The 72089-nt window shown below is 40.2% G+C and overlaps 2 protein-coding genes across 8 annotated transcripts in view; one reads left to right on the top strand and one right to left on the bottom strand.

Moving 5' to 3' along the window:
• ICA1 (islet cell autoantigen 1) overlaps positions 1-1660 on the top strand; it is a 72786-nt gene extending 71126 nt beyond the window's left edge. For 2 of the 4 annotated variants that reach the window (XM_074574751.1, XM_074574754.1), the window contains one exon: positions 705-1660. In XM_074574751.1, coding sequence (XP_074430852.1) covers positions 705-826 — 122 coding nt within the window. In that variant the 3' untranslated portion in view covers positions 827-1660. The remainder of the gene's footprint in view (positions 1-704) is intronic. The other 2 variants (XM_074574752.1, XM_074574753.1) reach the window with 2 other exon arrangements.
• Positions 1661-16986: 15326 nt separating this feature from the next.
• GLCCI1 (glucocorticoid induced 1) lies at positions 16987-71387 on the bottom strand. 4 transcript variants are annotated; one of them, XM_074574747.1, is made up of 8 exons: positions 70791-71387; positions 50535-50686; positions 41629-41715; positions 34922-35038; positions 31655-31807; positions 24831-25041; positions 18849-18969; positions 16987-17781 (listed from the first exon to the last, which is right to left on the bottom strand). In XM_074574747.1, exons 1-8 carry the CDS (start codon positions 71233-71235, stop codon positions 17433-17435), a joined length of 1635 nt encoding a protein of 544 aa, XP_074430848.1. In that variant the 5' UTR covers positions 71236-71387; the 3' UTR covers positions 16987-17432. The 4 variants fall into 4 exon arrangements, with proteins under 4 accessions (XP_074430848.1, XP_074430849.1, XP_074430850.1 ...); XM_074574748.1 differs by having other exon boundaries at positions 34922-35035; XM_074574749.1 differs by lacking the exon at positions 18849-18969.
• Between the last annotated feature and the right edge of the window lie 702 nt (positions 71388-72089).

Here is a 72089-nt window from a genome sequence, read left to right as displayed (position 1 = left end):
GAGAAGGTAGGAGACCTCTGTGGCATCTGTATGTCAATTTAGACACTTAGATGCAGTAATCCAGCTGCTGTTGGAACACATTCCTGGTTCACATTTGTTTATATCCATCAAAAAATATACCCCAATATTAGAAGCTGAACTTGGGACTGGCTATCAAAGTACCCCCTCTCCCTCCAGCCAATACCTTCCCATTTAAACTTCATTCCAAATGAGTAATGACCTTGTGTGGTCCTACACACGGGGACAGAACAGTCACATGAACTGGATTTAGGCAAAGGAATTTAGTCCTGTAAGAGAGGTTGAAAGTAAAATTTGCCTTCACTTTCCTTTTACTTTTTTGCAGGCATGCATGTGCACACACAAATAAAATACCTTTCATGAAACAAAGCTAGACAGAGGGAGATTGTTTTTATTTTTAATTAAAGTGTTCCTGTACTTATCATGGCAGGAGCCATATAAAATACACAGGCAGACAGATGTAAAACATTCATTCATACTAAAAGTTCCATATTCTATTAAAGGTAGTGTTTTAAAATACCATCACTCATTCAGGTTTTCCTGTCAGAAGTGCCCTTAGTAATAAATTAAACAACAGCGTGGCGTTTGTTTGACCTCAGTCAAACATTCAGTCAGTTTTGTTTTAAAATAGCTGACAAGTCTGTACTTTTTTCTTTTCTTTCTTTCTTTTTTTTTTTTTTTTCCAGAACCTACAAAGAATCCTAAAGACTTGACTGCCTGGTTCAGTCTCTTTGCTGACCTTGACCCGTTATCCAATCCTGATGCTGTTGGGAAAACTGATAAAGAACACGAATTGCTTAATGCATGAGTCAGCTGCCCATGGTAACTCACATTCTTCCATTCATCAACACTGTTTTGGGGTTTAAAAAAAAATAAATGAAAATTAGTATGCTGTTGTGAAACTATAAAGTATGTGCCATGATAATAAAACTAAAGGGAATGAATCCCCTTTTATATAGGTACAGTTATTTGCTCTTGTTTTGTATAAAGAGTTCGCATTTATTTTCTACGTGGATTTACAAAAATAAGGTTAAGAATTAGGGCAGATTTCTTGCCAAAATAGATTATCTGCTGAAACACTGTCTTTGCCTGAGGTGATGCGGAGCTAAAACTGGAGTTAAATACAAATTGCAAACCTATTTTTTTAAAATGTTTCTTGAGTAAATAAAAAAAAAAAAATAAATCGTGTAACTGAGGCGGCTGCATGAGTCAAACATCTATCATGTATGCAGTATATATATTACTACTATGTTAAGATATCAACTGAATTTGTTTTGTTAGTACTCACAGTGAAAAATCTGTGCCGGGGCTAATTATTGAAGAAACACATTTGGGTCTGTGCAGCCGTGGAAATTGTGCCCTTTCTGATTTAACTTCTTAGACAAACTGCACTACACGAACAGAAGTCGTGCCCAGCAGGCTTCTTTTCTGAGGTTTTTCTCCATTGCACCAACAGAATTTGCACTTGTTTGCAGAAGTTTCTTGCAACTGATGCTTTACCATGCCTTCAAAACATCCATATTTCTGTTCGGAGTATTTTTCATCCAATTTATTTCTGAAGCATGTGTTATTTTGAGCTTGTTGTGACATTAACTCTTTAATAAAATGATTTTGACAAAAAAAGACCTTTTATTCCCACTGGAATGCTGGTGTGCTGTTGAGTTGGTACGTAACAGGCATCTGAAGGTAAAACATATGACCAGTTTTTAGAAAGTACCTAATAATTCATATCGTTATCTCGTGCTGTTTCTGAGTAGTAATCCAGTAGGACAGCAAGAAAATTGGAACTCACTCAATGTCCCTTTGCCGCCCCCCTCTCCTTGTACAGCAAAGGAAGGTGAAAAGGATGTGTCAGCAGCCACTTAAGATCAGAAGTTCTGCGTATTTGCTCTAGGTACTGTATAAGACCTGCACTGCAATTTATTGTATTTAGCCTTTTTTAATTCATTTTCCTTTTACGTTGGTTTAGTTTTTCACTACCAGTCAACTCTACATGCAGTTAATCCTTGCCTCATGGTCTATTAGATAACTAAGTAAATGCATTGGAAACCTGAAAATAACTATATAAATACAGAAGTTAACCGAACTGACCTGCTGCTTCTGGAATGCAGCAGAACATCATTTGATGGCCGCGCTGGGCAGCATTAATGTGCATTTGATACCTCATCTGACTGAATCCTCAGCACGTTTTAAATACCTCTGTCCAAAACCGTAGTGTTCAAAATCACACCCCATAGCCTGGAATTCTCAAGGTACAGGGAAGTTCTTCAGGTGTGTAGCAGTATATTTTCACAATGTATAATGGGAGAGGATGTATAATGGGAAAGCCCACCCAGGTCCCCAGCACTGAGGCAGGTAATTAAGACGTGGAAGCTGATGTAGACATGGATGCCTAATTGTTTCTGAAGATCAAAGTTGATTTCTCCCCCAGTATTTTCTACTGTTTGTTACTGGCAGCTCCTTGCTCAATAAGCCATCTTTTCGGAGATGTGTATCTTTCTTGAGCGTGAGGGGGGAGCCTGAACTCCTGACTTCGGGCTGCAGCCTCTGGCAGTAAATAAGGCATCTACACAAAGTGGATTAACTGGGAAATACCTAAGATTTACGCTGGGGTGCACTTAGACTTAACGAGTGCTAGTTTGCACTCATAGCACAGGATGTTTGCCCAAAATCCTCTTCATCGCAAACTGTAATTATCAGCAATGCCAAAAATGTCAGGAGCTGAAGGGATAGACAGGCTGCTGGCATTTGCAGCTCAGCTTGGTTACCACTGAAATCATTAAACAGATTCTTGCAACTTTAAGCAAGTCTGTGGTTGCTAAACTTGCTCTGGACTATGTTTGTCTCACTAGCTGTTAGAAAACACGCTTGTAGACGAGCCACTGTAGCATTTTTCGTAGCTAATGCGGTTGGTCAGGATAAAAGCAAAGAGGAGGCCATAGCGACTTCAAAACGGCTAATTCACTGGTCTTTAAGATTCAGAAAACGGTTTGTGTTTGTTTTTTAGGTCACAAATTCTAGACTTTCAGGATTAAAGAGAAAAAAAAAAGGAAAAAAGTCTCAATTATTAGCACAATTAAGGGCATTGCACAAGTTCAGCTGACGATGTTTTGAATCCTCATCAAGTTTTTAGGTAGAAAACCCAGCTGAACGATCTTCCCTTTTACACAAGAGAAACCACGGCTGCAGGGTTTTTTCCTTCCTCTCCCTCCTCTCAAACTGCACTAGCGATTAGTTCAAGTTATGCATTAATTTCTTTTAATATGTCATTTTTAAAATTAATGTTAGCTTTGAATTCTTAGTCTTTAGCCTGTGCAATTTTTTCACACTTTCAAATGAAAAAAAAAAAAAAAAGGAGCCAGAGGTGATTAAAATATAATTAATTTTGCTTAAAGGAAAGCAGTTGAAATCCCTGTGTACGGTGCGTTGTTATCGCGAACGTTTATCGAAGCTGAAAACTAGAGCAAGAAAGTTAACACCCTGCAAATAGGCGTTTTTTCAGGCAAAAAAAATCTTAATTGCAGAGTTACAAACAATGCTTCCCTACTACTCCTGAAGCGTATGGCGTGCGCTTCTCAGGGGCCTGGGCTGCAGAGGAACCGCGAGCCCCAGCGCCGCTGTGAGAGCATTTTGTGTGATGTGCGTAGAGGCCCAGCAGTCGCTGGGACAACAGGGTGGTTCGTCACCCGGGTAAAATTACAGATCGATTGTTCTACGCACATAATGTGCATCTTGCTTTAATATGCTTCATTCCAGTGGCATATTCTGGTTTAGTAGTGGATTGTTTTAAAATAAAAACAGCTGCAGAACCCCTGTGGCAGATGAAAACAGTGGTAATTGATTAACTGTCTTTATCGGGAAGTTTATTAAAGTTGATGTAATTGATTTCGGGGAGTCGAGGTTTCTACAAATCTAAGAACAGCTGCTTCAGGAGAATTGGAGTGTGTGCCTTGGGAATCCAACAGCTCGTGGAGAAAACGAACAAGTAACTTTTTCAAGTAACCTCTTAACCTTTCTCAAGCAAACAGCGTTTACTTCCAACATAGTAGAGTATGACTTACCTCGTTCCCTTCTGCTGCTTCCGTATCCAACATTGCATGGGCATGACAGTGATGTACTTCAAAACAGGACCGCTTGGCCACCAGCAGCCACCTGCTTCCCCCAATACCCTTTTTTAAATGACTGCCCTTCAAAGGTTCGGGGCTGCCCCTGCTAGAGGAAAGATGGGACCACCTAGGCAACAAGGTGACTGCGAGGGGAGAAGCAGCACCACCATCAGCTCTGCTTCAGGTGGGACCAGCAGCAGGCCTACAAGCCCTGCCAGCTCCAGGATCTCAGCCTAGAAAGGCAGGAGATGGACCTGAGGACACAGCATCCAGGTGCTGTGCATCATGCTGAGTTTTGCTGGGGCCTCTTGCTGAGAGCATGTGGGGTGACATAGCCCCAGGGCAAAGGAAGAAGAGCTGGAAGGTCCTGTCTTCGCTCAGTGCAGTTCCCAAAGATGATTACTCAGAGTAGCAGCGAGACATTGACATGGTACAGGTGCGGCTACCAGTGTCGTGTCCCTCCTCGCTTTTTCAAGCTCCCTTCCTCTTGTGCCCAGCCTGCAGTTACTGCTTCCACCCGCTTCATCCAGCGTCCATCTGCTTTCTCCTCCCTGGCAGGGAGGCACCGGGGCAGGGGCTGGCAAGGACGAGCTGGGCAGCGTAGGGAGGCCCTGCCGTGCTGTGGGCTGGGCAGGCTGCGGCCACGCTGGCTCACCTCATGGGTGAGGACTAGTTGCAGGAGCTGGAGTTCTGCCACAGTAAGCCATGGCCAGGCAGGGACCCGGCGTAGTTCTAGGAGTTTTTTAAACACTACAGGTGTGTAACCAACCTAAAGTTGAGCCTTCACTGCAACCTAGGCACACTGCCTCACCCAGAGTCTACTGTAAATCCCCCTCAGGTTCGCCTACTTGTACAATTTCTGCTCCTTGTAAATGCCTTCTTATTTTTAAACAAGCCACCATATGGGAAGGCAGGAAGCGGAGCAACAACTAGGCTTGCCAAGAGCCAGGCAGCAGAGGGTTTGCCTCCGCTGAGAAGCAGAAACGCTCGAGACAGTCTGGCACCGCGCTGGCAAACTGGGTACGAGCGAGCTGCTTCCCGCTGTTGGGGCTGCCGGCCTCACTCGGCCTGTGGTTAGCGCACAGATCCCACTTTGATGCTGCAGAGGGAGTGAGCCCCATACTGTGCGCGCACACACACACACACACACACACACACACAGAGGCAGTAAACAAGGGTACCCATGGCCAAACAGGCCCTGCAGGTTCAGCAAGTTCGGCCTCGGGTAAGCATCAAGCCTCCAGCTCCACGGTGGACTTGCTGTGCTGTCAATCAGACTGTTACCCAGGTGTTCATTAACAGTGCTCTCCTAAGCATAAAATTGACTTTTCCCTTCATTGACTCTTTAGAAGCTAGTATAATCTTCCCTTTAAGTAACACAAGGTGTTTGCCGGCACAGGAGCCCACCATGTTAGACCTGTTGGAGCGGGTCCAGAGGAGGGCCATGGAGATGGTCAGAGGGCTGGAACACTTCTGCTCTGAAGGAAACCTGAGAGAGCTGCGGTTGTTCAGCCTGGAGAAGAGAAGGCTCTGGGGAGACCTTATTGTGGCTTTTCAATATATAAAGGGGGCTTTATAAGAAAGACTGAGAGGCCCTTTTTACCAGGCCTGAGGACAAGGGGCAACAGTTTTGTACTGAAAGAGGGCAGGGTTTAGATCAGATATAAGGAAGAAATTTACAATGAGGGTGGTGAGACCCTAGAACAAGTTGCCCAGAGAAGTTGTGGCTGCCCCATCACTGGCAGTGTCCAAGGTCGGGTTGGATGAGGCTTTGAGCAACCTGGTCTAGTGGAAGATGTCCATGGCAATCGGGGTTGGACTAGAAGACCTTTAAAGGTCCCTTCCAACCCAAACCATTCTGTGAGTCTATAATGAAGTGAGGAGGCTGCCATTTGCCAGGGAGCAGCTTACAACTCCCATCAACTGCATCAACTTTTAACTCTGTTTTACCATAGCAAAAGCTTGATGTGCCCAACCTTGTAATTAACCCAGAGTGGAAGGGTGTGAAGCTTTGGCTGCTTTCAAAAAATTACAGAATTTAAATTAAAAAGAGAGAGAAGTGTGCTATAGCTTGGAGGTGAAGGTCTGGCTCATTCTACCTGCCAGCTATTTACACTGGTTGCTGTTGGAATCTTTATGGCGTAATGAATACAAAACACCAAAAAAAAGGAGAAAGAAAAGTAGATAAGGGATTTTAGAAGTGAGCGCAGACCTACCCAAGCTGTTAAAGAAGTTACAGCTAGTCTTCTCTTTCAATGGAAGTATTTCATCTAGCCCAGCAACCTACTCTGTAGGGTGTTTTTTTATTTTGGACTTCCACAGCTATTATGGCAGTAGGAAAGGCCCCAGGACAGGTGCTGGAAGCCATATGCTTGCTTCAGCAACAGGCTGGAGAGAGGCAAAAAAAAAAAAAAATTTAAAAGAGCTACACAATGAAATCACCCACCCTGTATCCAACTAGGTGGGTGGAGAACAGCTGGCTGCAGCAAAGAAGCACGCTGAATGTAACAGGAGCAGGATCCGACAAGGAAAAAAAACCCAAACTCCTACTCTTATTCCAAGTGCAATCCTCTGAATAAACCCTTGACACATAAAATACAGAAATGAAAATCACGGGCCACTTAAGTAACTGCTTTGCTGTTACAGCTGCATATTTTTCTGGACTGTTTAGGCAGTCTGTGTGGTCCTGCGTGATCATCTCTGCCTTGAACTTGAGCACCAGAGTTTCAGAACACCAAAGTCTGGCAACAGAGCGTGACCCTCACCATGGCAGGGCGATACTTTGATTTGATTTGGTCTTGGTCTGATCTAACGTTTCTGCAACGTCCCTGGATTTGGTGACAGCAGCCAGGGCTGCAAAGGAGCCACAAGAGCGATTCACAGCTTTTCCCCGCAAACACCAGCCTATGCTGTTAAGTCACAGAAGCCTGCCCAGGGCTCAGCTGCGTGGGCATCCCAAACCCACCTAAATGTGGGCCACCGCCCTCCCACCACCAGCCGCCATGGTGTCCTAGCAGCCCCTTCCCACCTTTCCAACTGAAAGAAAAGCCTGTCATGGCACTGAGCTGGCTGAAAACTCGGAAGGAAAAAAACAATGTTTGAGGCAGCAGAGGTCACACAGACACACGAGCCTGCGCAGGGCCGGGCTTGGCGGGGGGGGACACCAGCAGCATCAGCGCTACCAGAACCTTTGGGCAAGGTCACCTCTACTTGTCACCAAACCACAGCCAAGCTAACCTGTAAGATGTACAAACCGTCACTGCTCTTCACGTAGGAAAATAATAATTACAAAAAGCCTTAATCACACCAAACCTTCCTTTTTTCTACCTTTAACTCTCCCTCCCCCTCCCACACTGAGCACTTTGCAGCTTTTGCTTTCATTTTTAAGGGCAGTGATCCCGGTCTCCTCGGCGGTGGGGGACCTCTTGGCTTCACCAGCCTTTGCCACATACATTAGTTATTGTTGTGGGCTTCAAAGGCGGGACAGACCTCCGAGAGCGCAGGTCCATCTCACAGCTCGAAGTTTAAGCTGTGGGAACGTTGCCAAAACAAAGTATAAAGGAAAACAAGATTAAAAGGAAGGAGAGACATTCAGGAAGAAAGGCAGCACGGACACTGCTTCAAGGTCCCCCCCTCTTGCCTCCCCACCCATTTTAAGAGCTCACCCTGTTAGCAAACATTAAATGCAATCAGAAAACACTAGAAATCCATAATGGGTCATTTTCCTACTTGCGATTTGCAGGAGCAGATCGCACTGTCTGTCCTGAGGTGGTTTTTAATGAACAGTACAGCTCGTCTGTAAGTGGCTTGGGTTCCCTCTCCATTCCCCATAAACACGTGAAGTATCTAATGGAGGGGCTTAATTGAGGCTAAGGAACGTAATGCTGTTTTCTTTGATGGCTGTTATCCAAGTGAAAAAAGGAAAGTGTTTTAAGATACAGGAAAATGCTTTTATGGCCCCAAAATAAGTACTCCTGTTGTGTAGCGTCGCCAAAACAAAACAAGTTCCTTTCCACAGGGAGGATTGCCAAAGTGAAGCAAGTGCCTTTTCGCAAGGATGACTTAATCCAATATACACACCATCAGCATCGACAAAATCTCTATCAAGGTGCTTAAATCTCTGCACCAGGGGATATGAAAAAAACCCACCACCTGACCCATAACAGCATCAAGTATCTTGGGGCCAGTCTTACCGTCACACATGGGCGTATGATGGTTCCTGTCCCCAGTTTGCTGCCAGAGCCCAAAACACCTCCATGATGCTGCCTACCTTAAGTCCCAAAGGCTGCAGGAGACCAGGTCACATCCTCTTGGTTTGCAATGAGGAGGAGGAAACCTCTCCTGGCCATCAGAGATGGTGGAAAGGAGACTCCCACGCAGGAGGGGCAGGCAGAGCCCGTGCTTATTGAGTTGGGGGATGGAGACTCCCACGATGGTGAAGGCTGGGAGCTGGTGACTTCTGGCACCAGGAGGACGGCTCCTACTCCACCTGCAGATCTGCATCTACAGAACTGGGCCAGTGCCCTGGTGGCAGGCAGGGGGCTGGGAGCTGTGTCCCACAAAGCCCCTGCACCTGCCAAGCCTGAGCCGTGCAGCAGCTCCAGGCGGGAGCAGCAACTGAGAGGAGTGGACAACTCCCTGCTGCCAACACAACCTGGCATCTAGGGAGGTCTGCAGCATGCTGGGGACTTGGATCCGGGATGTTACGGAGACACTGCTGAGGCCTGTCCAGTGACAAAGTGGTGGTCCAGGTTTGGCAAACAAAGGCTGCAGGGTGATGTGCTCAAGATAGACCTCAGAGGGGACAAAATAGAGGCTTACCCCCAGTGAGCCCAAATAAGCAAAGTGCTGAGACAACAGCACTGTGGGGAGCTCTCCTAGAGTTTCTGGGAGATCGGGGTGGCTCCCTGAAGGGGCCGTGTGCTAACGCAGGCAGCCTGGGGAGCGAACAGGAGGAATGAGAGGGCTGCATGCGGGTGCAAGGCCACCATCTCACTGTGATCAGAGTCGTGGTGGGACAGCATACACAACTGGTGCGCTGCCATGGCTGAATGTAGGTTCTTTACGTAGGACTGGGCAGGGTGGTGAGGAGGTGAAGCTGCCCTTTGCATGGGAAGGCGTGAATGGGATGAGTGCTGACCCAGCTGAGAGCTCACAGGTAAGGATTAGAGGACAGGCCGACATGGGTGACATTGTGGTGAGCGTCTATTACAAGACCACCTGATCACAAGGAAGTAGATGAGACCTTCAGAAAACCGGAAGAAGCCTCACGTTCACAGGCCCTGTTCCCTGGGGGCCTTGAACCACCCCGAGATCTGCTGGAGGGACAACACAGTAGGAGATAAACAATCCAGGAGGTTTCTGCAGTACCCTGATAACTTCCTGACGCAGTCAGTCAAGGAGCTGGTGAGGGGAAATGCTCAGCTAGATCTTGTACCTACAAAGAACAACCAGTCAGGAATATGAAGGTTGGGAGCAGCCTTGGACGAAGTTAACACAAGATGGTAAAGTTTAGGATCCTGAGAGGAAGGGGGAAATGGAAAAAGCAGGGTCACACTTTAGGATACCTGACTTTGGCCCCGTCAGGGACCTGCTTGGAAGAATCCCATGGGATACAGCCCTGCAAAGGAGTCCAGGAGACCTGGTTATTTTCAAGGATCACCTACTCCAAGCTCCATCCTTCCTCTCTACTCAGCGCTGTGGAAGGCTCAGGGGGGAATCTTATCCATGTGGATCAATATTTGAAATGGGAGGAGGGGGAATAGTGTCAAAAAAGATGGAGTCAGACTTTTCTCAGTGGTGCCCAGAGACAATGGGCACAAACTGAAATACAGGAAATTCCATTTAAGTACCAAATTACTTTCTTTTACTGTGAGCATGGTCAAACACTGGAACATGTTGCCCAGGGAGGTCGTGGAGTCTCTGCCCCTGGAGATACTCCGAACCCAACTGGACACTGCCCGAGCAACCTGCTCCAGCTGACATTTCTGTCAATTCCGGCACTTATGATCAAAAGGGTTACATCCACGAATTGACTTTCCACATGGAGAATATTCTTACAACTCTATTCAACGGTCCTTAATCCTGAAGGCACATAAATCTTTAGATGTTTCGTGCATTTCCACAGGCACCACAGGGCAGCTATGCAAGTACCAAAGACCCCGGGCGCTGGGGTGCCCCACACCGAAGTGCTCACAGGATTCGAAAACAAATGTTTTTTTTCTGGAGCATCTAGTTTGTTGTCCGGTCTAGTAGGTACACGTTCTCACTGATACAAACGCAAATCATCTTACAGTGCTGCATTCAACAGCCTTTGAGTTAGGATGCCACCACAGAGAAACAGGCTGCAATCTATAGATGGCCTGATTTGGAGAATGAATGAAATCTATCCAGGCTTACTCTTCTTTGCACTATTAAGGCATCCACTGTCTTTCCAACCCAAAGAGCATCCCGTATGTACAAATGCACACGTGTAAGATTATCCTCCATTTCAGGTACAGGTAAGGCCTAGGCTGCCTTGTTTTCCTATTGCTTTGAAGGGAAAAGACCTACTACCACCATCTTTTTTTTTTTCCCCCAAGGGTTTATGCATTCCCCTCCAGAAGAGGGTCGACCCAGAAAGCTCTCCCTAACTCGAAGCAGGTTTCTTAGATACAGAACTCCGAAAGCGTCTAAACTGTCTCCTTGGCATTTTTCACTGGAACAGACAACACTCACGTCCACCATTGCACCCAACCTCATTTCATGGACAAGAGCCCCTGGATGAGGTGACAAACCTTAACACACACGCATATACCCCACCCGAAATAAAACCACACAGTGAAAGCCTACAGTATGGTACCATCTCTGCACTGTCACAGAGGTGTAAGGCTACACCTAAAACTTACTTTTGTTTCAGCAACTGACACTGAAATGCTGAATGTTTTTCAGTGTTTTCAGGAGGTACAAGGAATTAGAATCCACAGGAATCACAAAAGCAGTCAAGCTTTTTTTTTTTTTTCTTATTTCCTAAAAACAAGGTTTAGTTTCCAAAGGCAACACCTTTACTTTTTTACTTTTTCACAAGAATGAGTTCTACCTTGCCCGTGTAACAAGCCCAAAGATACCTCCAGTCTTGTGGAAAGGGAGGCTGTTACTCCCTGAGGAACCTCTGTGTCACAGAGATAGGGCAGGACTAGACATTTTTATCCAAATAGAAATCAGATAAGAGTAATTGCATCACCCAGCCTTTTGGCACCAAACCTTAACAGGGAGTCGAGTTTCTTTTTATTTTTCTCCTCCTTAGAGAAAGAACTTCCACAAAAATCTCAAGAGCTCTCAGATCTCACATCCTCCTGCAGTAAGCAGTTCGACAACCAGAATTAGTTAACATGGCTGTTCTGCCTAGATTTAGCAGTCTGGATTTAGATTACGCTGTTTACTTACAGCTTATTTGGAGAAGCAGAAGTAAAAACAAGGGTACAAGAAATAGATTGCCATGGCTATTACTGGACATACATCGCCCTGAGCAAACCCTATTTCTCAACCAGCAGCTGTACAAATCACTGCAAAGCTCAACCGCACACTTCACTATGCACATACACCCCCCAAAAAAGTTTAAAAAAAATCCCCAGAACTTATTTCTCTACAGGCACAGTTATTAGTCTAATTGTGCTTCATTAAAAAGCTCAGTCTCTGATTTAAGAGGGAAAAAAAAGAGATTACACAACTTCCTCTTCTCCCAGGTTTCCAGCTCCTCTGTGCGCGACCTTCCAAGCCACAGCTCAAGGCAGCCAATTTAACATCAGAACTTGTTACAACCCGAGATAAAATTTCACGTTCTTCTTAAAAAAGGGGGTCATCTCTCTATCCAGCTTCATTCGACTGCTATTTTTTCTTGTTGTCAGTTGAATTAGCAGTTTGATCTGCATTTTCACCTACCTCCAATGTGGTCTTTACTGAGGAAACGCTCTACCTTCTCAATCAGGGTTTTCCTGCCAGCCCCACTTGAGTGACACATTATTTCTGTGACCAACTGCACTCCAAAAAGACACCGCCTACTCCCCGATTTCTTGCCACCTCTCCAAAATTACAGTGTTATTGAGGAGCTGACAGGAATCAAAACTACTACAGAACTACTCAACCACCTCTGCTTTACTGGAGACTTCACTCATCTGTCACACAAAACAAAATTTCAGGAGCCGAAAACTATCTTCAAAGAGCTATTCCAGACATCTTTTTTTAAAAAAAGCGTTCATTCTCTAGTTAAAAATATTGGCAGCACACTACTTTTTTAGTGAGGCAAGAATATTTAAAGTAGTTACAAACCCCTACCTCTTCTAAGTCAACAAAAATGTAAAAGACCCCAAAAAAATAACGAGTTAGTAAGGCTTATAAAAACATCTTGAGCACATCCTTATAAAATCATTTCATTTTAAACGTACCAGTACTTGAAAAAACCCACCTTTGCAAGTTGGCCCAGTACTTAATTACCCATGGTGCTAAAACAAAAACGTTGTTTCTAGTATAAATTCATCTAGCTTCATTTTCTTACTGCATGAGTTTAGTATTCCATGCCTGTTAAATTTAAGTAGCTTGTTACTAAGTAGTTCCTATGTAGGTATTCACTAACTGGAATTAAGTCACTCTTCAACCATCAAGTTAAACACGTTGCGTTCCTACAAAACCTTGCTGTGTGTTTTTTCCAGTACCTCACTCATTCCTACCGCTCTTCCCTGAGCTCTCTCCAGCCCTTTACAGTCTCTCCTGATCTAGACAGTTTTTCCAGGACTTGTTACACCAATGTAAAGGGGCAAGATACACATACTTCAAACTGCATCACAATCTTTGATCAAACAACTTCTTTTAGCCAAGCACCAACTCTGAATAGCTGCACGTGTGCATCCCCGTAACGGATGGACTTTCGCTCACATTTTCCTTGCATTTAGGTTGGGGAAACACATTACAGGAACTCTGGTTATTTCCTCACAATTGTGTACCTTCAAATTTGGGTTTGCATAGCTATATTTTCCAAAGTGAGCCAGGCAGTTTTACAACAGTAATTGATTTATACTTCTACCAGTCATCTGTCATCTTCAAGCTGCTTGGATTTTACCTCAAGTAGCCGATGAAGGCATTAATCCATTACCATGGAGTAAGGCCAGGAGCTAGATTGCGAAGCCTCGGTGGTCTTCACTTGCAACTGTGCTGTCAGCCAACATCTCTAATCCCTTCCATTTCTTGTGTTTACCTTGTATTACTCCAGGCTTATGTTTAAATACTGTGAAGATATGGAAGCTCTACCCTTGGGCCAATATCTGGCCCTTCCCGAGAACTGATTTCTCGGGAAGCCATAAATCATCTCCCTGACAGCACCCTGCTTCCTAAAACAAACCAGTCACTATCCATTGTCCCCTATCCCCAGCGTAGATAGCCTCAGGCTCCCCTTACACAGCCCAGTGTCCCGCCGTCTCCAGTCTCTAAAAAGTCCATTTTCTAAAGCCATGAATTGCTAGGAAATGCAAGATTCAAGTTGAGGAACATCTTCTGGTCACAAAGCAAAATTATTTCATTAGCTCTCTACTCTCAGCACTTCTCGGACTTCTTGTCTTGGCTTTGAGGAAGACATCCACGGTGAATTAAGAGAAGCACACAACTTCCAAGTGTGGCTTATGTGGAAGCGACACGTTACCACAACCGTAACTAACCAGGCGAGGCCTCGGTTCACAGGGACGGTGAAAAAGTTACACGTGGTACAAGTTGCATCACAGCCTTTCGGGGCAAGCCACACGCTTTTGTCAAAGTAATTTTTGAGAAGTGAGTGTCCTCCCACACGAGGACAGCCTGAAACTGCTGCAGCCAAATCCACGTAGAGGACGAGGCAGTCACAAGGCTTCTTCCCAGCACGCCCTACAAGCTGATGATGACGTGGCTGAAAGCAACCTGTTTCTGACTGAAGGACATCAAGCATTTTCATAGCAGGGGGGGATCCGACACCCTTTGAGGCTCCAGACTTTCAGCACTTCCAGTTAATGCTTTTAACTTAGTCACATCGAAACCTTGTAATTTTTGGGATGCTGAAAACTTGTATTTCCACTTACTGATAATAAGCACTAAACCATCCTTGCTGGTTATTGCCATAGTGCTCTTCAGTAAACACTGACTTTGGAGAATTTACATGTATTTAAATATTATTATTCTTTCTTCCTCCCTCCTCCTCATCCCCCATCTGGAAAGAATTATTCTGCAAGTCAAATGACAATCACTTGACTCATACAAAACAACATGAAACCAAGACTGTCAGTAGATTTATACCACATCCTTTAGGGGTTTAGTTTAGTTTCACATAGTGAAACATCTAATGGCTTTCATAAATTTCAACAGATAACTTGAAATTAGCCATACCACAAACACAGCAGCGGATACACAGTTTCCAATAACGCCTAACTCATTATTTTTCTTCTATGCTCTGAAGAAAGAAAAACCTCATTATATGAAGAAATAAAAATACGCTATTTTTAAGTATATTTAAGCATTCAGCTATTTTTAGATTTTTTTTCCCCTTCCTAGAACAGCGTCATGCAAAAAACAATAGATAAGAGATTATCTTGTTCTAGAAGACACAGCACACTAGTCATAAAGATACATGGTTGAGATTATTCTAGATGTAAATTTGGAACAATATTAAACTTTAATCTCATTCTATGGTGCTTCATATGCCGTTTCCAAAACAAATAAATGAACCACTGCTGTTGTGTGTCATCCCCACCACTTTTCGTTTCTTTTTTTTTTTTAACTATAATTTTTATTTAAATAAGACACAGGAACTTCTATACCGAAAAAAATACAAAACAAAAGCCACACATTTCCTTGTGTAAAGCAATATTGTGTGATAACTTGAATACTGTTCAGCACAGTGGCTAGAAATAACAGTACAACTATGTACAAAACTTTAAACAATATTTGACAAATTTCTACAGCTGGATGTAGAATACAATTGAGATAAACAACTGCTGGGAAATTTACACGGCAAAGCATTAGCTTTAACACATTTGGTTCAAAACCTTCAAATCTGCTAAGAACAAATGTGCAATTTAATTAATATTTAGTTTCTCGTGGAAAAAAATAAGAAGAGCACGTAATGGCATTGCAAATATTGTACAGAGTTCATCAATGATCTAAAACCCACTCATCATATTCCCTGGTAACCTAACACCAATAACTGAGACTACGATTTCTTATCTGGACATAACCAGAGCATAAAAAGGTCATCATACTGCAATGTTAATCTAGAAAGAAAAATATTAAAAAGGAATCGATACTTACATCACGAGTATTTTCTCCCCTTTATCTTCAGTCTATAAAATACATAGTGTTTTCACCTAGGCCTGAGATTAGTAGGGTTAAAGATGGCTGTTGTGTTTCAAGAAGGTTTTTCACATGAAAAGGGCGAGAGACAGACCTCTCTCGCCTTCTGTGTTTTCTGCAAGGGGAGTCAAAAAGCAGTGACTGTTTTATAGGCTGCAAATTCCACATTGTAAGATCGTACTAACAAAACCTCAGCAATAAAAAGGGAACGATGCTTTATCTCCAAAGAAAGCACATATTTAGGGAGTAGTTATTGGTGGCTCACTCTCACCCCCCTCCAATCTCATCTTCAAAAGAGGAAAAAAACATAATGCAGCAAGTTTAAACGCTCAGTAGCTGCAGGCTACTAATCTCTTCAATTCCTGGAAAAGGTGAACCTTATTCTCTTAGGAGCAGACAGCATAAATGTAGTTCCACTGAGCTGAAAGCAATGGAGCAAGAACATCAAGTTTATTTTGCCTTTGGGGTCCTCTTTGTATCACAGGAAATTATCTCTGAAAGCAACGCTCCTCTTATTCCAGTACAACAGAAGAGCACCACTAACCCGTTCTTGCCGTGTACTATTTTGAGAAAGTGTCCAGCCTGCAAAACCAGGATTATTTTACAAGGATTTGTTTTTTATTCACACTTAAGGAGGGGGGAAAACACACTTTTACACACACAATTTAAGTAACTGAAAGTTATGGGAGAAGCTTTGATTAAGTAACATGAACTTAAAACTATTGTTTTCCCCACCCCTCTTAGAACACCCACTTGCTACTTTTGGACTTTAATCCAAACACAATTACTCACTACATAAATAAAATGCTGCTCATCTAACACTGCTTGACAAAATCTGAAAAGCTATTTCCAACCAGCAAATGAATGAACATTTCCAAAAGAGAAACTAAACATTAATTTGACTTTTAGACGGTAACAGTAGCATTTCACATCCTTAACTGCCAACAAAAACATGAGAGGAAATCCCCATCACCCCCTGTGAAACCTGAAAGAATTTCTGTCCTTGAACAAAAACATTCTTGTCTTTCAAAATCCTCTCACACACAACGTGGAATGTTTCTCATGTATACAGCCTAGTACTGAACACTTTATTTGCAACAGTTTAACAGTCATTAACTGAGCAACACCTGAAACCTTTAAATGCCACATTTTTACATATATTGAAATGACAGTAAATGCAACAGTTGTTTTACTTGTAAGCACATGACAAAGTGATATACATCACAGATTTGCTGGTTCTCCTCATGTTCACCCATGTCCAGGGTCATTGTTCACCTGGATCTGAATGCACTTATTCCAAGAAAGTGGAATGTAATGAGGAAATATTAATGCATAAAATAAGGAAAGGCAAAAGAGCGATGTTCCCTCTTTAGCTTTGTAGCTGTAAAATATTTTATATCCCAATATGATATACATTCCAAGTTACCTGAGTTTACACTTCGAGAGAAGTACCTGAAGCTAGGCCATAGGGTGGGCACTGTGCAACTGTTGTGGCCATTTTTTTTTTTTTTTTTTTGCATTGTGTGTATTACAGAAGTTAGAAACATAAACACCTGGATCAATTGTAAACATAATCCTGAAGTACAGTATTTTCCATAGGACACAACACAGCAAGACATTTTCTATTCAGACAGGCAACTTTTTTTTTATATATATATAGAGCTTATTTATACTGTAGAATTTGAAACAGAACACAGGACACAGTACTAATCTGGTCAAACATACTATGAAATGCATAGTCTCCACTTAAAACGCTTAATGATATATGGATTCTGCAGGCATTACTGCTTTCTCACAAAAAATGCTGAATATGAATTCTGTCCCTGCCAAGAACAGCGTTGAGATATTTTTTTTCCGAATGCTGCTAAGTATTCCATGTTGTTCTGAAAGGTTGCCACCTCATGCAGATGTATCTGAACTATTAGATCCTTGTTTCAGGGCAGAGGCCTGCTCCACCTTGCTCTAGATTAACACGTAGCTCTGAGGAGAGGAATGGTCTTCAGTCTGAATTTCTTGCAAAAGCGGCTGCTGCTGTTGGGACGGTTGCTGTACCGGGACTTCTGTAGAGTCCATTGTGCTGGTGTCATCTGACAGAGATGAGAAAGAGACCCGGGACGAAAGCTGCTCAACAGTCAGGGTGCTCAAAGCTGTGCTTTGACCAGAGTTTGGAGAGTTCTTCAGCGTCAGGTCTGAAGCGGGAAGGAGGGGGCCCAGAAGTTTTACAGGACAGAAAGCTGATCCGGTTGGGATGAAATTAACCTTGTTTTTGTCAGGGCATGAAAAGAGAGGGGCTGAGACAGGCTGACGAGACCTACAACAAGAAAAAAGATTATATACCTGGGCAACCAAGATGTTTTATATGTCATGAACTTTGTGGTTCTACACGTTGCTAAAATGTGAATGACAAGGAATGGGATTAATTGGACAGAGGGGCAAACATCTTCCATATTGGTAGTCAGCTAACTGATCCACAGCATAAAAAATAGTACTGTCACAAAAATGACCTGATCATCACTGGATAAACATGCAACTTCCAGCAAGCAAAATCTGCAGTACGTATGCACATGAAAAAATGCCGCAGTAATTTAGAATGGCACAAATTCTTCTTTAATAAAAACAATGCAGCAACAACACATTTAGTCATCTTAAATCCCTTTGAGAACCTCCATGAAAGAGACCTCTCCTTTCCCATATTCTGTAATTTGTCTGGAGGCTTCCTCCACAACCCAACATTGCTCCTTCACCATCCAGCAGGCAATGAATGCTGTTAGAGCAAGAAACGCCCCCTCCTTAAATTCTTTCATCCACAGGAGCTAAGCATGCAACCTCCACAGCATGTGCTCAAATACTGTCGGGTCTAGGGGAAAAAGACACCATGTCCGAGAGTTTAATTTTCAAATTCTTGCTCAGCAAAAATATTGACCAAAGTCTATGCCATAAGTATGCTACCATCTACAAACATTTTACATAGATTTCACTCCATTTAGTACGTTTTATACGTATCAAAACATAACCTATGCTTGAAACTGATAAAAAACAAGGAGAGTTTTCGTTTTAAGCCACAGACATTTAAAAGGTTAATAAAAAAATATATGTAAAGATGTTTATAAATGCTCAGGAAATCAAATGTACCTTATCTTTTCTGCTTGGATTTTTGTTGCCTTTTCTAAATGCACAAAAAGAGTTCAAGCATAAAAGACTCCATTTCCTCTTCAAACCAACATGAACACTTCAACTTCTCTTCTGTACAAACTCTAAGAGTAGTTTGCTCCTGAAAAACTCATCAGCTGGAATAGTTTATTCATCTGCAGTTGAATAGGCTCAGTAAACAGGTTTACTGCTTTGCAGATACCAGCTGATATAAAAGGCATTACTTACGACATTTCCTCAAAGACCTTCACTCGCTCACATCCCTCTGGGGGCTCTCGTTTGAACATGTAGCTGTTGTTTGGTTTGGGAGATGAGGCATACTTGGGCAACGGTGAGCTACTCCCACTGTCTGAAAATTTAAAGCAGTTATATTACTAGAGATTGAGAGTGCTTTTTAATTAAATTCGATTTCCAAACAAGATGCTTTTTTTTTTTTTCTCTCCACAATTTAGCCACTATGCCGGTTTGCTGCTACCACAATGCTTCCTTTATCGCAGGCCATTTCTAACACCCTTGTATAGCACATTTCTTCTGAATAAAAGCTACAGTGCAGCAGTAATCTATCATATAACAACACATAACAGGAGGATATTTTTATCCAGAACACTGCAATCAGAACAAAGCAGAGCTGTGATCCTGGAAACAAATACGTTCTTTATTACGTATTTCAAAAAACATAAATGAACAAGGTAATATGCATAATACATGCAGAAGAATTATGAGTGGTAATGATAATACGCCTTGTCACTGTATAAACACAGTTATTGAAAATGTGTGTATACAGCATGTATCTTATTTTAAAACATAATTCTTCACTGGAATGTTGACCTCATTAGTCTCATGAATAGTTCAGAAGTTGTAAACAAAGTACATTTGTAATACAGGTACTGATACCTCATCATTACGAGGCCCTACCTTATTTGCTTCGCAATTGTGAAGTTGTTTTACTATCCAAAATAAAACCTCATTTCTCTCATTACCACTAACTATATGATGTAAGTATCCGTCATAACTCTAGCTGGCTGTGTATATTTTACAGGCAACCACTAGACATGCTTAGAACTAAAGGTGTGAAGATCTATGACACAAGGCAATAGGCAGGTTTCTTTGTACTTCTTGGAAAATGTAAGAGATGAGACTCCACTCTGGTAATGACAGAAGAACAGTTTGAAAAATCAGGACTATGAAAGGGTTCACTTTAAACACTCATCTTGACAACATGATATTCAGTGCATTAAGGAAATAAAGCAGGTACAAAAATAATTACAGAAAATTAGCTCTCTGCAGTGGCTTCTACCTTTTCGAAGAGCAACACCTATCTCAGGCTAGTATTAGTGGCACCCTATTCTTTGCTTGGGCTTACAATTAAAAAAAATGAAATGAGATGGCAAGGTTAAAGAGGATCCCCCAACTTACAAACACACCTCATTTGGAGAGAAATAACTGCTCTTGCTTTAGCTCCTTCTGAGTCTTTCCACCGATGTGGGGTACCTTACCATTTTTAACTCGGATACCTTTGTTTATTCTGCTGTTGTTCACGTGTGCCTTTTCAGCAACAGTGGAAAATCAACCAAAGCTTCAAGCACTACGATCTAGATTCACTGAAGCATATAAGGTTGTCTTTAACAGCTTGGAAATAGTAACTACATAAACATTTGTGTAACCATGACTCAAATACAAAGGCTAATCATTCGAGGTTTTGAAACATCTCTGCTTCCTCTTACAACAAGACACAAATCAACTCAAATGTCACACTTCCCCTTTGGAGATATACTGTGAAAGATATGAGAAAAAAAAAACACAACAGTTGAAGTGAATCTCAGTAGTGTATTGATTATTCAGATCTCTCCTGCTGTAGAGTGAACACAGAACTTCTATTTAGGGAATTTTAGGTGTCAACTGTATGAAGGCAGAAAAAACTTAGAGACAATACAGATAGTTGCCAAGCTGGGAGCATGATGGTCCTTGTTGGCATCTTTCCACTGTTGGCCCACACAGCTCATTCCAAACACAGAAATCATTAACAGAACCCAGACAGTTTGTTTCCTCCTTCTAATATTTAAAATAGAAGATCCAAGTTTCTATTTAAAAACTCGGAGACATAAAATGTGCTACTATTCATTCCACCAAATAGTGGAAAACTGTGGCAGTACATCCAAGGAAAGAATCAAACTGAATTCAAAGTTAAGTCAGTTCTTGGAAGATTTAGACTCTTGTCTAGCCAGTTCAGTTTTCAATCAAGTTTTTGGTTTATTTAGCTCTGTCTGGCTGAAGCTTTCTATACAAGACAGCTGTTAAACAAGTAAAAAAAAAAAAAAAAAGTATCGTATAATTTAACTGTTCTGTTTCTCTCTTTACCCTCCCTGCTTTTAAAGCTCATTAAGTTGTTAGCTTTTCATTTTGACCAAACACACCCCACACTACTATTTAAAAAAATACATGTGGTTATTAGGAGGCTCACACGTACGAGCTTGGTGTTGGTCCTACACATACAGCCACAGTGTGAGAATGGAAGGGTACTGGGAAAATAGGCCTCGAGTTAAAGTAGTAAGAGGTGGAATTTACAGCTTAAGCCAGTTTCCACTTGTGTTTCCTGTAAGTTCCTAAGTGCTAAACTGTCACATTATTAATCCTTAATGACACTGCAAGTGTGTATTCTCAAACTGAGCTATTTACACTTCTTTTTTTTTTACTTTCTCAGAGGCTGCAGTGCTTGAGCCTTCATGTCAAAGGACACGTCTGCATCTTCCACGCTTCCACCAGTAGGGTGTGCTCTGCTGGCATATTTCGACCAACTAATCAAATTTCATTAAGATGACAATGACTGAAGATTAAGAGATGTAACCTTTAAAGTGAGTTTTGTTACCATAAGCACATAGCAGACAATATGGAGACTTATTACACAGAATTTCTAAACATAAATACTCAAAATGAATATATTCTGTTATCTAGAAAATGTTTAAGATCGTAATTGAACACTAAAAATACTACTTTAACCAGAAGACTTAATACCACAAATTTTAGCTTGCATATATTACAGCAACAAAAGAGGCAAACTAAAAAAGAATCTGTAAAACAAGTTTTTGAGTGACAAAACTTAAAGGCAACGAGAAACATCGCCAGTGAGCTTTGAGATTCATTTTGATAGGTTCAAAAATACTTTTGTTTCTTCAGACTATCCAAAGATTTCAGATACAATTTTCATTTTAAAAACTATGAATGAGATGCTCAGAAGTTAAAAAGTATCATCTTATGAACACATTCCTTGTAACAGCCTGCTAGCAACAACAGGAATACACAATGCTACACAAAAGCACCTAAATCAAAACCCCTGAAAAACAGGTTATGCTATCTATTTTTGTACGGTAAAAAAACCCCAAATTTTATCTGCTTATACCTTAGGATGCCTTTGAGCTTCACCTCCATCACAGCTACTAAGTATGCTATGTAGCACTCTGAATTATAGTCTCATGGACCAGAGCATCATAAAACAGATCTAGTGAAACCGGTAGCTTTATAACACAGAAAGGCAGTAACTTACCTTGCAACAGGCTGATATTTGAAAACAAAATCATAAAGCCAGGTGCCACTAAAACACCTTTTCTCCCACCCTTCCTTCTCTGCTCCAATAAATGCCATTTAGTATCACTGCTCCATTCGGATGAGTATCATGGGCCTTTTCTGAAATTTAGGTTGCGCTTTCTTTTGAAAAATTCAATAGATTTAGCAGCTTCTTGCAGAAATGTAAACCAAACAGCTGATACAGTCCAAAGAGCAGCTGTGAGGGCCTCAGGCCAAGGCACAGCTTTGCACAAGAAATAAAAGATGCTTTAGAAATGTAAAGCAGTGCTGTGTCTGTACAGAGCCCTGGCTCCTCTCACTGCTCATGTCTCTCAGTCAGGCTACTAACCTTCCTTTCCTATTCAGCAACACAGTCAGGAGCATTCATAGAGCAGATAATTATATTTTTTAATGGTAAAGCCAAGTTATTCCCATAGAGAGCGAAATAAAACCTCAACTTCAGAAAAGTAACAGGAAAATATCTTGGGTTTAAGATGTCTACATTTGGTTATACATATATGCAGTTTTCAAAACTTAACAGGCCTCACAGCAAACTCACGACAGTGTTATTCTAGCATCAGAAAAACCTTTAAAATGAAGGTGCAAAAAACTTTGTGAGTTTTCTTTTACAAAGCAGTTAACATCCACAACAAATGTTAATAAACTGTCTCTCAAAACTTGCTATGCCCTATAATTTCTACCTATATCCTTCATTTATCTATAATTGAACTACTTTGAAGATAACATTTTTATTCAGAACAACTGAATAAGATCCCTGCGGGATCTTAATGATCTGAGAGTAAAAGCCGCCTTTCTGACTAAATTTTTACAACCTCTGAACAAATTACTTTCTCTTGGAAAACACTATGTATTTTTCTGGTTTCTATCTTGTGCTTAAAGAACAAAGTTGTGATGAGCAGTTCAAGCTTTTATCTCTCATAAGCACAGTATTAAGTACCTTAAACTAATTTTAAAATGCAATTGCATTAACTTTACAAAGCTAGGTGTTTATCACCATCATCTGTATGCTACTACTACAGCAGACTTTTGATACAAACCTATCACTAAAGCCGATCTTAAAATCCAAATCAACAAATAAGTATCTACTCATTGTGAACTTCAGCAATAAATTTTACTCCAATTAGCTGTTAAAAAAAACCCCAAGACAGGAGATAAAAACCCTTGAAAAGCATTAAGGAGGTTAGATGCATTATATCAAACTGTCTTCACTCACTATTGCCAATAAAGTACCACTGAAAATTCCAATTATTGTGATAACCAAGTACTAACTACAAAAGGAATGATTCATTTCCTCGCTTTTAAACTTATATTTGTTATCAGGACATATATGCACAAATTTACCTGTCAAGAGGTTTCCTTGTGTGCTAACACTTTAGAGGCTGTCTCTATAGTGATTCAGTCTTGACAACACATTACAATTCACATGCATACTATAAGTAAGAGAAGGGGGGGAAGGTAATATCTTTGTTATTTTTGGAGCATGGCCAACTATCACGTTGAGCTAAGACTTTTACTTTGATGTGGTTAACTTACACACGTGCACATACTCACCCCCAATTCAGGATTCAGGCAGGTGGATTTATTTCCCACTACTTCTTTTTATATCCAAGATGGGAAAGCAATACTTTTCAGAAACGAAGAAAAGCTAGTATTTCTCCTGCTGCCTTATTATCCTGCCTCCATCTTATTCCCAAATTACTTTAAGAATTATTAAACAGAGAATATTCACAGAAAAAGCTTAACTTTACTTATAACCTCAAAATCCTGCTATCTTGAGATCATTAGTAAATCTACCCTAAATCTTAAAAGTTTTCATTTCCTCTGTGAAACTTACTACTCCTACTGGCATGTTTTACCCAAACCCTGCACCTCTCCAAACTGAAATCCGTATTTCCAGCTAGCTGACCAGAAGCCCAAGAACAATTACATTAGTAAACAGTTGTCCAAAAACATCAGTCTTTTTACACTGGTGCCTATATTTTCATACTACATGTTCAATCAGTAACTCTTAATTACTGAAACTCCAGTCTACTCCCTCTATAAAACCAAACAACATTTCACAGACTTTGAAAAAAAATGCAGGATATTGACATATAAACACATAAATTATAAAGAAATTTTGGGTTGTTATGCAACATACACAGACAAGTAATTACTCTCCATCAGATTGTTCAGACTCTATCTGAGCTCCTCACCCAACAGCTTCAAGTGGAATATGAGAGTTCAGAAACAGAGTATTTTTAAAAGCAGTCCAAAACTTCATCATCACCATTTTGATCAGCAAGTAACTCACTCATGATGGATATATAGTCTACCACAAACCTTCTTGAAACGTTTTTTAAAACATAAGCATGTTAGAGTCTGAATTCTTCACATTAGAATCTTCACAAATAGTTAAGACTGTTTGCTGTGCTCCTCTGACGTATTTATGGAAGATGTTTGTGAAGTTTCACAAACAAGAGGGAAAAAGATATGTAAACAAACAAAACCAATTTTAAGATAAATCCTCAATCCCTCCACAACCATCAAACAAAAACAAAAACTGATGAAATGAGTAAAATGAAGGTAGTTGTAAAAGCAGGACATCACATGCCTCCCATAGGTAAAGGCGGGCCATTCTACTCTCACCTTTATCACGGTCATAGAGTAAATCTTCTGTTGAGCAAGGACTCCCATCCTGAGATTCAGGAGGGCAAAAGGGAGAGACACATGGTGAATGACTGCTGCAGCTGCTGCTGCGCTCCTGGACAGACGGAGTCTGAGTGTCAATGCTTCGTGTACTACTACTACGATAGTGAGCAGGTAATGGGGCCCTTCGACCATCAGGGATGTCCAAAGGCTGCAAAGAGAAACAAGCAATTCAGGTTACAGAGAAAAGATCAACCTCCTAAGCAATGTCAGCCTATAGCGCTCATAACTGAAGTAATGAGGCAAGGCCTCAAGAACAGCAAACAAGCCTTTTTTGAAAGAAAAAGTTTTACACAAACAAATGGATCTCTCATTATATACTTAGTAATACAATTTTCAATAACGGTCACTGTTATTATGAAAGAAAAACAAGTACCGTGACAGAGATCACAGTTAAAGTAGAAAATGTCAAACACAATGACATACTATTGCCATAACAACCAACTGAATTACTATTATAAATAAAAGCATCCAAGTTTTGCTTGTAAATCATAATTCTCTAGCACACCTCTACGTTCCATCCTTCACTTCCATAGGTGATCTCTGACAAAATGGCAACTAAGCAGATGGCGCACGGGCTTACACAAGGTTCACGAGCTTTATCTTGAACCAAAGCTAGTAAGCACTGCCTGCTCATATCAGCCGAGCTAGCGCTGGCCAGAGCGATCTTGCCTCCCATTCTACAATACGCTGCGTAGACATGTTCACAGTAGTAGACTGGCACGCTCTACTTACTTGTCCTTCCCAGTGGAAAATTAGTTTTATCATAAAGACAGTGCTGCTTTAAATGTAAGAAATCAAACAGGAATTATAGGTTTGCTTAAAAGTGAAGGGGAAAAAATGCCTGCAAGATTTAAATATAATTTTTATCCTCACATCAGTGGGGATTGTATTCAAGCCTTAGAGAACAGCTTAAACGTTCTAGCTACAAAAAAATTAATGCCTTTTTCCTTCTCACTTCCAGTGAACATTTTTATTTTATTGCTTTTCTCCTCCTCATATATTACAAAACTGTAACAGCTTGTTCCAGACCCTAAAATTCAACCCAACAGTCTTCATGAGGACATGAAACCTAGTGGCCGAGTATCACATTCTCCCCTTTTCAGCAATAGTCTATCCAGAAAACCACCACATAGTAGACAAAGAGGGAGACGTAGCAGAGTGTGAAGATCCTTTTCTTCTTATGAGCCCTCCAGTTAATACCATTTCACATTTCAATTAAGAGCAAAGAAACACTATAAAGGGAACGTTACAGTTGCTACATCAAATGCCAAAAAAGTTTGGACACAGCTGCGTGGTCTGTTCCAACAGCTCAGTTCACATTGCATATGCGTTACAACATGACTACGCGTTGCTATTCCCATCACCCCAAACAGGCCATGACTCATTCAATGCACAAGACAGACCTGACGCACTGTATCACTTGTTACACCGACAGAAGAGAGGCAGAAAACAAGACTCAAGCTGTAGAAAGAAAACAGTCTCATAATTAACGTAACCAAGAAAATAACTGCCATGCAGAACAGTGTTTTTATTTCCGTCTCTGCCACAAAAATTCTATGAGATGCCAGGAACCAACCTCTCTCTTTTCTGGATGCCCAGCCTACATAGAATTGATTTGCAAAAGTCTTCAACATTCACAGACGGAGAAGGAGACTATGGGAGCTACACTTCAAACTCCTAAAACGGCATACAGTATCCTGAGTTACCTGAAGAATCACATTATAGAAACCTGATGGATTTGTGTTTCTCCATCCATGAAGTGTAGGTAATATCGTCTTTCTTCTCACACAGGTGTGATAAAAAGAGAACTAAATTTCAGACACTCTCTTATTACATAGAAGCAAAAACCCAGGAACAAATTCAGATTTCTAACTTCAAAGCAAGGTTTAATAGTGAGCATTAGGACACAGATCTAATGAGAAGAAAACAAAAACACTGAACAGCTGCTCATTAGGTGCATATATTACGCTCTACGTTAACAGGTAAAGCAAGGATTCCAGGGAGGGGAAAAAAACAGTAAGTGAACACATAATTAAAGACTTCAGGATAACACAGATGTTCTTCCACACCTGGAGGAACAATGCAGTCTTATGTAGTCAGGAAGTATATCCCAAATCACATATTTCAACCTCCACTGAATTAAAATTTGAGGTACAAAAAGTTATCCATATTTTTAGACATGCCACTAAATATACACACAAGTAGAAAAAGCTAAATATTTATCACTCTTCCCAAGTGAAATAACTTTTAAGGCATAGAAAATGCCAGCAAATAGTTCAGATCACTGTGCTTCTGTATTTATCTTTCCCTTAATATTGAATCCAAGTTTTGACAAATGCAAAAAACTTCATGAAAATATCAACTAAAAGTACTCTGCTTTTTTAGAACTTTATGTATTAAACATGATCAACATAAAAAATACTTTAGAAGCTACTTTCCGTGAGTCATGCCTAAACTATTCTAAAAACTGAAGTCCTTGCAACCTTTGAACATAAGAAAAAGGGTAACTAATTTGGTACAGCTGCTATTAGTTTTCATAACACTCAATGCATGGAAAACGACTAGAAATTACTGCATTCTACATACTGGTGGTTTGTTTGTGTGGGTTTTTTTGCAAGAGTGTCCAGTCACGTACTAACCTTATGCCAAATGCATTCTGACAGGACACCTGCCAATCCCTGTAGGAGACTGTGTTCTTGGACATAGTTACATACTACCCCCATCTCCCTGCAAAGGTATGGAAGTGCTCAATTTGACAACAGCATGCATTTCTCAATACGCTGTTAAAATTCACTTTGTTTTCAGTATCGCTCTTTTCGCTGGAAAAAAACAAGAACGCCCTGTTTAGTAGCAACAGAAATGCTACTAAGATATACCAATGGGAGCCTTAAAAATAATCTGTTCTTCCTAAGCTTTACGTCTGTCTGGGAGGCAAATTCTTGAGAGCAAAGCATTCGATGATTTCATTTAAAAACAGTTCTCTAGACTAGAAGACAAAGGCAGATGTAGTAAAGTGCTTCTTCCATCTAGCATCAATGAAGTCACCAATGCATTAGATAAGGTGCAAGTGCAAAAAAAACCATAATGTATCCTGGGAAGGAGCACTTGGGGAAAAAAAAAAAAAAAAGGCTTTTCAGATGAAGGATATGAAGATGTAAGTCATGATCCTCTGCATCTCTGCAAATTAGAAAAACTGTCCTTTTATTACAGGATTAAGTTTTCTGATAGGTACATAAAACCTCCTTGCTATCTACTTCCAGATGCATTAGAAATCAAACAAGAAACTCATTAATCATTTTACTTAAGTGTGTGATAGTCCACCAAAATGACTTCATTTCTAATTACTTATGTACATTTGAAAGACAGTTCCCTTAATACTTTTTTTCCTAATAGGAGACCTATGAGCGTGTCCCTGCCCAGCTGCGGGGCACTTTCCATTATTTTTGCAGTGTAGTCTGTAAGAGGCAACCTCTTACCCGCCACTCCCTACAATAACTTCATCATCTTGGTGTACCAAAGTCTCCAACATTTGTGTTGTGGAGTCACAACAGGACAAAGCACAAAAGCCCGTCACAACTTCACAAAAAGCTGATTCCTTACAAGTTATGGTGGGAACAGAGGCACACTATCTTAATTTCCTGGAAAGTTAAGTCAACGAGTTATAAAAAAGGAAGAAAAATGTATCTAGGATCTTTGAATACACACATTAGAAAATTAATTAAAGTTTATTAATAAATCTGAGGAGAAAGAGGCGATTAAGAAGTGACTCAACGAAGCCAACTTTAACTTGGTTTTATGAAAGAAAAAAGAGAACACCTTCAGCTAGCTAAGCAAGATGAATGATCTGAAAAAATACACACATACACTGCTGAACTGAAAAGAATGAAATATTTGGAATGTTTTAACCACTTACAATGCAATACCTCTAAACTTTATGGTCAATTAGATTATTAAACAGTAATGACATAGTAACATTACTGTACCATCAACTACCTTTGTGAAACAAAAATAACAAGGCAAATGTCTACAATAATTATTTTTACTTTTATAAGTAATTGTACTTCTAGAAGTACAATTTCTATTATCATGAAAATATTATCAAAAAAAGCCAATGAAGAGCGTTTCAAAGAACTAACAGAACTAAGTCAGCATGAGATAAGACAGAAGACATATTCCAAAACAATTTATACATTTTTTAAGAAGTAGGATTACAAAAATTCGAGTGTGCAAGAGGGAAAAAAGAAAGTATGTAACATCATACCCTAAAAAAACCTAAAAAACAAGTCTAAAAAGTAAATTAAATTGATTTATGTATCTGAAGACTAAGCAATGAAGTGTGAAACTGGGAGGAAAGTTTCACTGGTTACCCATTTTAACTGGGACCTAAATTTAAAAAGTAATTCAAGTAACATCCATAAAATTATCCATAAAACTGCCTTAACCTTAAGCTTATTTTTGTCCTATATATGACCTAGTCTGATTTCAATATATGAACCAAGATACAGTTTGTTAAAAAAAATAAAAACCACAAGTTTATACTGAAGAGATGAGACACTAGTAGAAAAAAATTCAAGAACACTAGACTAAAATTTTAAAAGTTAACAGAACTAAAATGCATTTTATTTTGCTTGGGACAGCCCAAACGTGGTTATCAAAATGAAATGGATGAAATCAGAAAGCTACTAATGTAGTACCTAAATTTGGGAAAAAATAAAAATGAAAAATTGGGTAGTGAGCTGCACCTAAAATAAAGGTAATATGCCTTTCTCAGTGTTTTTAGCTGGTTGTATGTTACTCCCTAAATGCTTCCTGGCAAGTACACATTCACAATAGGGCACAAAGTGTTTTATGCAGCTGGATAGATCGACTTATATGAAAATTAAGGTTTGAACATGAAGTAAACATGGAAACAGGTTAAGAGAAATGAGCTGGAAATCTAGATGGCACACCAATCTTACAAGCAAGTCTACAGAATAATTTATCCTTCACACATCACCCAAAGCAACCAAATACTTTTGATTGCTATTTTAAAACACTTTCTAAAAATACATAAAGTTACAGCTAGAAAGAATGGCAGAAAATTGAAAGAAAAACAAATTGTTTCACTAGCAGTGAAACTAACGAAGTTTGGTTTCCTACAGTTTATCTTTTGTTCAGTAATTCCTAACCTTTAACCCAGCTGCCCCAACTCCCCCAGGCTAAAAAGCAAGATTGTTGTATTAGGAGAAAGTTCACCAGCAGTAAGACTGAGTAAATGACTCTTATTATGATCTTCCATAAGTAAGATATGAGATCTAGTAAGCTCAAAGACAGTGCTAGGAGTCCCACTATAGGTCTCAAGAGACCAGACTTTACAGAAATTAACAGTTCCACAGCTGCCCGTAAAGATGGACTTGACTTCAAGGGCAATGTCTAACTTAAGACTCTCTTTTGTGTCTGAAGACTCTCTCCCCAGCTGGATGTTTGGAGGAAGGGTTCACTACTGCCTTGGTTGCATAAACTGCTGAGCACCTCTGGCCCCAATCCAACAATGCACTTAAGTATGTGCTTAACTGTTTTGCTGGATCAGAGCCAGTACATTCAGTAACTTACGCAGACTGAGTTCTGCATCCCAAGTAATAAGCTGTTAAAGCCCAAGGACAACATTTATGAAGATGATTTGTCTGATAAATAAATGAAATGTCCTCTAACCATAGGAGATTAAAACCCTAGCCATAGCAAGATCACTGGTGGCACTATAATACATGCCTTTTTATGTTCTCTTTGGAGATGATGCAACAAGGTTTCTGTTTCAGTTTGCGTGTTTGTTTTTTTCTTTTTTCCCTGTTACAACACACCCCTACTTCTAAAGGGATGAGACAGCCTTAGGAAAGCAAACTTATCAGAAAACATCTACTACTACAGTATTTCATTCTTAAGACTGCTTTGTCCACACAACTAAGTCTCTGGAGAAGCCAAGATTATTCCAAAGCTTTTTAGGTTTACTAACGAAATGAAGAACTACAAATACCAGGTTTTGGAATCTTAAACCTCTGATTAAAGTTTTATTAGCCTGACTTGTACACTGAATTGCTATTACATGACCATTCACAAGAACAGAACCTATGTCTTAGAGAAGATTAGAAAAAACAGCAGAGTAGTTTATCCCACAGCAGAAAAATTTCATTGGGTATTTAGGAAACAGTGGCTGTAAACCAAGTATTTCACATTTTAAGCGTCATCTAAGCAGTCCAGTGCTCCTCAATGACAATTCCAATACTCCAGTTCCCCCACATAAACAAAGCTGCCCCGTTCAGCATTTCCCATACGGAGATCTCCCATGACAGATCACAGTGGTTTCATGGAGCTAAAATGAGTCACATTTGGTCTACGGAAGAAAAGCATTAAAACCAAAAAGCAGAGCACGGCACAGGAAACTTAAGTCTTGCCTAAGAAAAAGAATGCAAAATGGAGCAAATAAATTAATCTCCTCTAACCTCTAATTACTTACTACTGTAGCCTGAAGTATCTAAACTTTCAAGTTCTCAACAGAAAGGGCATTCTAAACAAAGTATGTTTAGCCAGAAGCCCTTTGAAAAAAACAAACAAAACCCCAAAAAACAACCACTACCCTAAAACACTTAAATAAAATTTTCAAACAAACAGATCTTTGAAGAAAACCATTTGTAATTTCAGCCACATGGAGGGTTTGTCACAGGGTTTCCCATGTGTTTATAGATTACGAAGAAAAAACAACCATAAACACATTAATATAAGCTTACCTTGGATACTTCTTCTTTTCCACTGTTTTCCTTAATGAATACTTTTTCCAGTTCGGGGCTTATTCCTTCTACGTTACACGGCACACGTGAAACAGTTGATTTTGGCACTGAAATGTTTGACAGTGGCATAGGGACTGATCTGGAAATAGAAGCCTAGAAAGTAGAGAGCAACATGATTTGAAGTTGGAAAATGGAATAAAGACAAAAGTTGGAAACCAGTACTAGAAAAACTAAAAAGTAAGAAGCTGTGTATTAATTTTGTCATCTAGAAGACCATCTTTACTTGTCAAATTTAAATAAAAAGAAATGCTTGCATAAATCAAAAGCCACTAGAATCACCTCTACTTAACTCAAAGAAGTGTTCTATAATAGAATAGAACTATTCTATAGTAGAATAAAAACATTCTACTACTTCACTTATCAGTAGTAAGTAGGCAGGTACATGTACGTTCCAGATGTATAGGTTATGGAATACGTAGTAGGAGGGTGGGGAGCATGCAGGGTGCTGATGCTGATGGTTTAACTGGGATCCAAAAGGCATTTCCCAACATTCCTAAAGCTTAACCACTCAACTGAAATATTCACTTAATGCACTTTTATTGTCTTTGGTTGGCTTTATTGACTGAAAAATAAAGCGTTCATTCTGAACTTTTAATTTCATTAGCTTATAGCTTTTCAGAACTTTATGTCAAAGGTCTTAAAATAAATCATTTGGAGTTTAAGAATCAAGTATGTAAATAAATACAAGTATTGTTTTCAGAAAAATCTGTTGGAGTGGAGCTCTGTTACCAACAGGAACCATCCACAAGAGTGCACATGCGTCTTGTGCAGTCAACCTCCAAAGCTTTACCTTGGCAGCGTCTACACAGCATAGATGCACCTACGCTGACAGCCATGAACAGAGTTCACTTCCCAGCGTACGTTCTCCTCTTGTTAACAGAATCACAGGATGCTTAAGACAAAATTTAAACTTGTTTTTTTTGAGTTCTTGCCAAATGAACTTTGCACAATGTGCAGCCCCAAGGGGGCTTGTCACTTGCGTGGAGGCATTCTCTGACTCTGACAAAACACGCTGCCTGCAGGATGGCTTCCCACAATGATGCCAGAACTGAAAACTCCACCGGCCTCATCAGAGAACACCTCCTTGAGAAATTAAAATGTTGCATGAGCCATGACAAAGTGAGCTCCAGGTACTAAATAAGGGACCTTCAAAGCATATGTCTTAGGTGGACTACAGCCTGTGTCAAAGACTTTTTACTGTGTCTATAACGAGTGGCACAGATATCTGCAACAGCTTACTTTGAGACGGAAAGCAAAACCCTTTTCTATAACAAAATGTAGTGGGATCCTTTGTTAGAGAAGCATAAAAGTTTCAGGAAGAATGTGTCTTCATCACAAGATTAGTTTTTAACCATGAGTTTTTATGCAAACAGAAGAAGGAACACAAAGGCTCAGCCATCACGGCTCAACCTCTTCTTTCTAAAACGCTAGCTGTTTAAAAACGCAGTCAGGAAATACAACAACAGAAGCAACATTTCGGGAGTTCAAATAGTGGCCTATTAGTAACATGGGGTCCAAGTTAAGCATCCACTGTAGGTGAAATTTAATCAGGACCGAAATGTCTGCACTGTCAAATGAGACAAGATTAACTGCTTTCTACAAGTGGCTTAAGGTTCACAAAGTCATTCGCTGAACCTTGCCTGTGCTTTGGAACTCCTAATTGGGTTTCAATTGCGCTGTCAGTTTGTAATGGCTCGAACAGACACTGCATGGGGCATCCTCCATTGCACCCAGCTGAGAATGGTTTGTGGTCAGGTAATTTGGCCAGGTAATTGTCCAAAGCTATTCTTCATGTGTGTTAGCATCTTTATAATAGGACAAATATAGATATACTCAGAGCACAGGCAAATTTTTATAACTTTGTGAAACATGAAAATGACCTGAAAACAAAAATTGCCTTAGCCAGACTAGTGTTAAAATGATGAGCTGTAAAATTTGCCTAAACTCACACATCACTTTGAAATAAAAGGTAAGCAGTAAGATAACAGAAAACAGAAGATGTCAGACTAGGAGCCTGAGCTTAACCTCTCAGATATCAAATGGATATCAAATCCATAGACTGGTGGATGGAGATAAGTACTGTCATCACAATGCCCATTGATATAGAACGTAAGAACAGTCATCAACATAATACAGACATATGATTTTGCATCCTAAAGATTATGTCTGATTGAGGTTTTACAATAACTCATAGTGTCTGGAACAAGCACAGGCTGGTGAGGACAGCAATTTTTCCATTTAATGTAATGGAAACGCTCAAAATATATGGTAACAATTGTCCTGTAACATAGCGACTGCAACCACAAACTCTCATGCTATAAGACAGAATCCTGTATTGACAATGATTCTGGACTAGCATACCAATCAACAGGTATGTCCTAGACAAAACCATGAAGAAAAAGTCTTTTATCCTGTAGTGTGAGAGGTCCTCTAGTCACCACGGATGGGGTACTGTGGCAAGCATCATCTTGATTTGAGTTTAAATTCAAGGTGAATTATCATTTTCTTTTTAGAAAGTAAACACCACAATACTGTTTCCCTTGATGTCATGTGGAAATTGCCTCTCTGGCCAGGAACTGACCAATAAGCAAAGTATCAGAAAGATTCCTAAAATGGAAGAAGGAAATGAGATTTTTCTGGAATCTCTGGTGATACAATGTTGCTGTCTTTTACTGATGAATACACAGTAAGGTGAATTACACATCTGTTTGTAACAAGCCAGTTAGTGTTCTGCTTGCTGCTCAAAGACTGATCAATTGTTGGGCTGACAATCCAGACTCCTTATCCTTGGTCCTTTCTTTTTCTTTATTTTCTACTTTTATTTTTTTTAACCAGCTCAGATGAAATTGGGCTGTGAAACTGACAAGCAAATACCTTCCAGAGAAGCAGAGACTTTTGAAAGTGCACCATACAAATTAGTCTTGGAAGCAAGTATGTATTCCTGGAAACGCAGTCTTATCTGGCCATGCTCAGAATTTCTCCAGCATCTTAATGTGTTTTAGCTGCTATCCTGATGCAACCCTTCTTTGTTTTATTATATGATGACTATCAGACAAATTGCAGTGAAGATGCAACAGTATCAGGTTGTTAAGCATTTCAGTATACCACATAAGAAAACAAACAGAAGAAAGATGGGAAGAAACAGCAGGCTATTCGCCAAACCCTGATAAGGTAGGAGGCTGTTAATACGAGTAGCTATCTACTTACCTGAGTCTGACTGATTGCTATATGGTTGCCATGGAGAGGTGACTGACGTTCTTTCTCTTTACTGTGACGACTACTCTGCTTACTGCGCTGAAGCTGCTGCCTCAGTTTGGCAATCTGCTGGAAAGAAGTTCAGGTGAAGCGATAATGAGTTATCAAAAGGCAAACTGCTCAAATCTTCCCATATAAACCGAATCACATACATCCGAAGTCCTTTTTCAAGGATTTTACAAGCATACGGGACTGCCTTCCCTTGAAGCATGAGCATTAAGGTTTCTTTCTGCTTATTAGCTTCTTTCTCGAAAGTATCCGCCCTATTTGCCAACCTGAATATGACAGCAGGCTCAGTTTAATTACTAAACTTTCTCATTTACAAACAAGCAGCTGTAATAACTGATGCAAACAAAAGTAGTCATAATGACAGTTTGTAGCCATTTCTGGCCTATAACTGGTTTAAACTGGAGACTATGAAGCCTACAGTTTAATTGGTTTGATCTTAAACCGAACCAAAGTTTTCCAATGATAATTCATCATAAAAGCAAAGACCCTTCACAAACAACTGGCAATCAATATGCATTGCTCATCTTGGAGAACTTATTTAATACATCTAATAGCATTTCCCTGCAGGCTAAATTATCACAGATTCCTTCAGGCAGACAGAATTATCTTTTCTGCTGTCTGCTGCAAAGATGTCTAATCAAAAGTTACATATTTTAAAGGTCAAACGCAACTAAAGCCATTATCCATTTGACTTGCTCCTTAACAGAAACCAAAGAATTTCATTTGGGGATTCCTCCACTTATTTACTCCTCCCGGATAATTTCTACATGAGAGAGAGTATTTATCTCTACAAGCATTGTCTCAGAAGTTTAGACTATGTGCAAATTCACACAACAGGTACAGACACTTCATTAAGACTGGGTAATTTTTTCCTTTGGGTTCAAGTCCCACTGTTGCTCATGCTCAGTACACTGGCATATAAGGCGAAGTATGCATGGCCCCATTTAATTTTTAACTCAGCTAGACATACAATTTTTAAAAACCTGAAGGGCAAGTAAGGAGAATCGAATGCACATGGAATTCACATTTCAAAGAACTTCATCAGATGGAAAGCAACCTCTCTTTCTGAGTGACAGCTTACAAGTACACACACTCTGTGGTTAACTCCAAGTAGTTAAATATATCACTTGTGCTCTTGCAAAGCAACCCTGTGGTACAGAATCACTTCACATCACTCTTCACAGTGTCAGAGACAACGGTGCTTGGTGAAGAGGTTTGGATGGAGTTTTGCTCCAGGCTGTGGACTTTTCTTTGTGACGTTTCTGGTATCACTCACAAAAGAAGGATCAACCTTTAAGGCTTCGTATCAAGTCTTACCACAGCTCGTTACCCATATTCAGAGAACTGCTACTCAGAAATGTCTGAATACTTTGATCTTTCAACAACAAGACAAACAGTTCAGATTTCTGAAACGGTCTGTGTGCAGAATACATCAAGGAAGACACCGCCCTAATACGACTGAGTTTCTAACACAGACGAGCTAGATTTAGAGAACTGTGAGACTAATCTCTTCATGAAAGGTGCAACTCAGGCACCATGTTGGAAGAAACTCTAAAAGAGTCTGAAGAGATACTTCATCTCTGGAGAAAAAAAAAAAAAAAAAAAAAAAGAAATTGTCCAGAACTTCCCCATCCTCCCTTTGGGAGTAGTGGCAAGCAGGTAAGCAGTCTGGTAAGTATAAACACATTTACAAAGATTTATGTCTTACATCAGAATGTTGGAGAATGGGGAGAACAGGGAAATAACCTTCACCTTTCCCTTTAAAAACATAAAAACAGAAGATAAAAACAACGCCCAGATCAGAAGATAGCTGTGGACTGAGATGGCTGACTACAAGAATAATCAGAAAGCAGGGAGCGTGATGTACTCTCATGTGACTATATGGGAGGGGAACACAATGCCTATATCTGTGCACATTTCAAAAAAATTAAGAGTTTTCAGCCTTTCCTCTTCCACTGACTGTTCCGTACAATATTGTTGATGTATCTTGACACACTTCTCTTGACATACTTTAAGATTATTTATTAAAAAAAAAAAAAAGCCAACAAGAAAACCCAAGAAAACACAAAGATCAGTACATCATAAGAGTAATAAACCTATATCAGGTTATTCAGGACACAAACTTGCAGTTCAGCCTTGATGTTTTACTGTCATACAGCCGACTATAAGATGCCCATCAAAGATTATTAAACGAATAAGAAGTTAGGAAACAACTCTATAAATATATTTTTTGCTTGCTGAATGTTTTTACAGCTAGAAGTGTACTTGAAATAAACATGAATCTTGTCTATAACACTTGTAATATGCATGCAGTAATATAACTAATGGCACAAACCTGAGAAATAAGCAAATTAGGTTGGTTCTTTACAACACTGGAATAATCTGAGTATCCTGATCATTTTTCATTTGAAGAGACCTAGATGCAGACTATAATACACAGGAACATTTCACATCTCACCATTCCTGTCCAAATGCTCATTAATAATAACCAGCTAATAGGCTGTATTTCTACAAATCAGGCTACACAACATAGTAACTTCCTATTGCTGAATGAGCCAAACTCCTTATTAATGAGAGTGAGCTCTAACTCTTTCATGAACCACTTGTTAATAAATAAGTTAAACAGTAGGTCAAAGAGTAAAACAGGCATTAGAAATTCACCCTAAACCTTTGAATACAATCTTTCGATTGGTATATGAAAGCACATAAAAAATGTAAGCTCTCATATTCAATTCTCTTTTATTCCAAAGTCCTTTTCAAGTACTCTGTTAGAGCAAAAGGGACATTCCAGTGGGGGGTTGCTGGTGTCAGTGTAACGGATACAGCATAAAGAGGTGCTTAAGGGAAGTGAAAAATCAGCTGTCTGAAATATGTCTTTAAAAACCTATACAAAGGGAAAACTATTTATTTTAAGTCCAGAGGTTTTCCAGTTCTGGGTAAAATCCAGTTCAGGGTAAGCTGTAACTAAAACTGTCCCTATTCAACTTCAACAGAATTTCAAACTAACTGTTCAGGTTAAAAGGGGAAAAAATACCAGTGGTTCAAACCACTACTTGGTTTGTGTCCAGTACAAAGACTCTGATAGCAATCTTTATCTCCCAGTCAAGATGTGTATCTATTAACATAACATTATAGCAGTCTGGCATTAACTTACAACAAGTTATATTCAAGACTTCATAAAAAAAAAAAAGCAGTAGCTCCCTTCAGAATAAAATAAAATAAAAAAAAGTAAATCTTGCTAGGAGGTGACAAAAAAGGTACACTCTATCATTACAAAGTTCATATTGAGAGCTGAGGAGTTGTAAATTTTAATAGGCCCACTACAAGAAAGCAAGCAAGCATTGCCCATTTCACTGCTAGACAGATTCAATTCTGACACCCACCTCTTTCAATTCAAGGGCAAAATAATTTTTAACTATCAAAGTGAATTATTTTTTTTTATGTGCTAATAGAGAATTCATTTGCCTGTTTTGGATCTTAAGTTTATACACTGATTTTTAGGTATTTTAAATGTAAATCTTTTTAGAAGAGCTCCCAGTTGTTTTAAATAAATGCATTTTATTGTAATAGTTCTTATACTAACCAAGTAAAAAAACCCCAATTTCTTAAACTTAAAAGCACATTCCGTCTTCTTTTATCAAAACCAATTAAAACAATGCATACAAGTATTTGGCTAGTTTACAGTATCAACATAATGAAAAATACATGCTAGAGATCATTCCATTAATTGTTGGAACAAGAAAACATGAATCCAGACTGCTAAGACAAGCCTAGGAAACTGTAAACAGCGACCTACTAGTTTACTGTCAAAAGCTATGGGAAGCAATTCAAACTGCTGAGCAGAACTACTGTTACCTGTGTTACTCATAACAAATGCAGTTGCCCAGGAGAGGTGATACTTTTATTTCCATTACTTAAGCTCTTGCTTTCAGCTGCCTATAGCTTTGTCAAATCTTCTCTGAAGTCTACCATGCAACATTCAGCTCTCCTACCCCCTTCCCATCAGGGATTTCAGTATAAGTATTAGAGTTGTTTTAAGAATGAGATTAAAATTAAAGGAGGATGCAAATCATTTTACCATTTTATGTGCTAAAATGCATTATTGTAGCTTTTTACCTGGGAAGCTCTGTTGCCCAATGCTTTGGAAGAAAAAGCCAAACATTTGTCTGGGGGTCCTTTATACTGGGCATATTCCCTCCATTCCCTTGGAAAAATCTTTACATTTGGCAAAGCTTTAGCAAAAATTTCAGTTTGCACACGTTCAAGAAAGATGTTTGTAACTGGCCACTACATTTGCTAGTAATTCTGTCTCTAGTGGGCTTTACAGTTTGAATAGAACTGCCCCAGAGAGTTTCTCCTTCCAGAAACTGCAGGTTACTGTGGCACAAAGAACTTGAGTGCACAGATACTGTTGGTATTCAACAAACTCTTAACACCCACCACACAGGCATTAAGTAGCCAGGCAGAGAAGCTGGAACCAGGACTTACAAGTGAGGGAAAGGAAAAAGAAAGGGATAAAATAGGAGCCAAACAACGGAGAGACAGAACAGACAGGGAACTAGAAGGTAACTGAGTAACAGCTCAAGTAAGGGAAGACAGATGAGAACTGGCTGGATAACGCATGGAGAATGACACTGGGACCATGAACCCGGAAAAGGCACGAAATCTGGTTTGAGAAGCTGGAGCAAGGAAAACAAAGGAAGGGAAAGAACTTTGAGCTGGAAAAGCCCAAGGCAGGTTTTATGGTGAACAACCATTGCAAAATTGGATAGAAACAATTCCCTTCCCCACACTCCATTTTTTCCATTACTGTGGTCTATCGTAAAGGAACCATGAAACCCACTGGCCACGTTTCTTATCTTTCTCTTGTGGTCAGTCCATAAAGAGGATGGCATCCTAGCACAATGGACCACTGTTATCAAATGGCAGAGACTTGCTTACATGCTGAAGGCTTCGCTATCGCTGATGCTCACAGCCCTGTGGTGAAGAAAAGCTGCTTGTTGCAGAACTTGATAGGGAATTGCCAGAAGATGAAGGATGGTCTCTCAGTAAAAGCAAGTGTTATCCTGGAAATACAGATGCTATTCCTGCCCTGCTATAGTTCCTTTGTGCTTGTAGGTAATGTTTAAGCCAAAACTTTTCAGACACAAAACTCCTTTTGCACTGATTTCTGGGCACTTATCTGTGATTCTGAGTGCTTCACAGCTGCTGATGAAGTCACCCAGGCAGCTGAAGGCCCGTGTACTAATAAATCAGCTATGATGAGTTTCATAACAGGTACTCAATGAGATGGGAACAGACAACCCTCTTTGGATTGACCTCGCTTTGGCCCAGGTCCTCATCTTTAAAAATGAGGCTATTGCCACCACTGGAACACAAGATTATTCCATATTTGTCAAAACTGATTTTAAAATTCAAGTACTTAAACTTACATCACTCCTTTTGACAACTATTTTTGCTATCAATGGCTGTTCGGAAGAGGACTATACATTGCCAGTAACATCATCTCCTCAGACAACGTATACATTTCTTCTAATTTTTGAATGTCCTATTAAACAGGGAGTCAGGATAGAGGATGCAAAAGGCCCAGATTATCAGGGAAAAGTCCAACCCTATAAGAATATGCTGCAAGATTAATTTCGTAAAAAGAAAGGTGCTGCTCTTGAAAAGAGGCTGCACCCTTCCTGACAGGGCCACACGCTGAGTGCAGGTCAGCTATTAAGTACTGGACAGAAGACGGGAGACTCTCTTTTGGGAGAGATGAGGGGCCATGGGTACAAGTCACTCCTGGGGAGATTCTGATTGGACACAAGAGGAAATTTTTTCACAATAAGATCAATCAGCCACTGGAATAATCTCCCCAAAGAAGCGGTGGATTCCCCATCATTGGACGCTTTCAAGATTCAGGTGGACAGGGTGCTGGGCCATCTTGTCTAGATCGTGCTTTTGCCAAGAAAGGTGGGACCAGATGATCCTTGAGGTCCTTTCCAACCTGGTATTTTATGATTCTACGAACTCTGGACAGAATGGAGTTTACTGGGACAAATGCTGAAATATTGTAATTTCAGCTGAGCTGGAGACAATTTTACTGTATCTAATTTCTCATGATGCAAATTCACTTAGCTTTTGGTGGGTTCTTTCTAGTTGCAACTGTAGTCTTCAGCAAAATACATATGATTAAAGAGCATTTCAAGCAATCTTATCATTACTGTATCAACACTTACTCTCCTTTTTCATTTGAGAAAGTGATGTCCTCTCTACCTCCACTCTTAAACTTGAATGAAATTTCTAAGCAAGAATACATTAACATACCAACTTTCACTTTGCCTCTTGCAGGAGAGCAGCGTTAAAGGACAGAAAGCTAACTAAGGTAACTCTGAACAGAAAAATTCATAAACAACAACAAGCTGGTTCCTCAGCACTCATTCTGACCAAGTCTTCAGAGCCAACACTGTGGAGTAGGAAGGGAGGAAATCCTACAGCCATAAAATAACAACCACTCTTGAAGTAACTCCTACATTGGAGGTAAAACCTGTTTCAAAAGCAACAGAAGCGGGAAAAGGGTGCAGTTTCCTGGACTCCAGATAGCGATTAAAAAAAGTCTTGGACATACCAAAACTTAAAAGGCTCCACTGTGCAAAACTTCTCACCTCTTTTAGTTGATCAGCACTTCCCCATGATGCTGAGCGCTGATGGGATCTCTTTTCTGCTCCTTCTTCAGCCCAACAGCTAGGTGTCTAGAGGGATAAAAACAGAAAATACACTCCTGAATTCTCCAGGTAAGAAAAACTTTTGGCACAAATTATTGCTTTACTCCTTCTGCAGTGTCAGAGTTCTGGCACTATACATGAAGAACAAATGTCAGAATCCAATATGCAGCAGGTAATACTCTCAAATACATAAAAACAAAACAAAACAAAAAAAATCAAGAAAACTAAGGCTTTGTAAACTTGCATTTACAAAAGGATGAGGACAATGCACATTACTGAAGAAGGAATCAGAGACCTGACAATCACAAAAAAAAACCCTTACCTGGCTACTCCCATCTTCGCTTTGCCATCCAATTCTAGTTTTCACTCAGCGGACAGTTTAGAAAACCACAAGATTTAAAAAAATATACCAGCAAATTCAGAGAACAAAAGCCAGGATTCATGTCTCCCACCTGTCTTCCTTAATCACTGGGCCATATAATCAAGTCCTTCTTGCTAACTCTGACTTGATATACCTTTTATTATTTTTGGCACCGGCCTACATGAGCAGAACAGTGAAAAGCAGGCCTTTTCCAGTCTTCTCTGCAAGCCCAGAAGTTTGGGGACTGTCCTTGCATGTAGGAGTTATAAAGTTAAACCCCAAAGATTGAGAATCGTCTGGAAGCCAGACCTCCCAATTCCTGTGCTTCATCACCATAAGACTATTATGAAAATCGAGGGTATCCACCAGCATTTCTGAACAACCGAGTCACCAGCAGTCAGAGGAGCGATGGGGACATCTAAAATCCGGGAGAGTTTGGGGTATGAACCATATAAAAGTCAGAGCTATAGGCAGACACATATATTTGTGAAAAGAAAAAAAAAAAAAAGTGGTTTTTTTTTTCAATAATTCCTACTAGTATTCACTGAATCCTTCACGCTAAGGCCGCAAGAAATAAACCAATAGCACTGAAAACAATAAGAATTTGCAGCGAGGTTTTTCATGGAGGGGACCGGTGCTGATACTTCTCCAAGGGAGACAGGAGCCCAGCCCTGCAGGACAGGTAGGATCTGGGATCCACCTCCCTGAGGGACTTCCTTCTCGTGAACAGGAACCCTGTTCCTCCACAGCGTTCCTTACTCTTGCTTCCTCTCTCGGGTCTAGAAACTCCTGTAGAGCCCACACACGTAGCAGGCACTGTTCTCCTCAGCATGGAGGCCAGGCATGGCCTTGCAGAACACCACAAAACCAACGTCTGCAGCTCCTTGCCCTCCCTGCCCTGCAAAGAGAGGTGGACGCACCTGCGGGGCCAGGCCACTCCAGCCGAGCAGCCAGGCCAGGCCTGCTACCATTAAGCCCTGAACCGCAGTTTCAGACCACAGGCTATACCTTTATAGCTACAGTATTATATGGCCTACATGCCGGGCACCTAACCCCCAAATGCTAATATTTAATTGTGCCAAGTCACTTTGTGTGCACAGGCCTACGTCTCCCGCTTCTGTTTTCTGCCAGCCTCGCACTTTCCATGTTTTTGGTGGGTTTTTGTCTCCGTTATTTTTACGCCACCAGGAATACTTCCACCAAAGGCCCAGCAAGCTGTGTGGGCGATGAGAAAGCAAAATGGAAAAAATCAGTAACAAGGTTTTTGCTGCATGTTCCCAGGAAAGAAAAAACAAGTCTTTATAAAAGTTAGGGTTCTGTGTATTTATTATACGACATTCTGTGTGTGGGTCTGGGGAAGAAGCCAGAAGATAATATGGTTATGGAAAAAAAAAGTTATCAAGAGTAAAGATTTAAACCAGCTATTTAAAACTATGAGGGGAACATGGGAGTCCCTCAGCCAGGCAACCCACGACTCTCGTTGCCCAAAACAGAGCCTCTGTCACAGGCTACCCGTGTGTGCGTTCCTTCGCTCTGCATTGCAGTGGAGCCAAGTTCCAAATAACTACCTGTTCTTTTAGACTGGGTACTTACCACCTCCCTAAAATTTGTGTGAAAGACACTGTATTGGTTTTAAGTACTGAAGTGGCTTACAGATTTCCAAAGAACTAGAGAAAATGGGGGGGGGAATTTGCTCCTTTTTCAAAATCATGGGCTTTCACACTATATTACAATTTACTTTCCAATTGAAATTACTCTTTTCTTAAAGATTTTACTATATCCCAAGTGTAGCTGGAACCATAGCCTCATACAAAACCAGAAAACATCAGTGCAAAGGGAATTCTTTGAAAATTTATCTTCCAAAGAGCATATTCTGAATATAACACTACTCTAGTTTGGGGAACAACACCAGGATGAAGTAGAAAAAGGTATTTCAGGTGCTTAAAGATTTTCCTGTAGTGCAGGAGGGTGTACCAGGGATCACTACAAGCTCATAGCCTTTCAACTACAGCTTAATAAACAAAATCAAAAAGACATCAGGTTAAAAAACAAAAAACCTCACCCATTATGTAGAAAACAAGAGCTTGCCTGAACTTTTTAATAAGCACAGATATTGATCTAGATAGCAAGAACAAAAACAAACCGATAGCAACACCCTGAAGAACTTCATCAACACTGTTAACTATTAGCAGAGAGGTGGGAATCCTTATATTGCAGTTGACTTAATCAGAAATCAAAAATAACAAATATAAAACATCCATTCACTTAATACTAAATTATGTACTTTCTCAAATATGCTTTGACACTCTTTTCCACACAAATACTATCTCCCTTGAGACAAGATTTATACAGTTGCTTTCAATCTATGGTTAATTGAGTCAAGTCACCACCTTTCAAAATATACATACACACATCAGTGTACAGGGGGCAGACTATTTGTGTCCCTCAATTTGATTTGCACTATTAAATTACAAATACTATATGATGCTTCTAGCACAGTACTGAAGTCAGGCAATCTTATGTGTTATTTATATTCATATGGAAAAAAGAAAAAAGGTTAAAAAATAACACAACATAAGCAGTTACTAGAATATTATAGGAAGCCAATCTTCTTTAAACCCTAGAAATTGCTGCTTATAATATATTGTAACCCACGTTATATGAAGAAGAGTTTTGGGTTTGTAACACAAAATTCAAGCAAATTCAAGCAAAAGCCTTTTTTTAAAAAAAAACAAAACAAAACAAAAAACACCAAACAACCCCACACTTGTTATATTCAAACAAAAATTCTGCTTTTGTAAGTTTAGCTCATGTATGAGCAAGTCATATCTCATTTGAATGTTGTAAATTACATCACAAGTAAGATGGGGGTGTACAGCACCCTTGATATGCCACATTTCATGAAAATTGTTTTCCCATCTTTATTTACAACTTCTACAAAACAGGCGTATTCGTGGAAGCCTTCATTTGAAGCTGCAAGCGTACTGCAATGTGTTAAACATATTAAAAAAAATGACGACTGTAAAAAAGTAACTCAAAACTGTATTTGAAGAAAAATTTCTGAATCATAATAAATAAAACCAAAGTCGCTGCTCCTCAAGCCAGAAACACAGTAAGAAAGGTCATAGCCACTATCTGTAAAACTGGTAATATTTCAGAGCTGAAACAAATTTACGGTATCATTTAAGTATGAACTCAACTTCATGAAACTGAAGGATTATTCCTTCAAGTCTACATTCAGAAACTAAGATGTAAAACATTTCAGCAGGAGAACCTTGAAAACACTAAGTAACACATGCTGCAGCTTCAAGAGGAGGATCGCTGATATTTCGAAATGTCAAGGTTCCTGGTCCCAGTTTCAGCTGACACAATGCTTAAAGCATGTGCATGGGATAGGACATGCTGAGAACACCACATCTGGTTGCTCTCTTCAGTCTTAATGTAAATCACAATTACCATTGTTCTAACTCACCCAACCTTGTAGAGATTAGCATTTCTTCCAACGCGTTTGGTAATTCTGCCTTGCTTTTCCACCCATGTCAGGGAGATATACCTACATTCTTTCCACTTCATTTAGATCAGAATGACTGCGTGGAGTACCAACCTACCTAAACCTAAAATAAGACTGAATTACTCTAAATATCTCACAGTTTATTGCCAACACTCTGCTCTAATTACTATATCTAGCCTGCATTCCAGATTAACTACTTTGGGGGATGGGTGTAAAGATTAAGAACACAAATCTAGGTTTTACAGGGGAAGCACCAGTGGTTTTGAAGAACTTCCAAATTCAAAAGAAACACACCAGCAGCACTGTAAGATAAAGTCTAATGAGTCTTCAGATGTTTCTAAAGCATTCAAAGACCCTCTAGAAATGTTACAGAAAGAAATGGCCTAAAGAGTTAGAAGTTAATTTGACTATAGGTGCTGACTCCTCTTAAACATCAGACAGGTTAAGAAAAGTTAGAATAATAAAATTCATAGTTGTATGACACATATCCCTTCCTCCTCGTCCCATTCCCCCAAAGTACATCATTATAATATCCCATGAATGCAATGATAACTAATGCACCAATAAAAAAGCTTCATGCCATTGAGCCTCCTGGTTTATGATGTTAATTTTTAAGCAACAAAATTTCAACCCAGAAGAAAACAAAACATTACTCAGGTGACTAATGAGAAGTAACTACATTAAAGCCTTGACCCACACACAAGAACAAAAACATATTTTAGCCAAGCATTCCAGTTTAATAACTGCATTATTCTTTAGATTAGAGAAGTAAGAATTCCCAAAGGCATTTTGCAAACTTTCTTCATTTCTGTTTGTGTAATATGTAATTGCCATATACACTGAAGGTGGCATATCCAGGCATATTGGAATCCAGTTTCAGGAGTCAGCTGGGGGGTGGCGGTATAGGAAATCAATGACTCATATTCCACTTACTCATTTGTTCTTTTCTTTGTATTATTTAGATTGAGGAATATTACATAGATGGACTTTAACTGGCAATATCTTTGGTATGACATCAACATCGTATGTTTATCCCTAATTTCTCCTTTTTAATTTTATAAAACTCTTTTGAATGATTTAGCTGCCAAATAATTATATTAATAAACTATAACGATTATGTTTCTGAAGATTCTGAGGTTAAGCACAACCATTTCAACATTGAACTACTACTCCCTACACTAGGAAGAGGGGAAATACGTATATGTCCAGCATGACAGACAAGTATACAAAATTGCTCCATCAGTGCAGAGATGGAAAAAATGGGGAAGGAAGCTATACTGAGTTTTAAATGGCCTTAATGAAAAGTTCAAATTTTAATGAAAAGGAGAGGGAAGTAGGACACTGGAGGAACTTGGGAAGGGGATAACAAAGTATATCTACACGTATAATAACTCCCTATAATGGCAAGTTTCTCTGCATTTTTGAAATACTTTAAACACTACTCAATAAAATGGCACACATCTAATTATACCAAACTTGCTGCTCCTTAAATATCAGCTAGTTGAGTGCACTTGCACATATACATACACGAGCATAAACACATGGAGAATTCTTAGAAATCTGGAATTCTGTAAATGTCACAATGCATAGTGTCATAGTATATTTTTGCAAAAGCAAACACAACAACCTCACTTCTCTGCAGTGTTTTCCATCAAAACACTTGAGGTGGGTAAGAGAGACACAGAAATATGAACTACAGTTACTATTCTCCAAGATGCAACAGAAACTAAAACAAACAAAGAAAATTCTGTTTCTTCTACTTAAATAATAAGATATTATTGCATTCCTTTTTAAAAATCCTGGTTTAATTTTAGAGAAAGAAGAAACATTCATGAGGACCATACAGGTTCAAAGAACATGTGGGAAACAAGGACTTGGAACAAAACTCATTAAAAATTCATCTGATCACAGTAAATACCAGAATCTGACTTTTTTTTTTTTTTAATACAAGAATTCTAAGAAACTTGGAACAGCCATAATCACTACCTTCACAAAACTGCACAAAATTTGGATTTTAAATTAATGTTTAATTAGGGACAAAAAGTACTCTTGAAAGAGAAGTAATTATTCCACCTACAATGTAAGTTATACTGACAGCATTGTTCATGAGTTCAGAAGTAAAACAAGAGATAATTTATTCTCCAATGAAACATGCTCATACAAAAAAAAATGGTTTATTGATTTTCATCATCTTGTTTTTATTTATTTTGTTTGCTACCATCTCCCACTCTGCTAAACTACCAAGCGTTATTATTTTTAGCTACTGTAAACTATATGAACTCCCATGAGCTAAACGGTTACTCAGCCAACAAAAAAGAAGTAGTGGAAGTACTTGTGCTGGTACTCAGGAAAAGAGCAAGGTTTTAATTTAACTCAACTTAATTTGCCATGCATGCATCCTATCAACGACTTGGAACTCATCCTTAGTTCTTGAAATTAGATCTACTTCAAACTACACAGAGCCCAAACAACAAAAAAACCCCACACAACCAAAACATAAATGAAGTAAGTATTTTAGGATCAAATTCATCTACAAGTCTCCCTAGTGAACATTTTATTTAAAAAAAAGTGGAATTTGCTGTGCCAATCGCTATGCTTGTTATATTTTACATATTCATGTAGTCCTGAGCAGTCAAGACACATGTTTTTCAGCTCAACTTAAATATTGCTAAATGCTTGACTTCTGCAAAATCTGAATAAAGACAGTTAATGTAATTCCTTGTTAGAAGATATCCACACAAATCCAAACCATGAAACTTCCCTACCCTTATCCCTTCAAAATAACACTTCACCTTGTAATGACAACAGTACTGCCTTTCCTCTCTGTTACATTTGATTGTGATGAAAAGGTAAAACTTTTTTATTTCCCCCTCCCCCCAGCTTTGTTTCTGAATGAAGTAAAGGGCGGCAGCCAACAGGTAAATAACCTAAACACTTACTTGAGCTCACTAGGAAAGCAATTTTACTGCCAAATGCTCGGAGCTCAAATATTTATAGAACAAGTTTGCTTCTCTTTTCTGTAACTAGTGAAAAGGTTTGTTTGTGAATGTTTAAGTATTCAAAATTTTCTATCCATAAGGGTATTTGCGCAGTTTGATATGGATACATGTTTTATGAGAGAGGGGTTAAGAAATACAGTAACTACAAAGCATGCTACCGAAAATCTGCTGAATGGAAATTACGGTTTCAAAACAGAAAGACTTTCGAGGCACAATCTTGTGAAAGGAAGGCACCTTGGAAGTAAATCCAAGATTAAGAGCATTTTAGGTAGATCTTTTGCGACAGTAAAGATGACTGCTTGTTCTTCTTTTTTTGCTAAAACAGGCTGGCTGGTTTCAAAATGAATGAGTACAGCATGAAGACAGTATTTTCTTAAAGGGTTCCGCCACCATTTCTAAAAGTTTCCTTGAACGATTTTAATCATCAGATTCCCAAATTCATTAAATAGGATTTCTGGATTATAGAGACAAATCTTTTTTCTTTTCTAAGCATTCTACACTTGTCCTTCCCCCATCAGAGAACTTCCTGCACTGCATTAGAGTAGATTTTAAAGAGATGTGGAAAATTATTTATACATTCTAACTTGTCCTGAAAAATTCAGTATTACACAAAAGACTATAACCTAGAATCAACTTAAAGAGCTGCTGCATTTGCTGTAAGCAATGGTGGCAGAACAGGTGACAAGTATGTTGCAAGTCAGTGGAAACTAACCAAAACCTATACACCTACAAATGAAGTTATGACAGAAAAATCCTTGATATTTTAAAGGTATCATATGCATTGTGACAGCATAAGCTTTCATTAAAAACAATTTTTAACAGCACAAGAGAGTTATAAGCAAAAAGTAGGATGACAGAAGTATCATTTTTCTTTGCAGACACCCATGATAAGAACGGGCCAGAATCATGGCACAAGAGATAGAAAACTGATTTAGCAACCATCCCTCCATGGCTTGGAGACTCAAAATATAACCAAAGGTAGTCGTTTTTTTCTAGTTTCCAATTTAGTTTGGAACACAAACTCGGATGAATTACTCCATACCCTAATACTACTACTGAAAACCCAACAATGGAGCTCCTTTGCTAATAATTTGGGTGTTTTTTAGAATTACAGATTTTTTACTTGGTTGATAGTGATCATCTTTGTGGGCAGCAAGCTCCAGCATGAGGAGGAATCAGGCAAGAAACAATGTTCAGCTCAGTTGCCAAAGAGCACTGGAGCACTATGAATACCACAGCAGCCTACCTACCAGAGGTTCCTGCTAAGGACAGAACCCTGAGGAGGATCCAAGGGTATCACAAGGGTATCAGGCCATGAGTAATCTCAGTACCCTTCCCTCTGTAGCTGGTGGTAAAGCTCTCATTCTGATGTCTGGCTTCAAAAGGCAACTCTTCCCAGAGCATTTCTGTTTGTCTTTCTTACTAGTAAGCAGCAGAGGGAACATCTCATACATGCTCACTCCCAGCTTCCTCTTCTTGATTTCCTCTCTAATGACAAGCTCATCAATCCTTCTGAACAGTAACCTCTCCCCACCTCCTCCCCCGCACACACACAAATACACAGATTTAGTAAAATCTTTAGCTTGTCAGCCACTACTATTATGGAATCTTTTTTTTTTTTAAATAGCACTCAGCACAATTTTGCATATAGCAGCTTCAATATGAACCAGATACACGGCTGAGATTGAAATCTGCTCATTTAGCCTCAACAGATCTGCCCACATACAGAAAATTATTTTTAACAACTGTTTTCCAAAAAGCATAAAAATATCTATTGCATACCATGGTACTGAATTGACACTGATTAAAAAATGCTACTGTACCCTATTTTTAGGGCTTTATAACAAAATTAAGTGAACCCACATTTCTTCAGATTTAAGTTGCGCTAGGATTCCAGATCAGGTGATAAAAGTATTATCAGGAAGACATCCGTTATATGAAACATCTCTGTTGTCTTTGTTTTACAGCTTTTTACCTGAGTAGATTTATCTTTCATACATGAAGGGTAGTGTACGTGGGGATCACGTGGCCACTGTCCTGTGAGGTAAGGTCCTGTTATTGTGTCCAAAGAAGAAGTTCGCCTTATGGTACCAGAAGTTCTGATTTGCTGGGATTTTGGCCTGTCCACTGTAGAAAACCAGAACAAAATCAACAAAAAAGTCAGGCTAAATTTGATATGAAATGTTAAAAGCTAGCTACGACACACAATGGCAAGAACACATGAGAAACCTTTGCCTAAATGTCAAGCTGAAAAGAATGCCATCACATCAAAGCAAATAACATCAGACAAAGGAGAAAAAATACAAAAGGGAAAACTTAACAGTTACAAAAAACAACGCTTAAAGTGCTCATAGCTGCAAAGAACCAGGCTACTTATGCGAGATATTTTCATCAACAAAAAGCATCAAGCAAATTTAAATACAGTGATGATGCAACTCAGGAAAGCCAGACATACAGAAACAGAAAATAGAACACAGTATCAGTATTGGGTTACTTTTTTTTTTTTTTAAAAGTCAGCTTGCTTAGCTGTCTAAATACTAGAACACAAATCATGACAAAAAATATGATTCTTAAGAAGATGCATATCTGATTTCTTGCTCTTGTGTACGTCATTCCACATTATTTACAAGATGCCAACAGAGGCCTTAGCAAGCTGAAAGTGTGTGACTATTTCCCTCTGACACAGCTCAGGTCAAGGCAGCTGCCGTGTTTGCCTTCACTCATCACAGCGCCTGCAATCTTTGACTCCTCCCTGTAGTTCTCTCCCCATACACCTAGATCACGGAACACTTTTTTTTCCTGCATTTCATTTGGAAAGCAAGAGAGTAGGGTGATTCACGAGATTGTTCCTTCCCACATCAGAGTTTTATAGCATGCTCTCTGGATCATCTCACTTTGTCCTTTAGGCAAAATTACTTCATATACTCGTTTTCTAGACTTTACATAAGCCAACCTAAGCCCTACATTACAGCTACTGTCTCTCTTGCTCAGCCCTACTAGAAGTTTGCAAGTGAGATTACTTTCTAGTCACGTTATGCACTGATCCGACCCACCAAAACCCTGCTCAGAACTTGAGAGCAGACCTGCTCGCACACTGCTGAGAGCAAACATGGGCACTGACCTCCATGCGCATTTTCTCTTTGTATATCATCCTGAATTGCTGGGTCTCCAAAGGCAGACTCCATCATCAGTGTCTTATATAGCATTCAGCACAACGACTGAGGTACAGCCTGCACTAATGCAGCATGCATACTATAAGTATGATATACAAACATGATCATGTTAAAACACACCATTTTTGAGAAATGTAGAGCTGCTGAAACACTTCATTAACAACTAATTTTAGGTGAAGAGCTCTAAATGATGCTGTGAATTGGAAGCATGATAGTATATCATACTGCCTTTGTATAACAGAATTGTTTTGATTGCAATGTTATTTATAAACCAAATCCCTACAACTTTCAAAAAAGATCTATCCTCGGAGGATTCCAATTGTGACAAATTTGCATTTTAAGAAACATTTTTGAACTATAAGAAAGCCCCAAATCTAAAAAAAAGGTGACAAATTTTAAACATGAAACCAGTAATTACATTTACACTGAAACACAAAAGTACCTAAAGGGTGCAGACCTACAAAGCATTCTTCCAGCCTTCACTGCCATGCTATGGCACTACGCTGCTCTCCCATGTAGCCTGAGGTTTGAAAATTCCTCTAAAAACTATGTTCATTAGAAATACATTACATGCGAAAATCTATCAGGAATTTGTTAAATACATAAGTAGCAAAGTATGTTCTAAAAAAGACCTTTTAAAACAAGTTAGAGACCATACAGAGACAAACTAGCAAAACAATGTCTGCAGATGGGGAAATAAGGACTACGCAAAGTTTACCTTTGCAAACTTTAAAAAGTCTTGCAGAAAAAAACCAAAAACAAAACCTCAAGAATACACAAGTCCAAAACACAGAAATAAAATATATACAACCAGAGAACGATCTAAGGTCTATGTCTTGTGCTACACCCTAAGGAAAGGCAACAGCAATCCCAGCATTAACAACTCGTATAATTACACTACAACAGCAACGGACACGAACACCACCAGACATCACATTTGTATTTTTCCATGGTAATCTTGGAAGCGGACTGCAGGACACTATTAAACCCTGAGGCTAGAAAAGGAAAGCTCAAGACACAGTCTCCTAAATCCCTACTACTCTTCGCTGTATTTTGAATCACAGGAAACAAACCAAGGACATGACTTCCCAACTGCATAAGCCAATCCAGGTTAGCACTACTGTAATGCCTACCCTGTTCCATTGCTGTCTGCGCTCCTGCCATCCACTTTGAGATGGCTTGCGCAGATCTATGAACCCATCTAGTAAGGTGATTCACTGAGTTAAACATAAAGAAAACTAAAACCTACCCAAAAAAAAAGTCATAAACACATGTTCTTCCCCATTAGAGGCAGGCTGGCATAATATAAGGGGCAGAAACAACCACAGGAGAGCCAGGAGGAACAACAGGGCTGCAGGGCACTGAGGTCTGCTCAATAACAGTTTCAGTTCTCGCCCTTTTATGATATATATCCTTAGAACATAAAAAACAAAGGAGAAGGGATATGCAAGCATGAAATCTGAAGGAATTTCTACAAATTAGCATTTGACAAACTGTCTTGTATAGTAATGAACTTAAAGATGACTGGATGCCACAGAGAGCAGAGTTGAACTAGACAACAACAGTGATGGCTCAGATCGGTTTAAATAGTTTTCCAAATAATAAAACTGCTCTCGGGATTTATTTCTTAATTTTGCTTTTCACACCTCATTGTAAGTCTGGCTTCTTGCTGCTCTAGGAACTACTACACAACTTTCATTTCTCCCCACACTTTCATTACCAATGGGATTTTGACGCCCCTATCATGCATACCCTTCTCCAGCCACAGTCACTCTGTCCGGATGGAAACCTCATGCTCTGGTTTTCTCACAGCAACAAAAGTGCAGCAAGTGCCACCTGATATCTGAAGCACTTCAACAGCTCCCGAGGTTAGCCAACAGACTTCAGCGTTCAGAACGGCTTCATCAATATTCAGAAATTTCTAAAATTACAGAAAGATTTTACCACATGTGACAGCATTTCAGTGTATGAGTGGATTTTACCACAGTGGTAAGTCAGAACTATTCTGTTCTCTTTGTCAGTAACGTGTGACATATCACACAAGGAGCTCAGATCTACCTCCAGAGCAACTAAACTTTGGAAGTACTTAAGAAGGATAATGTTACCTGAAAAGATTAGCCAGAAATTACAAAAGCAAGATGGATGCTCATAGGAAAGCAAAATACCTCATGTGTTATTTAAAATATGCCACAGGTTTTAATGGTATGTATTTAGGAGCTATTGCTACACATTTCCAGTTATAAATGATTTTACATAAAATGGCACAAGGGTCCACCTGAATACTACAGCTGCCGAAATTTGGTGTGATCCTAACTCCCAGCAGGAATCAACTAAAATAAACTGCATGAAAACATGAAATTATGGTTCTGCAGGCTGCATTGACCACCAAAAGAATTCTAGTTATACCACCTAGACTGACTGAAAAAAGGTTTCCATTTCTCTGCCAGCAAAATGTAATTTAGTAAGCAACTAACACACGACAGCTCTTTTGAAAAGGACATAGGGCTCAAATAAAACCATCTGCTACAGCTCTAAAATGAAGAGATTGCCTTCCCATCCAACATAGAGGCAGCTAACCCACACACAATCTCAAAATCTTGCTCCCAATCCATCTTAGCTTAAATAATGCTTTCTGCCATGCATGCAATGAGGAAAATCACCTGCAGCAAAAGAACGAGATTGACAGCTAGCACTGGTAGCGTTATAAAAACTGCTTCAGCTAAATCCACCAGAGCTCATCTGTCAGCATCTTTTCTTCCCACCTTTCTTTCAGCAGTTAGCAGATGCAGTTCAAATTTGGCCAAAACTTTTGCACTCATATCCTTGCATGGATATATTCAGCTTAAAAAGACTAAAATTACCCTAAGAACTTCTCAGATGACATAGATTCCTCTCGAATGAAAAACATGAAATAAAAATAGAATTCATTCTTCCCTAAAAGTAGTATTAATATTATCATCTCATTATCCATGTCAGCTAACCGTGACACTCTCCTGCCATAAGGATAGACAACATGCTTGCAGTAATATCTTGATTTTTTTTTTTTGCTTGAAAGTTCATCTATAACTTAAAACTATTTATCCAAGACAGCCATGAAACATCAGTACTAAATTCCACAACAGAGTTTCATGAGATGTCGTTTCTCTTCAGTTCAGTTGCTAACACTCTACACAACCTTCTGGTTCACCTTCAGAGATACTAGTGAAATATGAGTCTCAAGCTTAGATCTCATCTGTTCCTAAAGAATTTCCCGTTTTACCTACGAAATGAATACTAGCTTCAAAAGAATTTTCTCCAAAAATACTAAAGACTCTTGGAAGGACTCACTTGGCTGGATGTCCTAGTCTGCTTAAGACTCTTTTCAAGAAGTTGATTCAGTTTTATCAACTTCAGAAATTATTCCCAAGTTTCTATTTCAGAAACCAAGAGAGAGAATGAGTAAAAATAAAGGGGGATGACATTCTGAAGTAACTACTCTAAACGGACTGACATAATCAACTCCAATTTCTTCTCATTATCCATAACATTGAACGGACAAAAAAAAAATGGCACAGAACAAGACTCCAATAATCAAACTGAGTAAGCAGAATTTGTCTATAAGACATTGCGATGAAAAAAAATGAATAATGGGGATTTAGAGGCCACTAAAAAAAAAAAAGTCAGAGTTCAAGTAGTCTGGCTTGAAGGAGATGCAAAGACTAGGTATCACGTTACGAAGGAGTATCAGATATTTCTAGGGCATTCCTACTACAGATGACAACAAATTTACAACAATCTACAAAACCAATGATTCAGCAGTACGTGCATGAATGCCTCTTAAATAACAAAGTACGTAGGAAGGCAGCACAGGAAATCATAAACTAGAAATGGAAAGATGAATATTAAGGAATGGTGACCCACAGCAACTACTAAGAATGATGGCCCAACGCTTAGGTCATGGTTACCACAGCAGTGGCTGCCCCACACATGTCCATTCAAAAGTCCCCTCTTTAGTTACACCTTTTACAAGTATGAAAAGGGATACCTCTGCTCTTGCTTGCTTTGGACAATGATTCCTTGAGTGCTACAAAAGTAGACTTTCAGATACAAGAGGAGGAACACTCTCTGAAAAGTGTGGTCAAGGCTTTTTTTGCCTTTTTGTTTGCTTCTTAACTGAGTATATAGTGATACTGTACTGATTCCTGAATGTATATCTGATCGGTCTTTCCTGCTCTGATTATGTAGGTAGATGGACAAACCGGTGCATGTTTATTTGCAGAATTTGTCTATAGGACATTGCGATGAAAAAAAATGAATAATGGGGATTTAGAGGCCGCTAAAAAAAAATAAATATTTCAATCTTCATTCTCAAGAAGGCTTTTCTCTTGTAACTGGAGCCAAAATCTCTCAAGAAAAGGATTAACAAGGGATTTGGGGTCCCTAGAAGTTTTACTCCACAGGATAGATCTACTGGCTCAAAAGACATTTCCCAGTTGCCAGTGACTGACAGACTTGTTTCTGACCCAGTCTGCAAACTGGCTGAAAGACTGCATTAACGGTTCAGACTGGTGCAGAACAACAAAGATCATACTGTTTGCCATGTACTGTTCATACAAAAAAAAAGAAAAAAGGATTTTAAATAGCAACTTAAAAAATACAACATCCTAATATGTAATCATACAGAAAAAACATGATGTTATTGCAGTCCTCCTCCTATAATTTCAAATTCAACAGCTTAATCTCTTTAATACCTTAAATCAAAACATAATACTAGCTTTTTCAAACATTTAAAATACAGCAAAGTGTTTTGCTACCAAAAGGATATTTCTAAGAGGACACAACATGAGATGGCCATTTTAAATTACCTTCTCTAATTACATCTCTAAAAATGCTGTACATTCAGCTCTGTAAAAACATCGGTCTTCACTATGTGCGCCACACAGGTTTTCATTCAGTTTTATCAACTTCAGAAATTATTCCCAAGTTTCTATTTCAGAAACCAAGAGAGAGAATGAGTAAAAATAAAGGGGGATGACATTCTGAAGTAACTACTCTAAACGGACTGACATAATCAACTCCAATTTCTTCTCATTATCCATAACATTGAACGGACCAAAAAAAAAATGGCACAGAACAAGACTCCAATAATCAAACTGAGTAAGCAGAAAGCAGTCCACTTCATGAGACCCGAGTTCTTTTCAGAGATTCAGGTCCATGAAAGATTCTCAGGAGAGGGGGAAAGAGGGGAAAGAGGGGAAAGAGGGGAAAGAGGGGAAAGAGGGGAAAGAGGGGAAAGAGGGGAAAGAGGGGAAAGAGGGGAAAGAGGGGAAAGAGGGGAAAGAGGGGAAAGAGGGGAAAGAGGGGAAAGAGGGGAAAGAGGGGAAAGAGGGGAAAGAGGGGAAAGAGGGGAAAGAGGGGAAAGAGGGGAAAGAGGGGAAAGAGGGGAAAGAGGGGAAAGAGGGGAAAGAGGGGAAAGAGGGGAAAGAGGGGAAAGAGGGGAAAGAGGGGAAAGAGGGGAAAGAGGGGAAAGAGGGGAAAGAGGGGAAAGAGGGGAAAGAGGGGAAAGAGGGGAAAGAGGGGAAAGAGGGGAAAGAGGGGAAAGAGGGGAAAGAGGGGAAAGAGGGGAAAGAGGGGAAAGAGGGGAAAGAAGGCGGGGCGGGGGGGACAGGGGGAACCAGTCTTCCACATAGGCCATTTCACAGGTTGGTAGTCAGGGCAAATTCAGTTTTCTACTTGATGAGGCTTACAAGAATCCAAACCAAACTGCATGAAACAGCCCAAGTCTATCAATACAAGAGGTAGATTATCTTGAGAAAACAAAACAAAACCAGTTTGCCCTTTCAGAAGAAAACTGTAGACAAAGACCTACAGTAAGGGGTTTGGGAATCAACCACATTTAGTTATCTTTTATAGCTATGAGTAAGCCACCTAGAGAGGGAAGAGGTCTTCTGATTAGTCACTGAATCCAACAGGTAGATCAAGGCATTTCTTTCCATCAAGGAGGTTTTACACATGACTTTTCAAGGATGTACAGCTCTACTCACCTAACTGCACAGGAAGGCACGGTGCTCAGAGCTAGGCTATAGATACCTGGAGGAAGAGGGACAGACGGATGAACCTGCAGGCACATGAATTTCATTGGACCTACAGTTGAATCTCAAAATCTTGGTTGCCTATGCATATATGTTGAAACTTGGTCTCTGCCCCATGTTCCTATTCCACCCAAGTACAGGTCAAGTAAAACGTGACTACACTTATCTTTCAGAAGTCAGATTTTGTTCACAGCAAAACTGCCCTGTTTAAAATCAACATTATTCTTACAGATCATGCATAGAAAGAACACTCTAATCTTAGTAAGAAGGTAAACAAACTATAAGGAAGAAAGTTTCGACTCTCTAAAACCAAGTTATTCTTCTAACAAAGATTACAGCTGGCATGTACGGGACCTGTATACAAAAGACTGAGCATTTAATATCACAAAAGCCTGCTTTGTTCAACAGATGTGACCTACACATTTGCACTCTAACAGGACACCAGGTAGGTAAGACACTAATTCCAAACCTTTCAGATTTTTACGTATTTCATATTTTTAGAATATATTTGTCTTTGTCAAGTTATCACTTCAAACTTAAACACTATGCAAATACCTAAACTTAGTACCAATTAATAAAGTATCTCAAAAATGTTCCTACTTTAGAAAGTTAAAACCAAACTGACTGGAGATCAGCAGCCAAGTACGTAGGAAAAAGAGCACACTGAAACACACAACCAACCATTAACTGTTGTGCACTTCTGCAGGTACAGAGAATTTTCTTAATTTTACTTCATTAATTTAGATCTGTTGAATGATAAATTTACCCAATATTGACAAATGAATTGGGAACAAAAAAGAGTTCTAAAGCTGGTTGGTTTGGTTTTTTCCAGTGCATTAATAATTAAAATCTTGAAGGAAATTATAAACACATGCAATTAATTCAGTAACTAACGATAATACCACCTTTGTTGAATAAACCTGATGATGGAAGGGTTTATTTTTTGTTATAATGATAATACCTACAATTTAACAAAATGTTGTAAAAAAGTAAGGGTTTTGTACACCTTTAATGTAATTCCACTTTCCATCAAAATGCAGGTGGACATAATTGTGAATAAAAAAACCTTAACAAATCAGAAGGCATGATGCACCTTTTCCACAATCAGAATACAAAAAGAATTGTAATCAATGCATGGCAGGCTATAACAATGCCATCGTAATGATCACCAACAATCAGAGATAGAAAGCATTCTCCTAGCTAAAGCTAATTATACTAAACAAGAATACTATTTTTTTCTGAAAAAAATACTGAAAAATAGAAATGTAAAACCAGATTAAAACTGATTGCTTAAATCAGGCTGCCCAACTTTGCTGATTAAATACATTATATTTTCATTATCAGTTAAGTCATAGAAACTAAGGACTAGAAACAACTTCCTAAATCAGGACCCCAGTTCTCACCTATCACTACAAAAGCACATATAATCACTTAAAAACACATTACAAACTCAATCCTACAGCATCTGGTATTTTGCCCCCACAATTTCTACTGGAAAAATGTTCCAGGAAGATTTTTTTGTGTGTGTGTGTGTGTGTGTGTGATGGTTTCAGGCCTTCTTATAGTTTTCTACATAAGCATTTACACTGTCAAATCAATCCATGTCAAACCAATCAACATCCTAGCACTAACTTCCAGTTCTTCCTTCCCACCTCTCCATCCCCTTCCCAACTCACTTGGATTCAGAGAAAGTAATAGTACTTTTACTCAGGGTAGATTTTTTTTCTCATGGCATGGTTAAGCTCCTAACCTAGTAGTCCTTCTCTGAGTCTGCTCCAGTTAGATTTTACCATTCTTAAACTGCAGAGCACCAAAACCATGTGCAGTATCCCAGACAATGTCTCAGCAGGCCCCTACGCAGCAAGTTGCTCATTTCTGCAAGACCTGACTTATGTCCAGTACCCTTTCAGTCAGTCCATGCTGGCAGTTTAGAGATCCCACCATCACCCAGCTCCACCCTCCAGCATTTTCAGTATGTTCCCACTTAGAGGAAAAGATATGCTGCTCGAGTACAACCTCACATACTTAAACCTCCCTTTTTTACTTTTAAATCTCACTTTCAAAAATTGTTATTTCAATTCCCAAGGTCCTTCAACTGTTATTGCATAATCTTCCTGCATACTAATTAAACCTCTCAAAATTAATCAACGGTTTCATCACCCTAATTTTAAAATTTGCCTAAGCAGATAAAATCTACTTCCTGTCTAGAAAATCAGTTCTCTTATCAAAACCACCAGGGTAGCATGACACAATTTGGAAAGCTCCTTCTGCACTTCAACATTTCTTGCTGCTTTCCACCACCCCTTAGAATTTCTTCTGAAGTTTCACCTATAGCTGAAGTTAGACCGACAGACCTCTACATTTTAGAACTGGACTTGAAATTTTTCACGTTTTAAGAACATCAGCATCGTCCCTGCTATACTCAGGTATCTATTCTCAAATGGTGTCACCTCCAATTCAGAGTATTGCCTTAGTTGAAGGCAAGTGTGAACTTCTGAGTGAGCTTTTCTAGAATCCTGCAATAGAGATCACTGAACTGAATTTATTAAAATCTGGATTCTGTATTTATAATAGTCTTGGTAATTCCTAATTCCGAATTACCCTCTCCCTTAAAATTTCATTTTTTTGTTTCTTCTTGTGTTAAAAATCACTGTCCTTATTGAAAGTTGATTACTTAAACTTCATCCTGGTAAGCACAGTGCATTGAATAAATATCTGTGCCATTTCCTCTCAGATTTTTGCTACTATTCCTTGGAGTTGATTTTGAAACCTTTCATACCAGCACATCAATCTCAAATCATCCTTAATCTCTTTTTTCTTGGTTCCAAATGGCTGCAACTACGTTTTCCTTATTTTTCTATTTGCACATTTCCATTGTCTGTCTTAAAACATGCGAAGTCCAGGTCTGTTCGGGCTTTAACAATTCTCTGCTAAGATTCACTTTTTGGTTGATCATGTGATATTCGTTTCTCAGTTCTTCCTGCTGTTTCTTGCAGGCTCTCTGCTTATTCCTAGCGGCCTTTTCGAGATAAGCGTCCTTACAATCAGATCATATCCTTGAGTTTTTCTGATGTCTGAAAGACTCCTATAGTATTAACATTTTTCATTAAAACAGATTCTCTCCACATTCAAGTCAGAGAAACCCTGTTTAGCCAAGTTTTCAAACTATTTCCTGCTGAAATCTGAATCTTTACTCCAGATTTATGAATTTTAGAACATACCTCTATGTAGGATTTTTTTATTTTGCTGCATATGCATGTAAATTCGCATGATTAAAAAAGGCCTAATTGTAGAAACATCTAATATTTATTGTATATACAGTGCCAGCACACCCATTTCTTCTGCTTCTCCCAGATTTTGAGTTGTCAGACTTGGTAATTCCTATCTTCAATGCAGCCAAACTGAGTTTCCACTATTATTCTTTAAATTGAAAGATCTCCCTGGATCCTCCAACTTTGTATTAAGTGTTATACACACACCACTAAAAATCATGAGACTCCAATAATCTTAATGGGCTAGTTCCTTCTTTGGAAGAAATTAAGGTAGACGTACACAACAGTTTCACAAAATTTATATTTTAAACAATATATGGACTGGACACTTCAATACACAACTTGGTTTGAAAGCATGAGTATCTCTGTTTCTACACTAATGCCCAAAGGTTATCTGGATCTTCAGCGTGGACAACTTCCTAAGTTGAATTTGTCTCTCTGGTCATTTCCTTGCATGGACATTTCTGAAATACACCTTACTTTTGAACATGCATGAGTTAATTAAATTTTTTGCCCATGAGGAATTTTTCTTGTTCCCATTGAAAAGAACATTGAGTATTTCAATGGTATTTTATGGTTTCTTTGTGGGGAAAGAAAACACTGCAAAGATGATTATTCAGAGCAGGGTATCAGGTACAACAAAGGAGCCACTGAAGGTGAAATACCAGAGAAATCAGAGTATGAGAGAAAGGATGTGTAAGGGTATTCTACTATCAATTGCCACAATTAAGCAAACACAGCTATCAGTTAAGAATGAAAATTTGAAGACTTTAACTGAAACTTACTTATGTGAAGACAGATTCTCCTTTAACCTGGCAGCTTCCCAACTACTGTGTAAACCTACGTCTTATTCTGCATTCTTCAGCAGTTAGCTGATATTTTTAGTCACACTGTTCAAAGTCTGTTCCGGGACACTTGGCATAAACCTGGGTTTAATTTTTAGTGAGCAAGTCAACTCTCTGTTCCTTTGAATAACAGAAAGTGAAGATATCACGTATAACAGAAAGATTTTGAATTATATATGACATACTGGATACGGAGGTACAACACCTAACTGCACAGAGTCAACACTGCAAAGCCATTTGGGTTTTGCAATGTACTTTCCAGCGCTCCAGACCCCAGTCAGACTGGTTAGCCAACATGCGGGGATGAACTGAAGCTGACTCCATGTGCAAGAACTGCACTCAACAAACCCTTCCAGAGCACAGACCGCACCACACCAATACCTGCTATAATCATCAGCATCTTCTAGTCCTGCTGGGCTAATGAGCTCTGCTGTGATGAGCAGAGGGAGCAGTAGTGAGACCACATTAAATACCTATAGAGACCCACAGGTCTTGTAGAGTCACTCACTGGCTCCTCCACGCCATGTTATCAGTGGCCTGAGTTCTGGGAACACGGTGCAAAATTTTCCAAGGTTTATCCAGCAACATTTCTGATCCAGCATGGGTACAGCACTTCATCTAATGAAAGCAACTGTACTGTTATCCTTGGAAGCCATATGTTCACAAGCCTAGGCATTTATATCTGCACTTGGGTAATCTGCTCCCAAATAGCCAATGGCTGACTGCGTATCATACTCTGAAGAAGTGGGCTTTGTATTTACGGGCTAATTTCTGCAGACTGGGATTAACAGAATTAGCTAGTAATCGAGTACTGAATAACCAGAATTTGCTTTCTGGTAAGAACACATTATTTCCAAATCACAGTTTGGCTTCCAAATGCTGACAGATGTCAATAAATTATTACAGTTTTGAATTTTTTTTAGTACTGCAGCCTAAGCACCTATATTAAAATGTTTATTTTTTCTAACCATGAAGCCTTTTAAAAAAAATGTACATATACAGGTAATCCAGCTAGCCAACCTTCACAAAGTATTTTAATCAGAACTCCAGAATAGGCACCGTATGCCAAAACACCAGAGATTAAAAGGCACATGACATAGCAATACACATTTTGCCATACATTTAATCAGTTCCCAGCCAAGTGGTTACTGTTCCAGAAGCATTTCCAAAAGACAGATTTACTAAAACAATATTAATGAGTTTCAAGTTTGTAGCACGAGTGCCAGTGATCTTGCAATGACCAGTCAAGCCAGTTAGATATGAGTGTGAATTCCTGAAACCCAGAAGTGTGTCTACAACTAATCTCCTTGTTTAATGCCTGGTGGTGAGAATGTAGGAAAGAAGGATGAAGGTAACCTTGTTCAAACACATGACTTCTGCACTGTTCAAGGAATGGGATGCTTAAATTACTATTCCAGTTTAGACTGTATTTTAAGACAGAGTGAGAAGAAAACAGTCTACAGTGTATTTTAGATTATTCAAAAACCATGACAGAATTGTTATCGTACTGTTCTTAGTCACCACCCTTATGAGCAAAATATGAGACACATTCTTCCTAAAGAGGAAACAAAATGTGTAGTTTGGGTAAAACTAGTTTCGGTTTGTGCAGAACAAGGGACATATAAGAACCAGTGTTGTTAACCACTCATTTGTATTTGATTTGGAGAATAATACCCATTGCGAACAGCTAGTCCTCAATTTAACAGTAGCAGCAGTGAAAGTTAAATCCTTATAAACACCAACATCTGTGTCATCATTTGTTGCTAGGGCACATGCAACACTAAATAAGAAGGTCTAACCAATACAGCATATTGCATTAAGGATTCAAAACCCAAGCTCGTAACATTTTATGACCTACTGGGAAGTATATATTGTCTCCAAAACAGCAATATCTAATATGGAAAGCTAATTAAGAGGTCTACTACTAGGAAAAATTAAAACTTTCCATCAAAACCATCTTCCATTGACCCAACACCAACTGGTTAGTTTAATCCCTATTTACAAATTGTTTGTGCAGAAAACAGTTATGGCTTGAGTGAAGACGCCCACACCTGCTGGTTGGTGCAGATACCAAAGAGGCAGGGAAGGTGCAGAAGAGAAATGAACAGGACTGGGGCAGAGGCAGCATTACAAGGCCAGAGACAGCAAGCTGAGGGCACTACCTAGCATGGCCCCACTTGGCCTGGCTGGGTTTCCTTCCACAAGGTAAACTTCCAGTAGCTACATGCCCTCTTCTGTCTTACTAGCAGCAGAAGACATAGTCTGAGCAGAATCATCATCAGGCGGTCCAAGGGGACCACGTAAGGGAAGAGCTCTGGTGCTAAATCCATATTCACCCAGCTGGAAGAGCAGGAACGGGTTCCTGAGAGAGCACGTGTTTTAGTTTCAACCACGGGTGAGTATTTCCATGGATGTGATCCTAGCTTTGGAAAAATAAGAGTTGGAGAGACTGACTCGCCATTCAAAAGGATTGATGTTACACACTGTATCATGATACTTTGTGTAGTATCCATACCGCAGAAGTCTCAAATTGTAAACCCTTTCAGTACCCATCAGCTATTTTCAAGCTTTAGGATTTAATTTCTGATTCAAAAATAGTCATAATACAAATTAATGGTAGTGAACTTCAGAGTCAAATCAGGAGGGGGGAAAAATTAAAGCACAACTGAAGAACAGCCTAATTTGGAAGAAGAAAATCCACACTCAAAATGTAAGAATAGATTAAGTACAAACACCCACTTTCCTTTTCTCTAATCTCTGATTCTCTTCATTTTGCAATTGCCCTTAAAAATGGTGACATGAAGAGAAAGGGGATAATCTCAGGCTGTCAAGTTGCTGTGGATGTATCCCTTCTAACGATGAGATGTAAATATTATTTTACTTGCCTGAAAATGCCTTAAGCCATTGTTTAAGCACTACGGGTTTACAAGGGAGGCAGCGCTGAAATAGAGAACTCAATGCATTTAAATATTAACATTAAAGCAAGATGATGATCATTAACACAGTTAACTATCCCAAGTCTTCAGCAAAATTTTCCAGTTATGTATCTTTACTACAGGGTCCTTTTTTTTTAATCAATAGAAGTTATTTTTTCAAAAAATGCTACTCAGTGTTTAAATCCTACTACATTAACAAATTTTCTTGACGCAATAGTTTGTTCTCCATGGATTTCACGTATGTTCAAGTGTTGGCAATGCTTTTCTCTACTGAAGATATTGCCAACCAATTTAAACGGGAACTTTCACTTGTCATTGTGAGAAAAAAAACAAACACACCTATAACCTTCTTCAAATGAAGATAAATACTCAAGTGATGAAGTCCCATAAAAAAAAAAAGTATTTCAAAGTTTCACTTGAACTGAAACACAGAGCAGCATATACTTCATTTCCAATACGTTTTGCATTGTTACATTTCTTTCAAGTCCAGGCTGAACCGAAATTTCAGAATTACTGCACCAGTTATTTTTTTTTTTCCATGATGATATCTAGAGTAGTAGCATAAACCCGATTTTAAAAACAACTAGCTTTCCACTGTGCATTTTACCAATATAGCAAAGCTCAACAACTCATTATGTGTCAGTCTGTACTTGGCAAACAATGACTTTTTTTGTAAGATTCTAAGATGCATTCCCTTGACCTACCCTCCCCTCCCTGCATTTTAAGATACAGTTTAAGAACCTCCATTCACCCCACCACTATGGGAAGGAAAAGGACAAAAAAAAGGAACCATGAATTTCAGAAAACAAATTGCAGTATTAGCCACTGTTTTCCTATGCGTGGATGTTGGCAAGTAGCTTCAGTTGGCCATATGGAACACGCTAATACTTGCTTTTGTCCAACGAATAAGAATTAAAGAATCAGGCAATGATTTAAAATAGATATATACATATGCTTTATAAGTTATTTTTTTCCATGGGGCAGGGGGATACTTTCTTTATAGCTAATGCCTTGCTACAATATTTATGTTCAATGGAGAAAATACCTTCTATTTTTCTGTCCTGCAGTTGTTTTAACACCTGAAAGAGGCTCAATTAATTTCTCTTATGAAACATATTTATTAAGGACATCTAATATACTATTCTAATTTAAAGTCATGTTAAAACATGTAACTAAAAAAAACCTTTGAGTTGAAGACAACTGGTTCAAATTTAGCCAGTGCCTTTTATTTCACCATATTATATTCCAATGAAAGCTATTTTGGGAAGAGAGAGGGATGAGGCTGGAGCAAAACTGTTCGGGCCATACAATTATGGGAATACTGCTATTATTCAGGCACCAGGAAATAGGAAGCGTCACAAAAATTACTTCCTTACCTACATTTGTTAGAAATAAAGGAAAGATCTTCTTGATCTCCGGTATAAATACTCGTGATGCCAAAATATTGGATGGCTTGAATCCAGGATATTAAAATAGCTCTGCCTTTTGAAGTCTGAATTTGGGGTTTTTAAATACTGATATCCCTTACAAGTCTAAAGATCAGCAATATTGTCTGTCTTACTCCACTCCTCACTCCACTGGCCTTTCATCTACTAGCATAACAGATATACATACTTATTACTCAGAACTGGGTTATGCAGTTGTTTTGCATCTTTTTTAATTCCTTTCTCTTACTAACATTGGCAACACTTCAGGAGGTATTTTGGGAAGTAAAAGACACTGGGAACCCTTAAGAGCCAAATGGATTACAGTATTTTTCGGATGTCCTTAAAACTAACCTTTGCCTCCAAAACTTAATATGGAAAAAAGTTTATATTATAAACTATGTAAGTGAAAGTTAGAAAAATATGAAGCACAATATTACAGTACCACCAGAGTTAACACTAAACAAATCAAAGCATTTGATGAAAGCAATATTGAGCTTGAATCATACAGAAGTCATTTACACCCTCCTTGTATACAAAACATTGCACACCATGTGAAAAAAAAACAACAAACTAAACAGGAAACCCACTCTCTTGTATTTATACAAGCTACTTTACATAATAACAGAAACTACTGATTTTATCCAGGTAAGGCAAGAAAGAAAACAACTTGCTTTTTTTTCTGCAAAACAGAAGTGTTCATAAGCAAGTAATCTGTTTTGTTAGACCAGCTGAAAGGATTTTTTTGTATTATTATTGAAGTCTCCTTTGTCATAAACCACGCTGCTTCACATTCTGTTGACGTTACATTTATGCAACCAGAGATGTATCAGATACACTCCCTCTAAGAAAACCATGTGTTGTTACATTCAGCCAGGCACTTTTTACATTGCCAACTCTCTAAAACATGAATACAGGCTATAAAAACATATCTACTAGTAAGGAATAAACATGTTTAAGAAAAGAGGAAAGGAGCAGACTCACACAGTGCAGACTTATCTTACAATATCAGAAGTTTTTTCCCCCCCCTCTTATTTCCTTTTTTAGCAACTTGAAATTAGTACATAGCATTCATGATTTCTCACCCATTCAGTATCAATACTACCCAAATACAAATACTGGCATCAATGGTTTCCGAAGAACTACAAATCCCCAAATTTGCTTAAAGAAAACATCACCAAATTCTGAAGGTTTCAGCTCTAAACACAGAGGGGTTTGCTGCAGAACAAAAACATTTACAGCATCCTAGAAGGAAGGGCGAGAAAAGATGATGATGGGAGAAGAAACAGAGCATGCTGCTTCCATTCATGTAGTAGTGATGTCAGCGCCTGCAATGGTAGTTGCTCTGACCTGTAGAGGCTCAAAGCTGGAGTGTTTTCACAGAAATCTCCTTTATAAAAAGAACCTCTGGCAAATCACTAAAACACCCACAACAAAATGGCTTAGTAGGATAGCCAATTCAAGGAATCCTGTAACTGGAAAAGGCTGAAAGGAGGTGGGGAAGGGGCAGGTGTCTTAAGAAGAGAAAAAACATCTATCCATCAGAATCATAAGCAGCCTCCAGCACGAGCATACTCGTGAAACAATCTAAGTCAGACTGCAGAGCCAAAGACAAACAGATCTCCTGCACTGGTGAGAAAAACAACAGGATTATACCTAGAGCCTAAGCTCACATTTTACAGCAGTGGGAAACGGTTTTGAAAAACCTGAGAAAATAAAATAATAATAAAAAAAACTGAATCAAGTCGCTTCCCCAAGACTTGCATGCTGACAACAACTATAAATAGCTGGAGTAGCACATTGTTTAACAAGCCGCAGCAAGATGGTCCATGTTTGAAAACAGAACATTTTTTTTTACAAGTCCTCCATTATTACTGCAGCAGTTCTCCAGTTCAGCAATCAATTTTCTATATACTACTACCACCGTATATAGACTACAAACAGCGTTTTTAGTATCCATACATAATACACCAAAATGCTAAGAACAAGCAGGGAAACAAAGACAAAATCCTGCCCCATGGCATACAACTATATTCCAAACTGTGTAAAAACAGCTCTAGGTTTGGGGGGGGGGGCGGGGGGGGATGTTGGTAACCTTTTTTCCTTTGCGAGACCAAAGAAATAGGGTATCTTATTACCCTCGCCTGCTAGAAAATGGTGCCTGTATTTCGGTAAAATAAAGCTGTTGACGTGTGCAATTGTGGTCATTATTAGGGCGATCACGTTGTTTTCATTCATTCATTCAGGATTTGCTAGAGGATGTCAGCTTCTGCAGCAGCAGCTGGCTTGACCTGGAGGAGGGGGAACAAATTCCTCCCAGTGCATACAGATTACAGGGCGCATTTCGTGACGGACCATTTATGATCTTATACATTGCGCTCATTAAACCGAATCAAGCCGTGTATGCTGCTAAGGCGGTTCACCGTGAGGCAAGCTCCAACAAGTTTAATGACGGAAAAGTCATTCAGTACTAATTTATAGTCTGATTTATTAATGCTAAAATAGCCCACAGATGAAGATGACTGAAACCACTTTCTAAAATAAAAATTTCCCCTCCAACAAAAGCTTCGTACATAATAATGAAATATTTCACAGCTTTGCAGTATTTTTCCTTGCTTGCAGGTTAACTGCCCACATTCCTCCCTCTTCAATACACCTTAAGCGTAGACCTTTATACACTGCACCACTACAATGTTTTGCTCCGGGTCCCCATAATTAAATAATTTACAGTATTCATCATCAGCACCATCACTATTCATGTGCACTGATTGTTTTTGTTTTGCCTAGCTTCTCATTAGGATTTTCCAAAGGTTAACGGAGTAGGAAAAAAGGAAATCTACATTTAGTATTTCATATAGTGGGAAAAATATGATCTTTAAAATTTTAAGTAGAGCTTGGATGAAGCAAAATCACTGAAGCTCAGTTCTATTTTCAAACACAAGAACTTCTGCATAAATAGATGATCTTTTTGAGAAATAAGTTATGAAGTATCTCTGTTCAGATTATAACAACCAATTTAGTCATCTGCATAAGCACAAATACTGTATAGGGTAAATTAACTCCACGCGTAACTGGCAGTGACATTTTGCTCATTTGCAAAATGCTGCCCATGTCCTAGCACCGTTCTGATGAGAGAGATGTGCCGAAGTTACAAATACTACAGATTGTAAGGTTTTACTACACATTAAAACTGAAACCGTGGGAGGGGGTAGGGAGAAGGTAACAGATTCCACTGCTACAAACACGTTGGCAATCAACACAGACCACAATTTGCCATAGAAATGAAACACAGTAAGACTTAAGAAAGGGACAGAACAAGTGAGGGGTACTGAACCACGTAAAACGTTCCCAGGAAGAGATGATGTGAGATACCCGATAGCTACAGCCGGATAACATAAAAAGTGCATTTAGTCTGATTCATTCAACTGCTGAAGTGATGGGAGAAGGGGGGAGGGAGGGGGGAGGTAAGATGGCCACTGCCACTTTAACACATTCAATAATTTAACAGACAACCTGACACAGGTTAAGTTGGACTTGCTGGGAATCAATTTTACATTTTAAACTTTACAGGCCTATTCTGGCTACGTTGGGTTGTTGTTTTTTTTTTATTTTACAGTCTCGAGGATTCAGTATTAGATATCACAAGGAGGTAGACTGCGTTATTTGTTTTTAAGCATCTCAATATGGGAATTTCCTTTTTGTTTTAGAGTCTGTGCTTGAAAACATTACGTATTTTAACCTAAGATGTTACAAAAACGCAAGTCTTTTAAGAAACAGAGCTCTGCAGAAAGGAAGAGCTTTTGAGGCTTGGGTTTAAGGCGCACTTAAGAACGGGGCTGTGACACCCCAGATATACATCTAACCCATTAACAACCCCTACTGAATAATTACACGTGTAGACAGGGAAGCGGATTCATTTCAAACTCGTCCCCCCGTGGCACACCTCCCCTTACGGGCAGGAGGGAGCAGAACCGTCGGGGGAGCCCCGGCCCGCTCCCCTCCGCAGTGGGGGGAACCCGGAGGGCGGCGGGTCTGGCCCCAGCTCCGCTCCGCTGGGGAGGCGCTTCCTCCCGCAGCCGGCGCTGGCAGGCGGCGCGGGGGGAGGACCGGGGTGTTTTTCCCAAGCCCGAGGAAGAGGAGGAGGAGGATGACATTTAAGGGCTCGCCTGCCTCCCGGGGGAAGGGACGAGGTGCTTCCCCCCGCCGGCAGGGCAAACCCGGGCACGGCACCTGCCCCGCTCCCGGGGCGGGGGGGGGTGCCCCTAAAGGGCTCACCCTCATACATACCCCCAGCCGCTCTCCGAGACTCCCGCCGGGCCGGGCCGGCAGTCCCCCGGGCTCCCACCCCCGCTGGCCCGGGGGCCGGGCAGGGCGCACCCCCCACACCAGGGAGTGCAGAGGAGAGGGGGACCGGGGGTGCTCGGAGGCCGAGCCAGCACCCCCCGGGTGGGGGCAGGGGGGGTAAGAGGGGGCAGGGAAGCAGGACGCCGGCTTTGTCCCGGTGCTTTACCTCTGTACACCGGGGAGCTGGGGCTCCGTCTCTCAGGTGAGCTGCTCCTCCTGCTCTCCGGCGAGCGCCGCTGCCGGCCCTTCACCCTGCCCGGCTCCGCCGCGCCGCCTCCCGCCGCCAACGGCGGCGTCGCGCTGGGCGGCGGCGGGCTGCCTCCGCCGCGACCCCCTCCGCCGCCCCCCGGCCCGGTGTTGCTGCCCACCGAGGCGGAGGGGGACCGGGTCGGGCTGTGCTGGTTGCCCCGCAGGAGCTGGTACGGGACGGTCGCCCGGATGGGCTGGAGCAGCCGGCTGGTCCCCGCCGCGCCTCCCCCGGCGCCGTTACCGGGGCCCCCGGCCGTGCCGCCCCCGGCAGTGGGGGACCCGGCGGCGCCGCGCCTCATCCTCTGCGGCGGGGGCTGGTGGTGGGACGGGGGGGTCTGCGAGGAGCTGGACGAGGAGGACATGGTGGGGATGCGCAGGACCCGGCGGGTCACTCGCTCCGGCGGCCGCGGGGGGTTCGAGCTCGGCCCCCAGCGCCCCGCATGCACCGGCCGCGGGGGTAGGGGGAGGGTGGAGGGGGAGGAAGGAGGGAGGGGGCGGGGCGGGACGGGACAAGCGCTTCACGGCCCGAGGGAGTCTCCGCGCCGCCTGCCCGGCTGCCCCCGGCGCTTCCTATCGGCGACGGCGGCTGCTCCCACGCCAGGCTCCGGCCATCGCTGCCCGACCCAGCGTCGCAGGCACCGGGGGCGCTGCCGAGCCCCGCGGCCGCTCACATCGTACAGCGCTGCCGGCTCCGAGCGGTCGGCGGCGGGGCGCGGCGAAGGCACAGGCGGCCGGAGGGGGTGGGATGGCGAAGGGGGGAGACGCTCGTAGCCGGCTCCGGCTCCTGCCCCCGCCGGCGCCCGGCAGCCGCGACCAACACCATCCACTCGCCGCGCCGCCCTGCCTGCGAATGGCAACGCGCAGCCCCGACGCCCGGCCGCGACGGGCAGGGGCGGCAGCCGCGCCCCGCCATTGGGCGCCGCCGCCGCGCCAGCTCAGGCTCCATTGCCCAGCGCCGCTGTCGCTCTCGGCTCTCAACCAATGAGAGGGCGGGGGACGGACGCGCCGGCGGAGGGAGGCGGGCTGAGGGAAGTGGGATGTGGCGGCAGCGGCGGGAGGGGCGGGGAGGTTGGGCGGGCACTGCCGCGTGCTGCCCGCCGGCGGCGGCGAGCGCCCTTCGGGGCGGTGAGGGCGAGCGGGGCCGCCGGGGCCGGGGGGGAGAGGAGCCTTCCTGCGGCCTGGCTCGGCCCGGCAGTTCGGAGGTGGCCTGCCCGGC

Source organism: Larus michahellis, chromosome 2 (assembly GCF_964199755.1).
Source record: "Larus michahellis chromosome 2, bLarMic1.1, whole genome shotgun sequence".
In the NCBI taxonomy this organism is placed as follows: Eukaryota; Metazoa; Chordata; class Aves; order Charadriiformes; family Laridae; genus Larus; species Larus michahellis.
This window is presented reverse-complemented; position numbering and strand designations above follow the sequence as displayed.

Excerpts from the sequence above, each read along its gene's own strand:
- GLCCI1 (XM_074574747.1), bottom strand. The coding sequence starts at position 71,235 with ATGTCCTCCTCGTCCAGCTCCTCGCAGACCCCCCCGTCCCACCACCAG. Across the intron at positions 50,687-70,790 it reads CAGCTCCCCGGTGTACAGAG|TGGACAGGCCAAAATCCCAG; the intron begins GTAAAGCACCGG and ends GGTTTTCTACAG. Across the intron at positions 31,808-34,921 it reads TAGCAATCAGTCAGACTCAG|GCTTCTATTTCCAGATCAGT; the intron begins GTAAGTAGATAG and ends TCTACTTTCTAG.